Here is a 72,089-nt window from a genome sequence, read left to right as displayed (position 1 = left end):
GAATATCCTCTGTTGATACTGCAGTCTTTCAGGTTTTCTACCTAAGCATGTTGTCCTTCAAAGACACAGAAAGCTTTCTTTTGACCCAGTGAGTACAGGGTAAAAGGAGCCCCAGAATCATGAGTCTATTTCTCAGATTTATCCTTAGGCAGTCATCAAGTAAAATGAAAAGCTGACAAAAATTCAAGTGTTAACAAGAAGAAAAAGACACATTTCTCCAGCTGTTCTTCTTTGGTATACAACCATACCATTACCACCAAGGCAAAACCTGCCCATGAATGTTTTAAGCTGATTGAAAAGAATGTAGGTACTCATCTTCATGGTGAAAAGGTTTCTGAAGTTCTTTGCCAGTGGAATTTATGGTTGAGAGTACATATCCACAGTTCATAAACCTGGAAAGTTCTTGGAAAGGCTCCTGGTCTCCTTACTTGCAACAAGTTATCACATTACACCTATGGAAAATACTTTCCTCCACCAGTTGCTCAGGGAATGGAATCTCAGCCCAAAGCTGGTCAGATCCTGCTCACATCCCTGGATGGCAGCAGCCCAATTGGCATGAAGCTTCCAACTCAGAAGAAACTCCAGGTCAGCTGGATTTCTGCAGTCTATTGTAAGCTGTCACAAGCTCCTTAGACCTGTTGTCTATTTTATTCCACCAAATAAAGCTCAAGGTTTTGCTTCTTATCATCAAGAAAGTATTGTGTTCACAGGAGTTAAATTATTGTATGAAGTCTCTGGTTAACAGCTTGTAAAGCTTTTCTGCAACCTGAAAAGCCTTGGGGCAACCAATTTTTTTATATTATTCTGTTTAGATTTTGCAACAATAAACTTTGGTCTGAAAGGCAATTACTTTCTGTCATACTTAAGTGGATAAATGGGAAATAAGTCACAAACTTTGTTGATTCTTGTCTGTTGTTGTGGTTTAAATGTCCATCCAATGAACTAAGTACCTTCTACAGCTAATTAGAAAGAAAATTAGATGATTTCTCTCTTTCTACAAACATATAAAAAATGCACACATTCATATAAAGGACAGGTTTTGATGTCACTATTTTCTTACTTAAACTTAGCTCCTGCCAGGTGGTCAAAGAAATTTCATTGCATTTAATGAAAGAGATTTCACATAAAACTTAATCAGACACTGCTTAATGTGTACGAAGAGGCAAATTTAAAACAAGACAGAAATCCCACCACTCTGGCAGTCCTCAGTAGCAGTCAAACTCATCATAATGACATCAAAAACTTTTCACAACAACTCTGAAATCAAAGGTGAAGTTATAGTTCCATCTTCTCATCCATTCAGCCTTGGACTGACAAACAAGAAAATGATGTAGAAAACAGTTCATGTTAACCATGGTGTTATTTTCTGTGTGGCATTGGATTATCTGTCTTGGTATTAACAGGAAAGCCCAAACTCATCCGTTTGCCTGCTTATTAGCCACAATTTCGATGGTTAATGACTAAAGCTGTTATTTTCAAAACGTTTCTATAGGAAATCTATAGATTTATATGGAGTTTTCAAACCTGAGCTCCTCTTGCTGCTTTGCAGATTTTGGAAAGGGGCTGACTCTGAAGCTGCAGCTGAGAGGTGCTGCATTTATGCTTTGCATTGACTCTGTTTCAGCATTAGGTTAAATGCTGTATTTCTTATAAATGAAGAGCTGCCTGTTGGGATATTTCTTTCATGGGTAATTCAATCACAATAATGTGCTCATATCCCATTTGCAGGGTGTTCCTTAAGATCAGAAATATACTTTATTAGATTAGAAGATTTAGAATTCCTTACAACTACAATAGCATGCATACACAAAGAAGTAGAAAATAAAATGACATTATTTTAAAAATAGAACAAGTCACCAATTATTGCAGATGTAAGGGGCTGCTTATAGTCTAACCTGAGATGTAAGCAAATAAGTGCCAATTAATTAGAATCTGTGACAGTGTTCAGTACTATCTCTTTGATCTTTCACCAGTAGCTGACAACAAAGCACATACTCACAATGCTTTAGTTTCAGTCAAGTGATCAGCAAAACATGTTCAGCTCATTTAAATAACAGAAGCTGTTAAAATACAGCTATCTTTTATAGCATTAGGCAAAGATTTGAGTTCAGATGACAGCATCTGGCATTTATAGAACAGATAACTCGGAGCCATTTGAATCAGATGGATAACTTGAATCAAACTTAAAAAAGGATGAAGCCACAAGCCAGAGGCTAGAATAAATTCCACAGTAAGTGCCCTGATCAACCATTGGTATTCTGGCTATTCAGCCACAGATACAACATTGGTCCATGAACACTTTAATGCAAACATCTGGGCAGAAAGACACATTGTAGATAGTTCACAAACAGAAGATGCATTTGTTTCAATGACACCAAAATTCAGAGGAAGCATAAAACAATTTATGTATGGGAGATATTTGAAATGCAATCACAAATATCTTCAGTCACATGAGCTGTGTTCAAAAAAATTTTAATACGATTTTAGAATTATATCATTACACACACACATTACAAAAGATTTTTCTAAAGTTGCTATATTTTAATGTACAAAGATAAAGCACTGTCTCATTTGTATATTTTCTTTTTTATTGCTCCAAGTATTTTGTCCTTGTATGTGGCCAAAAGGTAGGTACATGGTTCTCTGACAGGAGGCAAGCAGTTGAGAGGAAGAAGAAATGTAACTATACTGATGTTCTGGTTGAATGGAGAGCTTGCTCAAGTTAAATCTCAGAGAAGACAACTTCAGACAGGCACTTTGATTTTTTTTTTCAGGTTATGTGGGTCTGATGATGGGATGGACCTTGGAAGCACCACTCCCTCCCTGCAGCTGGGTGCTGTGGTGCTCCCCCTCCTCCCCACCTCTGCTGACTCCCAGGCTGTTCTCTGGGTTTGTATCTGTGCCAGTGGCAGTTCAGCTGATTTGACAGCAGAGATTAGAGAGTCCCAGTGCCTGAGCTTCTGCCCAGGCAATGCTTAATTTGCTGGTATAGACTTAGCTCGTGTGCATCCATGCAGCCTGTGTGAAAAGGTCTTGAAACTGGCACCCAAAAATTTAAAGACTCTTAGACCAATTTAATGTCTAATTATTTGTCTTCCCCCCACTTTCAAGGAGAAAGAATGTTCACCAGAATAAAAAAGCTTCAGGAAACTCTGAGATTCAGCTATCTCAAGATACAGAAAACTGTTTAGTTTTTCTGCCTAATTGTATGTCATTTTTTGTTTTCCTGTTCTTCTTCTTTTTTTTTTTTTTGATCCAGAATTCCCCTCTAATATCCCAGAAATAAACACACTCTTCATCTTAGATAGCAGACTGTAACTCAGAGGCCATGAGCTGTCTCTGCAACCTCGACTTCAGTTTGTTGAGCAGATTAATATTCCATATTGAATACAAGATTTAACATACCCTTCTTCTGAGTATAGGAGACAGCTCCTGGGGACAACCACTCACTTCCCCCTGGGGTACCACGAGCCATGGCATCACTTCATGTGGTGCCTCCTTCCTTCATGGCTGTAGTCAGCCCTGAAATCCTTCCCATCATGGTGTGTAGCACATGTCATGCAGGGCACAAGTACAGGAAAAGCACTGGGTGTTTAAGGACTGCTGGTACAGCAAGCTATTTTATTCAAAACTAATCTCAACTTTCAAGGCATAAGCTGATGGCCCTAAGCACCAGTGCTTAGCTAGTCACTCGAGTACAGGTACTGAGAAGGCAGAGCTTTTGGACAATTTATGGAAGCTCCAGAGCTCTCCAAGGAAAAGATGGAAGAAGCCCAGGAAAAGACTGCTCCAGGCAGCCCTGCTGAGGACTCTGCCTGAGCTGAGGAGCTTCCAGATTCCCCTCCTTCTCTCAGGAACAGCTTTTGGATAAGGCTCTGATGGGGCCCTGCCTGAGCTACCCTGGCTCATTCTATCCCCATCACCCTGCCCACAGTTCACAGGGATGTCTGACCCTTGTTCCTCCCACTCTGCCTGACCTTGACCCTGCCCAGGGGCTGGTGACCCCCCTGGCCTTGGCCCATGCCCTTCCCCAGGGAGATGCCCAACACCCATCTGCTCCCACAGGTGATTAGTCAGTAATCAGCCATGCTTAATACCTGCTTCAGTCTGGAACTGCCTCCATCTACCTTCCAGAAATGTGCTTTTCAGTCTTCCCTTTTGACTTGTGTTCAACCAAGATTATACAATTTTTCCAAAGGGATGGTTCATCAAGAAAAGTAATCTTCCTGTGCTCTCTCCTGTGACCTGGGAAGTGAAGCCCAAAGGTCATTTCTTCTATGTAGAGCATGAGAATGGCCATGGCACATCAAATCAAAAGTTCATCTTGTCCAGCACCACATTCCCATCAACAGCCAACAGCAACACTATGGAAAGATGTGGGAGTACAAGGTACATTTTATTTCCTACAGCAAAAGCTTCTGACCATCAGTGGTTTAGTGGCTCTTTGAGACCTAGGATACCTGAAATGGTGAAGCTGATGCTTGCAGGGATGTTACAAAATCACTTCACATATTTAACTCAGAAGTAACTTGGGGCATTATTGCTTCCTTGTACACCCAGGAGATGGGGGGAAGGGGGAAACATTATGGTGAATCTATGGAGCATCTTTGTGCAAGCACAGCCTCCAACTTTATTAAGCTTGTCCGGTTAAAACCATGTATTTTGACACTTGATTCAAGAATTTCTTATTTTGGTTTATTTTAGTCCTGTTCTAAATGGATTTAGATTTCGATATTGTAAGAGCCTAAACAAAAATTATGTAAACAGAGTCTTTTCACATTAAATTAACTAATTGAAATTATACTTTAACTTAAACTGTTGTAGCAGTGCAGATACAGATAAACCAAGAGTCTAACTGAGAAAACATGGCCTTGGGCATACATTAAAATATCCAGTAATCACAGTAGTAAGATGACTAGCCCAGCTTTTAGCCATAACTTGAATTAAGTCTATCAACTCTCCTACTTCATCAAATTAAAATATCACAATGTTTTTTAAGCCACAGAATATAACATAATTACCCATCAGCAATAGATCAAGATAACAAATACCATTCTTAGCTTGTTCTGAAAACATTGAGACCAACCACTTGAAGAAACACATCCTACCAGTGCAGGTAAATTTTCCCTATACTTAAAATAATGTATTTATTAGGATTAAAAAAAGCAAACAGAAACTGCTGGTAGAAAGACTGGAGCAATCCTGTACTTCATTCTTCCTCATGAAAACTCTTTTTTGTTTACTGTTAACACATGTAACAAGCCACACAGATACAGCAACACAAATGAAGAAGCCCAGGCTAATTCCCACTCCAGAGACCTGCCACATCAATTAAGAGATTGCTTCTGCTTCCATTCTGAAGCTTGAAATGCCACACTGAAAAACTGTGCATTCCCATGATCAAATTAACATTCAATTCAGTCTTTCCTGGCCCTTTTGCCATGCCTTAAGGTCATTTACAGCAGTAATAATAACAGTGATAGACACTCAGCCAAGGCAATGTTCAGCTAAATCCACTGTTCTGTGGAACTAAAGGCAATACAGGTTTCTCTGCTTGGAAAAGGCCAAATCATTTTAAGAAATGGGTTTGATACTCAGGAACCAGCATTAAGATTGTGCTATCTTCCTTCTGGTGAAGCACCTTAAGAAATTATTTTAATTTTTGATTTATGATAAAATCATTCTCACTCTCCCTGCCAGCTGTTAAATTTAAGTATGTAGGCATTAAGGCATTTAGACCTTAAAAAAAAAAAAAAAAAAATCTTACAAACTTTAAACCTGATCTTAGCCTGAAGGATTTTAGTTCAAAGCAAATATTGCAAAACACTATTTTTTAAATTAACTGGATGTTTAAAAACATTCATTTTTAGTAAGTTCATGCATATTTTGTCTTTTGCTTCTGTGAATATTACAAGGAATGTCTTCACAGGCAACAATATCAAGAATTTAAAGAAATTGCATTTTTAAATGCAAGGATTTGTTGAAAACTTAGTCTTAAAGGTTATGTTTACTTCATAAGGAAAAATGTTAGGCATTCACTCATTTATTCATATAAAATAAATATAGTCCCAAATCCTAGACACTTAAAATTTATGAGAAGCTCCTAGAAACTCACTTATTAAATGAAAATCATTCCTAGAATTTTGAGTGTTAGTTCTATCAATCCCTCTTGAGAAACCAGCAAGCTTTTTTTCAAAATTTATGAACAGAAAAAGGACTTGGGTAGATTGTTTTTTTTAAATGGTCTCTTTCCTGAGATATTCATAGTGCTTCAAATACAGATGCCTTTTTAAGATTGACTAAATTCAATCATAGCGCAGCATGGCATTTGGATGATTTTTAATTACTTTAATCATTACTACAGTTCACCTGTTAATTAAGGAAGCACTTCTTTTAAAAAAAAGTGGCACTATAAAAAATAATTTGGACCTCACAGAACAAGTCCATGCAGAAAATGTACCTCTCCTGCACCCTGGTCCAAACCATGATGCAAAACCATCTTTCCATTCAGAACTGGCCACAAGTAAGAATCAGCCACTGTCCCACAGCACTTATACAACAACATAAACCAAGCTGGATAAAGGAAGGCTCATGGGAAAGACAAGGAGAAGGGAATGGAATACCCAGTGTCACCTTACTGAGGACCAATGAGAAGACAGAACTGAAAGAATTCTTCGATGTATTTGAAGTTCCATATACTTCAAAGTTCAATGCTTCTCACTGAGTATGGGCATGTGCAATTGATATCTGAGTTCTCTTCTCCAGGTTCCCTTGATAGTCAGTAAAGGGCTGGTCATCACAGAGCCTGTAACAGACAGTGTGATTCAGCTCATACACCATGGGCTGTACTCACTAGATCTCCAACTGACTATAAGAAAATCCAAAAGTGATTATCTGAGTGAGGACTGCATTGCATACTACTCTTCCAGAGACTGCAAATTAAGTGAGATGATTCTTGCCCAGTGTGGAGCTCACTCTATCCTTTAATCCACATTTTCTTTCTAATACAGAAATCTGTTGTAGTCACACTACAAGAGCAACATGCTAACACAGCTGGAGATTTCTTTTATCAGCTAGGAAATATGGGCACTTCTGCTGCACAACATGTGGGCAATTAATCTGTTATCTCTAGGCAACAATATGCACCAAGTGCAATGCCCATAGATAATACAATAGGAGCAGCAGACAGCTGAGACTTCTGGAGACTTGCATGGAACAGGTGAAACAAATTTTCTGAATGGAAAAAGATGATACAGCCAGGAGAAGCCTGGTAAATGATAGTCCCAAATGCTGCCAGTGAATCTTTGTTTCTGAGCAGGGTTTAAAAGGACAGCTCTCCTTCCATAGCATAGTTTATGGCAAGATTTATCTCAGTGCTGATGCCTACACCTAAGTCTTTTTCCAAATACTCCAGTGAGAAAAATGAGGCATATTGTGAATGGTTTGCTCAAGATTGCCCAAGTTAATTTTTAAAATAGAGAATGCTGGAGTTGCCTTTCAAAAGAGATCCCTGGCAAGGGTGGCAATGGGGGTACTTCCAATTTGGTTTTGCATGATGCACTTCTTGAAAAGGTAGCAGTCCAGCAGCTGAGCCTGAAGGTAAGCTAAGCAGCTGCTTACAGCTTTGCTGTACTCATGAAAAATCCACAGTTCATCATGTTAATAATTGTGAGTCATAGTCTTAATGCTCCATTTGCATTTTCTGTAACTGATACAGGATGAACATTACATTTATATCACAGTAGTGCATTGTTAGAGCACTGACCAAATACAGCTGCTCATTCTGATACAGCTATCTCTGCTATATAATACAATGAAGCATCTACTAATACAATTCTACTTTGGCCTAAATGATACCTTTTTCAGGAGACAGAAAATTAAAAAAGAAGAAAAAACAGTGTATGTACCAAGGAAGAGATAGAGCACATGCTGAGAAACAAGATGGTTCAGTAGCTAAATTGAGTACATAAAGAAATTATTAAATGGCCCAGGGCCCTTCAACCTGAAAAAGAGAAAACCAAACAGATAAAATGTTGGATGCCTGAAAGCCCAGAGTAGATGTAGAAGGTCTGACTTTTTCCTGCTGTGTTCCTTCCAAAACAACTAGGCATCCCAACTACCAAAAAGAAATATGTCTTAAAGTGGTTCATAAGTAATTCAGTGTTATTTTTGAACAGGGTGTAATGGATGTTAAATAAATCACATTATTTTTAAAGTAAAATTAAATGGCAAAAAAACAGTCTTTCAGGGATGATCACTACACACACATATAGAATTTTTGCTTCAGAAGCTTCTGACTATCAAAGTGATAAACAGCAGAAGAACAGCCTGAGGAAATATCACTACCTACTTACTCTGCTCCTTAAACCTTTTCCAAGACAACCATTTTTGGTCTCTGGAGAAGAAAGGGGGCTTTAGACTGACATAGAATGACCAATATTTATGAAAGTACACTGCAGTGGGATACAACAGATATAACTTGCTGTTTCTGGCTCTCTTAGACAACTGTGTGATCTGGCAAATATTTTAGCAGACCCTTTCACTTGCAAAAATGGTATCTTTTTCCATATTGAAGTCTCTAAGAATGAAACGTCTGGTTGCTGTTTGTAAACCTGAAAATCAGTCACCATTGCCTCAGCTGTAAGTTTTGCAATAAAATACTTCCTTACCTCCCTGACACACTTCTTAACTACAGTCTGTAAAGCTCTTAGACACATTTCAGAGTTCAGACCTTGGGCAGAAAAACACAGCTCTTACAACACAGGCACACTGTGTTCTGCTTCATCCCATGTTCCATGTGCTTAACCCACATAGGGGTAAGCTCTGGGTGCTCTGAGGAACATTTGGATCACTTGGCACATGTGTGATAAGGGTACTGGAAGTCTGTGTTTGGATGGCAATATCCTGGGATAGAAAACCCAAATTTATTTTTTGATAGTATTCATATGACATGACTGGCAGAAGATAAATCTCTTAATTTCAGCAAGTTACCTTGACTCTGAAAGGCATTTGCCATACTAGATGTTGAGATTTTTTGTCCTGTTTCGGGCCAGTTCTGCAAGATAAGCTTTAAACATTAACAATATCAAATCACAAAGGTTCTGAGTGCCAAACTGTAAGTAGAGAACCACCTGGTAAACAGTACTTAGTTTTAAAGGATAGGTAGCCTGGCTTTTACCACAAGACTAGTTACTCATCCACTTCTTTGGCTCAAAAGCTGTTAAAACAACTCTTAATCTTACTGACTACTCTTAGTAGTGAGAAGATCTTAGTCTCTTGCCTCCCAGCAGCTTCCTTGAATTATCTGTAATGGATGAAACAGTCTTGTATTTCTAATACAGGAAAGACCAGATCTTCAAAGGTTACAGTTAAAGTGACTACTTTCCCCTGGGTTGTGACTAGGTGAAGAATGTTTTACACCTTTTAGCTCTATCAAACATCAGTGCTATCAGATCTTGCACTGACAACAACCAGTAAGAAAATGAGAGACTTTATAAATTGCTGAGGAAATGCCCGTGAGTTAAACACCTTTGAAATCAAGACACAACACAGTATGCATTCATACAGATTGAAACTGAGATTGAGAACTGTAGTATTTTTTTTTACAGTACACGTGCATTACACAATGCTTGCATACTGGTCACAAACCCATGAGTAAATATACACATTCAGTCATTTTAGCATCTTGTGTACCCTACAGAAATGACCATTCTTACTACCACAGCTGCAGTACACAGCAAGTATCAAAGAAGTAAGAACCTATGACACTAATTATGCCAAGGGATACTAAGCCATTAAACTATTTCTGGTAGACCCAGCCTATACTATGCACTTCATTTATGTTAAGCAGTGAAATGGTAATGAGTGACAAAGCTTGGGGTATATGAGCTTTGCAACATGACTCACATATCTGGTGATAAGATTTCACCAGTCAGTAAATAACCATCAAAGCATGAAATTTTTGCAACACTTTCACCTTACTAAGATTTCTATTGCCACTTTACAATGAAAAGTAAGTTCCCCAAACTATCACACTAATGGTAATGTCACAAAAACTGCAGTAAAAGGTTTCATAGCAGTCAAAAACACCAAGCTTAAGGTGAAAAGAATATATAATGATGTTAGATGTCTTGATCCAAAAATATAATTTTTTTGCAATTGTATGGGATCAGTGTGGATGGGGTTGTACATTTTAAGCAAAAAAGTAAAATCAACAATTAAATACCAAACACTTTGAGAAAAGAAACAGAATTTTGTTTCACACACATGCAAAGGGGAAAAATCAAAAGACATTGCACTGCTAATATACACCATTTTAGTATGGTGTATATTTACAACAGGGTATGTTGTAAATACATTTTAAATAAAAACAAATGTAATGTGACTAATATGCATAGAAGTTTTGGCCATAACTATGTGCAATGGGTGTCTATTTGTGTGCATTTAATTGGGGAGGCAAGTAGCTGACACTAGGATATTTTGGAACTGTTTTCCACGCAGCTTTTAGACAGAAACCTTGGTCTGATAATAAAGCTGGATTTTGTCACATATCTTCACAGGGAGAAATGCCTTGTCCTCTGGAAATTAATAGTGGTAAATCAGCAGGAATGTTCTAATGGCTTTGAATGGGTGTTGGGTTTGGCCCTCTACAAGTCTCACTAACACCTTTCTTACTTAGAAAGGTTTTACTGAATACATAAAATACTGAAATTGGTTGTTATCCTCCATTATTTTTAGCCTATTTTAAGTACATTTTTATTCTGAAAAGATTAAGATTACCAGTGCCTCTGTGGCTGCTCAGTATCCTTCCTGCAAATGATAAGGTCTGCTTTAAATGAGCTGCTGCTGTCATTGGGTGTGAGATGTACTTCACACTGACTTACAATTCTGTACCTGTGTAAACGTGCCACAAGAGATGGCACAAAACCAGCCCTAGAACTGAGGGTTTGTAGCTTGTAGCTATCACCTGTGCTAGAAAGAAGTGAGGCTAGACACAGTCTCAAGAGGAAAGGGGCACTTTGCTTGGCTGAGGAGTGAATGCCTGAGAAGCACCACACTGCTGCACTGACCTTGTCCTGACCCCAGACGATGACTGGTTGATAGCAGTGTCAAAATCCCCCTAGCATGCATGCATTTGTATCCTTATACAAATAAGAAATGCCCTTATGAGACAGTTTGGCTTTTTGTTCCAAATGGCTTGCACAGTTTTGCATGTGCAGAGGTTTCACCCCAAAATCATGTGGATCCCACCAGGCAGAGGTGGTGGTTCACTTCCTCAGCCCCTTCTAAGCCCACGCTGTACATTAATGCTCTTTCAGAAAATAGATATACAAATGTGTATTTGCTAGAGGAGAAAGAAATATACATATATGTAGAAATTGAAACAATAAATACCTTGGCACTTTTGGAAAAAGCCTGATCAATATATGATTCATGTGTGCGACTAAAAAGGCAATGACAAATGGCAGCCAGTTGGAAGAAGGTTTTTAGTGATATCTGGCAAGGACTGGTTTTAGCTACCATGTCATTAAAAATCTTCATTAATGCTCTCAAACAAAAAGAAAACAGCATGTTGACAAATTCATTATTGATTTCACATTAGGTGGTACATGGTAGAGTGGAGGAATGATGCACAAGACCTACAGTGATTTTTATAAACAAATGTTAACACTTCTCAGGGAAAAGAATTAGAAACACAAAAATACTCAGGGAGAACAGAACTCTGTGTGAACAAACTAGTGAACAGTAATTATATGCAAAATCTCATTATAAAAAATCATGAAAATGCTGCAGTCTGGCACAGCATGCACAGACATCAGAACAGCTCTGTATTATACCCCCATCCCACCACTAGTAATGAAAAGTTGCGTTCTGCTGGGTTTTTCACTAACAAAAAGGAAACTGGGGACACTGTGAGGTGTTTCCTTAATGTAGTCCTGTATTTTAGCACTGATGTGCAGCATCTTCTTTCCTTGAGCACCAAGTAATCTAACTGCAAACCACTTGTCAAATTTCAAAATTTTCCTCCTGTGGTCAGCACGTGTTGGAGAGCTACCTGAAATTCCCTGTAATCCACTGACTGTGCTCCCCAGCTGTGCCTACACTCATTAATTTAGCAAGATCAGGGTGCAAGTCTACAGTGATCCACAGCACAACCATAGCATTGTCTCTATAGTTTAGGTTGTCACAACCAGCACAGCCAGTTCTGAGGGACAGTTCAGGAGTCAGCATGACCCAGGGACCACTCCCAATAGACAATTTTGGGGAGGCATAAGAGTCTCAGGGCCAGTTAATGAACTTGTTTATTATTTAGTATATATCTAATATATCTAATTATATTATATAAATATATATTATATATTATAGAATATTATTATTATATATTTTTATTATTATTTTTATTATTTATTATATATATTATTCTATAATATATATATATTCTATATATATATAATAGATCATCTGCTTCAGACTGCTGGCATTTCCCCCTGCTTCTTGCTTCTTGAAAACAAATGTATTCACCTGTACACTTTCTCTCTTTGTCCCTTCCTTGTCTTCTACTCAGCTCTACCATGCAGGTTTTGCTTGGGACACCATAACTCTGTCAGATTTTTGTGAATAATAATCCTGTTTCTTCACTTAACCAAAACAGATTTAATGTCCTAAAATTCCTAGGTTTCCCACTCACCTTGACACAAATCCACCCTTTTCAAAACCAATGACATTCCAAGTGAAGATTTCTCAGTCTCCTCAGACAGAAAGAAAAGGTGAATTATGCATATATACAGAAATGTCTTTTTACCAGGTGTTTCCAGTCATCAAATCAAACCAAATCCACCTCAATCCCTTTAGAATTATTCCTGTCCATGTCCCACTCTGAGGGGAGTGGGAAGTGAGGTGGGAGTGGGAAGCTGCTTCCTATGAGCCCCTAGAGAATTCCTGCTGTTTGCTGCAGAATTTTTTCGCTGTCATAGACAAGTCCAGAATATTTGGGTTTCCCCATGCAAGAATCACTTTGGGAAACTGTATTAAACTTCAGCAGTATAGTATAGAGATTATCTTTAAATAAATAAATGTAATATAAATTTAATTTTATTCATAAGCCAAATCTTAATATCATCTTCTTTGGCAAGGGGCTGTTATTACAGAGAATACCTTCCAGATTTACAAAGTTCTGAGCACTTAGAAAACTGAACCTTCTGCTTTATCATTTTCTAGTCCCAAATCACAGACATTTTCATTTTAAAGGAGATTTACATATTTTTAAAAATAAAATATTAGCATTTTTTCCAGGGTAAATTAAAATAATCAAATTAGGCAGATTCCTCTTCTCCCTTTTAGCAGCACCACAGATGACTGCTGCAAATTTTAGATATTCCCAAGCATAACTAATACTGAGCACTGCTTTATGTCCTTTCTAACTACCATAGTAAACCCATGTAAACTTATGAAAAGGAACGTCTTCTTTTTTGTTTGTTTTTGTTTGGTTTGTATGTGTGTTTTTTTTAATGATTAGTGGCTGTCAATATCATGGTTGCTTGTCCCAGAGCTGTTCCACAGAGCTGACTCTTCAAAATCCTATCAAAGGTTGCTACCATCCAGAGGCTATGCTGGCCTTCTCAGTCTAGACAAAGCAACTTTAAAACCTTATATTTCCTAGAATGTTTTATGAGTTATGACTGAGGATTTCACCTCCTTTTGAACTCAAATAGCCCTTTAAATTCTCTCACTTCATCAGGATATTAATTTATTACAGTGCTTGAAAAAGGTATGATATCAAACAGTACTAAGATATCAATGACAAAAATAAACCACAGTCACTTGGGAAAGCAATAGTGTTTATCTACACAGGATATCCATTTCCAGGATCTCTAGAAGGTTTAGGTCCTGTATTTGCATTTGAGAACTGAGGCATACCACAGGGCTGCAAATATTAAATTAAGGCAATAATTTAACAGTGATAGTAACAAATAGCACCAACAGAGCCTCTGAATAAAAAGTTTCGGTACCTTTCTGTGTCTAATGACAACTGAATGCCATTGAGAAAATTTTTATTTTGAGCTGATGCTTCCAAGTGGAAGCAAATGTCACAGTGGAACGATTTCAGTGAACAGCAATTATGTGATTTTCTTATTGAAAAAAACCTGCTCTTCTATGTTCTTTAGCATGGCTTATATATTATTTGGTTCCCCTGCATTTCAGGCTGATATTCTTTGCATAGGAAGAATAATATGCAGCAGTTTTTATTTCAGTCCATCTGACTTAGCACCAGCAGCCACAGCTAAGGGCTGAGATTTTGGAGCACAGGCTGTTACTATTCACTCACAGTCAGCACGCAGTCACCATTACAATAGGTGAAAGATCTGCCATACTTTTACCAGCAAGGTGCAAGGTAAATGGTTGTGCAGGGCTACTGGCAAACAAATATGAAAAGTTAAAAAACGGATGGCTCGTAAAAATATATTTTGAAAAGAACATTGAGCGCCCTCAGGTCATAAACCCTCTGGTCCAGCCTGTGTGGTCCTCCAGCATAAATTAATCACTTCTTATAAAAGCATCTATGAAGCAATTTGAAGTGCAAAATGTAGGTTTGACTACCAGTTCTCAATGCCTTAGTCACACAGCAACGTAGGTTTGATTGGCAGTGTTGGTAATATTTTCTGGGAATAACTAGAGTAATGAATTTGCTAACAAACAAATAAAAAGATCACATTAGTTTTCTCTTATTATTACAAGCTGTGTCTGTTATAAAGCATTTTCTCTCAAAAGTATAATAACAGACCAAAGGTCTTTCCTGGCAAAGTTCGTATGTCAGTATAACTTTTGATCAGAAATCAGGAAACAAATCCTTTACAAAATCCTGAAACACATGGGTACCTCTTATATCGATAGTTTCTGGAGCTTTCTTATGGAAAACAAAATAAAGCAAACCAACACAATACAACCATACCTGTATTATATTTTGCAAAAGGTGGCTCATTTTTTTAGGCTGTGCTTTCTCCAGTGTCATTAGTTATTATCTGGAAAATATGTACCTATTTTTAAATTGAGTAAGTATTAATTTATGATTTTTTATGAACCAACAATGAGCTTCATAGGAATTTTAATTCTGGCTCTTTTGTGTCACTAGATTGCTTTCATGAACCTCAGAATATCCAGACAAGATGGGAACATCTTGTGTCTTGCTTATGAAATTTATCAGTTTAATTTTTTTCTGACAATAGTATGTTTTTAAAAAAATTTTTTAACATCTTCCCACACTATTAAGAAAAAAAAAAACCAAGATTTAGACTAGAAGAATACATCTGTTGCTTTACTGAAATAAAAGTCCTCTCCTTTTGGTCAACAGGTTCTGCTGCACTTAGAGTCAAAGGCTTTTGATAATTCTCCAATCCACTGGCTAGTTCTTACATTGTCATTTTAAAGGTATGTTTCCACTTCAGAAAGAAAAGATCCAGCAGAAAAATGGCACATCCTCTGAGACCACTTTCCCAATTTGACCTGCAAGGGGATTTTTTTCTTAACAGCAAACTGTGCTACAAGGAGAAAAAGACAAAACATGGTTTTCGGGTTAAAGAGAGAGAGAGAGACCTCTTCTTCTACCAGGAATTAATTTCTTCTTCCTCAGTGCTGTGAGCTGAGTTAATGCCTTTGGAAAAACAGAAGTATGTACAAAATTGTGAAACAACATTTTACAGATCTGCTGAAGCCTCAGGAGAATAAAATCTACCTTGGAAAAATCCATCTGCAGGAGGCAAAAAACCAGCTTTAAATAGCATTACTGGGTTTAAACAATAATATTTTGAATGTAATTTCCTTCTCCAACCATCCTAAATAGTGAAATACACCATCTTACAGTAATTTTCATATTTTCATAATTATGATTAATATCTTACTAATTAAGGGCCAGACTATAGGCACATTGTGGTACAGGTTTGTATTGGCCTTTATCAACCTTTTCCTGTCTTATACATTCAAGAGCTACAAGCCACACATTCTTGTTCTTTTGTTTTAATCCTCTGCAGCCAGAAAAATCTCCCCTAAGCAATCACTCTTCCCCCAGTTAACTTGTGGAGGGTACAAATGGCAGGGGGAAAGAGACCAGAGATGCTCTACTTCTACCCCAAATTCTCTGGTTTCAGGGTCTGCTGGGGATGCTGCCACTGGCTCATTTCATCCTTTTCCCCTCTGGAAAACACTCCTTAGACAGCATGAAGCTTCATGAGAGGCTTTATCAAATTAGGGTGCCCTTTCTGAAAGCACTGAAGGATTTGGTTCGGTTCTGCTCCTATTGAAACAAAAGTTACAATTCCCAGTGACACTCAGGGGAAACAACAACGCCTTCAGCAGGGACTAACACACAGCACATTTCTAAAACCTAGCTCCCCACAAGTTACACACATTACAGCAAAACTCAGGGCACACTGAAAATTCAGGGCACACTGTAAAATTCAGGGCATTTATTCCAATACATTCGTATTCTTCCATTCATATAATGTCTTGCAGGTGGGAATACAGTCACTTATGCTTGTAGCTAAAATAATGCCTACTTTGTCAGCTCTGCAGCTGAGGAGTGGGGCAATAACAGGTAAGATCAAAGGGCTTAAATAGCCTCTGTGGTCAGAATGACAAAATGCTTACAGCCTGGAGTAGGATGTAGTCATTAGACTGGGGAAATGAACGATTTTGCTGAATGGGCACAATGGGAACTGATGTGGAGTGAAACAATGGGCCTTCACCTCATTGTAAGATCAGGAAGATTTGATAGGTACACAGGAACGCTGCAGCTTCGTTTTGAAGTTAATATGGGATGAATAAAACAATGGGAGAAATGATCCAAGCAGGGCAACATTAGAGAGAGAACATTGATGGGGTCAGGGTATTTTGACCTTTAGGGTTAACCAGATCAAAGGGTTTGCTGATTAGCAAAGTTGCTTTTTTTCTTTTTTTAATTACCGTAAAATTGGCGTCTCCATGGTTATTCTTTCAGCTACCTTTGCAGGTAGACATTGTCTATATGAAGCAGAAAAAATAATTCATGACAAGCTCTTTGTAATTTGAGAACAGAAGGTGAATCCACTAAAGAAAAACAAATCTGTGGAATGTGTTTTCTTAAGGATGATACTAATTCCACCTATAACATAAATGCCTGATCAGGTGCCCACTGCAGTCAATGGAAAAGCTGCTTAATGACTTCAGAGAAGTTTGTCTTAGCCTTTAAAATAAGTTACCTATCTTATTTCATTAAGTTACTTGGCCTCTTTTCCTGTTTTCACTACAGATGGTGTCATAATTATAGGAGAGAAGAGGGAAATTAATGTAGCATCTAACCATATCAATAGTTCTATGGTCCTTTTTACGTCTGAAGTATAAGAGATGGACCCATCTTGCTGTCTGCTCTTTTTTTCAAGATTATCAGAAGGTAGAATTAAAAACTTCACTTTCTAGAATTAGGCACCACAATCAGTATGAGGCAAATGGATTTAAAAGTGTGGCACTAAATGACATGCCTATGGCCACCAAAATTCCATGTTACTCTGCCTCTTCAGAGTTATATTAATTATCTCATATGAAGAAATTGCTCAACTATAAATTCTAGTTCTCCTTCTCACTCCCACAGCTAAGGAAAATTTGTGCAGCCAAGGCATTAAAAAAAAAAAAAGAAATCAGTTACATTCAAGCATTGCATTGATTTCTTGGTTATTTGGAAGCTGTTTCAAGTTAGAACCAGGGAAAGAAGAGGCAGATTTAGATGTAAAAACCCAGGTACAATTTAGGAAAAGCTTGTGGAGCTCTGCAGTCCTTACATTGCCTTCTTGTTTTTCTGGAAACTTGTGGTCCTAAAACCTCACATCATTTCTTACTGCTTCTGTGAATGACCTAGAACCTCATCATGGCTACATCTCCAGCTGACCTGTTCTTCAGCAAATCCAGTCAGTTAAAGATATAGGTCCAAGGGAGATGGTTCTGGACCCTTGGCTTTCTCAGTAAAAAACAGCCCTTAGACACAGAATATCAAAAATTTAAACAAGTAAAAAATGCTTTTGTTATCATTTGGTTGATAAACCCATCTTTATATTTTTAAGACAGAAAAAAAAATCTTCCAAATGGAGATGATGACAGTTTCATTATATATCCCAGATATTATACAGCATATATTTTGCACACATTTTGTAGACAATTGTATCTGTATTCACTTGATGCAAAACAGAAAGGTGTTTTCCAAGTCATATTTGCAATGGAAAAGTAGCAGAGTGCAAGCTTTTCATGTGCAAAAAGGGTGTGACTTATCAGAGGATGATAATGCATTTGGATTGAACCAGTCCTGTTACCACTCCAAGATACATTTGCCTTTCATCTAGAGGTGATTACTATATAGAGGCTGTCTAGATGGACAGTTCAAAAGACGGATCTTTTCTACTGTCCCCCTGCTTTCAGATCTGTACATGCTCACATACAAGTAATGACTACTAATGGTCATGAGCTCCTGGGATTTTTTTCTAAAGACTTCTTGTTAGAAATATCTTCCAAATAAATATCTTGGGTTGATTATTTTTAATATATATTTCAAACTGGCATTTCTCAAGTAATTTCTCTTTGAAAATGGCGTGGTACAGATCAAAATGGAAGCTTGAAGGAAAGTTAAGGAAAAGAGAGGATATGGAAATGCAATAAAACTGAGCTGATATTAAATGCTTTTTGGATATGTTTTACACTTTGTTCAAATTATTTATCTATGACACTATTTCCTTAGGATATAGGAAAAGTAAAATAAATAAAGCTTTCACCCATATTTCTTAAAAAATCCCTATTAACTGCATTTTAAAGACCAGACATATAAACTTTAAATATTTCTAAGAATTCTAGGATATTTTGTGAACTCAGAACAAGCCACCTCCAAGAAAATCTGGTTTTACAATATGCCTCCATTGGGAGGATTAGATGAAATTCAACATTAACAGGTGATATCAAAAGACACTCTGAACCAAGAACAGTATATGCACACTAAGGATTACCTTAGTAGCCTTTCTCCATTAAATAAAAAAGAAAAAGCAAGTGTTTTTCCAAAGAAGTTAGGAGAGCAAGAACTAAGCTGTATACTAGTATCTCATAAATATTAATGCATCTATCATGAAGTATGAAAGTTATGTTATTCCTGCCTTAGAAAAAGAGAACTGAGAACAGAAGTAGAAATTCTAATGCTATAGCTGCCAGTGGCAACCTTACTGCTTTGAGTGAAGTCAATGATTCACTTAGAGATATTGAACAAAATCTTTCATTTACTTTCATTTCATTTTCAGTAATTTAAGTTATAAGCTCCAAGACTTGAAGTTCAGCAACTGATTCTAGATATTACCAGGGACATAAAACTTTTTGGGGAGCTGAGTCTTAAAACTTTTATGGCATTTAATCCCTTTTGATAAACATTTGCTTTAAAATAATTTCCACATTTAACTGTACTACTTGCTGAAGACATTGCAGTAGACCAAAGCAACCCAGATGACAGAGTTATGGAGGAGTTCCTAGGAAGACACTCCTCCTGGACACTCCTCCTGACCACTGTTCTCCTCCTGCTCAGGAGGACAGCGGTTAGGACATTCTTGGAGATCCTGTGATTGCTTTGAAAGATTTTGGAAAGAAGCCTTTATGGAAAATATCTAGAACTCCCTCAGACTGGCATAATTTCAGACCTCATAGACCAAGAAGGCATTCAAAGCAAAACCCAGCTCCTGAAGGGATAATTTATATGGAAATTTTGCAGTGCTTGGTATTTAGGAACCTGGATTCTATCCACTGCTAACTTATTTTTTTTTTCCTAATTTTCCCAGAAGGCTTATGAAATGCATTATAAATCTTACATTTAAGAAAAGAGATACTATTGTGTTCTCCCATAGACATGCTATCACTTCGGCATATGGCTCCCAAAAAGAGGTCTGCAGTTGTACCCATCCTTGTTCTAGTCAGGATTTATAAAGTCGACTTATACAGAAGAAATATGTTTAAAGAAAAGACCAAGTGTGCAACTCAGGCTCCAGCTTGGCATCTGCTGTGTTAGATCCTAAATCAGCTGCAAGAACATACCTGAGCCTTAGCTCACACTGCTGCTGAGTTATCAGAGACCTCCCACTTGGTTACTCTCTGCCGGGTCTACCTCTACACCCTGGTTGTACATGAAGCATCATGAACGGGGAATTCCAATGCTGAGAGGGGAGAGGTGGAGGTTTGCTTTGGGAAAGGATGGTATGGCTTGCTGTGCAGGCACAATGTCTTAAAGAAAACACAATGCCTTGAGTGCTGGTCAAACAAAAATCCCTTAGACCAGGCAAATAATAAAATTAGTGTTGGCGGTTTTAATACACATAAACATTTTGGGTTTATTTTGCCTTTGAAAGCTGCAATTTTATGTGACAGATGATTTACTGATTTCAAAGGATGGACTTGGTAACCTAGCAATCAAGTGGAGTCTCATGGAATCCCTGATATGAGATACAAAACCTGAGATGAAGCCTTTGAGACAGAAAGATCTTTCCCTCCTCCCTGCAATCCCTTGTACGATCAGTTTCCATTCACAGCACCTTTGCTTGTGACAAAAGCAGCATCAGGGGCAGAAATACAAATCTGAGGCCCCTGGCTCTTGGAAGCATACTGGAAGGATCAGTCCAGCTCTATGCTGTGCCCCAGGAGATGCTGGTGCAGCGCGGAGGCTACAGAAACAGGGGCTATAAAAGCACAAAGTGAGCGCAAGAGGAGGCAGGGAGGAAGCACCCACCCCTGCAGTAATCAGAACTCTGGAAAAGCCTCTCCCTGCTGCCCTTTTCATCCTGCCCCAGACCTCATCCCCACTTTCTGCAGGAGACAAACAGCCCTGAAAATCAGGCCCCTTTAAAGAGCTCATGCTAAGCAGTCAGAATCAATTAGCACTCTCAAAGTCGGATGAATGATAATGGATACAGAATTGCCTTGGTACTCTGGGGACTGGGATTCAATTCCTACCTCTCTTAGACTTCCTCTGTGACCTTGGGCAAACTTTCCTGTTGCTCTTTTCCTCTAAACCACGTTTTATATATTTTTTTACCTCACAGAGCTTTTGCAAGGTTTTGGAATCCTTTGACTGCAAAGTATGCAAACTCTATACTTCATGAATCTGTTATACAGAGTTTTGAAAATGTAAAGTTGTGTGATTCTCTCCTCCAGACACACTGAGCTAATTTCAATATCTTTTGGAGCTGTGTGACTGCTTTCTAAAATTACCTATTAAAAATATTTAAAGATACAATGAAATTAGGTGGGTACAATAATTTTATTTTCCTCAAGAATCCCCGATAAGAGAATGAATAGATTTGGTTTTATTATTATATTTTTTCACTGGGAGAGGTGAACAGACAACTATTCCTCTTTTCTTTCAGAATCAGGAATAGGTACACAGGTGTTGGTGAATTCACCACGGTGCAAACAACAAGGAAAAAAACTAACCACACCTAGGGTAGTGAACTGTTTGAAAGGCAAAAAGGATAGTTTTATTTGAAAATCTGTAGAAGATGAGAAGCTTTGAAAATTAACCTCTATTCACATGTGATGTTTGTAAAGGTACCCACTATAGTGATAACTAAATACTGGCACATGCCAAATTCAAGGTTTGTGTCTTCACACTCTTAGTTGAAGGGAAATTTCTTGCTGCTTAACCTTTGGGTTTGTTTTATTTCAAGACAGTTACACTTTTCTTTATACTTGAAAAATTAGGGTGCTTTTTCTTCCCTCTACCCTTGTTTCATGCAGATGATGAACCCTTTGAAATGTGCTTGCTCTTGTTGCCCACTAGAAGGAGAGGGGTGAATGCCACATATCTAATTGTGTGTCTCCACAGAAACTTTCCTCTAATTCCTGGTTGCTAACCCGCATTCTTTAAGTCCTCTGGCCTCTTTCCCAACACTCCTCCTCTGTCTCACAAAGAAAAGAATTTGCTTTTTTTCCCCCCTATCCAAGGTCTTTTCTCATTTCAAAGCAAGCTACTTGAATGACTATTCAGTGTGTGCAGAATGAGGTCTCTCCACAACACTATGCTATAGTAAAAGCCGTGTGTGCTTATAAAGGCTGCTTGAAGGCAGCCCTACCCCACAGTGGCCCAGGCGGCATACACAGCACTCTGACCTAGCCATCTGTATGCAAATCTCCACAGACTAAGTAAACTTTCATAAAAATGTTCTGGCCCCTCTTTCTGTGTGTTTAGCAATTATTAGTGCACATTGGTCCTTTGTGTTATATTATTATGCTTTGTGTGCAGAGGAGACTCCCTGGCACCTGCGCTTGTAGGTGGCAGATGGCAGTTCTTGGCAGCAATACGGAAGTTTTCCTGAATGCAGCTAAGCCACAAACTGGCATCTTTTATTTCTTTATGCGTGTACTGAGGAGAAAGGATTAGTGGTAGATTACTAGTAGCCTATCAAGGTATTTAACCAAAAAAAAAAAAAAGAAAAAAAAAAAGACAAAAAAAAATTCTTGTGAAATGTTTTAAAAAGGAGAGGGGAGAAAAAGAGGAGACTTTATAGCAATAATCTGCATTAATAATTGCCAACAAATAGCTATGTATTAATTTGGTCTCTTACACAAAGAGATTGCAATTTTATCTTTCTCACAAGGGTGAAAAATGGATGCCTTGCTGCATCTTTCTAGCATATTTACCATATTTTCCTCCTGTGTACTTAGGTGAAAACTTATATTACTGATAAAGTGTCTGTGATCATAAAGGATGAGAAGATGTCCAACAAAAAGACAACAGAGAGAGCAATAAAAATGCAGCTCGGGTGTGGAGGGACATTAATACAACCACTGCAGCTCAGGGTGCTCACAGCATGGGTGAGAAATGTTGGCTAATAACAGCTACTTGTGAATACCCAAAGGCAGGAGTGGTTTCAGCCTCAGATTAGACACCAATGAAATGTAGAAATCAATGAAGTGCATACAAAACTTCTAGATGTTAAAAGAGGGCACACATTATTAATGAGTATGAGGCAAAGAAATAGCTGCAAGGATGAGGACCTGGCAAGTTGTTCCCGGTCTCTTTCTAACTCTGTCAGCTTCTGAAGGAAAAGGTCAGTTGTGATTTCTAAGAATGGGTGTTTCTATATCTTATCTTCCCCAGTTACCATGTTTCCAGGACTACAGTGTCTTAAAAGAGCCTTTTTCTGTATGCTTCATTTTTTATAGCATGTTTCCGTGGTATATGATTTCTGCCTTTTAAACCATTTTTAATAAATGCTATCATTCTCTTTGACTACAAGCAGTGTTAGACTTCTCAGAAGATCACACAGAAGCATAATACTCAAGGGAGAAATAGTCTGCTATGGATAGAGCAGTTCTCACCCCATTAGGTGGGCAAAAGAGAGAGCATTTGAACCACAGACCTCAGAGCACAGGGAAAATATTGTCTCATTCCAAGGTAAGCTAGGGAGGCTGTACCACGGCAGTGCAACCTTAGGTGGCCTTTTTAGACGAAAGATATAGAAAAATATATGGAAAGGGAGCAGAGCACGTAAGACAGGAAAAAGGATGGGGAGAAAAAAGAAGGGGCACAGAAGAGGGAGGAAAAATTAAAATATCAAAATATTAAGTGACAAAAATAGTACAACAAATCAAGAAAAATACATATACATTCAAAAAAGCTCACACCACTCAAAACAAAACGAAAAATCACCACCATTTGCAGGGCGAGAAAAGGAGTTAAGGAAAAACAGAGACAGAGTGAAACAGACCAATGGCATTGTACCCAGCCAAAGAAAAGAGTAATGGGGCATATCCCAAAAACGAGTAGAAACAATTGTTGGAATAATATAACCACAGATACGGTCTACCCATGCAAAAGCCACTTGAGGTGGACACAGTAACTCTTAACTGGGCTGACTTTTGGAGGGGACAGGGAAGTCTAATACCTGTCTTTATTATCCCGTGCAGAGCCCTCTACCATATGTAATGTACAGATACCTTCAAACCCCCCATTCAGGAACACATTTAATGTTGCTCCAGATGCATTTGAATTGTGACTCAATTTGCTTAATGTTATTGTTATATGTTTCTTACATACAGCATACTAAAGCACATGGATCTAATAGTGCAGGTTAAACCTATTAATTTATCTTCCAGAACTGCTGACTGACTATAGAAAATGGCACGGTCTTGAAAACACAATATTTCAACTATGTTAATTATAGTAAAGGCTAAGAAGTGATTAAAAAATTAGACTTTAAGGAAAGAGATTCACAGATTCAGTGAGATATATTGTACAATAACTTGAACAATTACTCTGACTTCCCATGTTGAGGCAATAGAACATTTTTCCAGAAGCTAAATTAAAACATGTATTTCAGAATGCAAAACTTATTTTGAGGACATCAGGCCTCTAAAGCCTCTAAATGAAAGCCTCTAAAAGGAAGCTATCCATCCTGCAGAAAGAAAGTGTTGATTTTATTGCAGTTCAATTCATCCTTAAAGACAGAGAATCCCCCCAGGCCAGGCAGGACAGTAACTGCCAACACTCTTTCTTACTCAGAGAATTACTCATCATTATTTTTGGAATAAAAGTTATTTTGGTGTTATTTTAGAACTAGTAAACAGAAAATTCAGTAAGCATACATACACAGACATAGACATTTTTGTAAAAAGATCTTTTGGTCCTTTGAATGGAATTCAAGAAGAACTTTACAAATGACAGTCCTAAGGCAGTATTAGAAACTGAGGAGCTTGTGACCCCTGCTAGACTGAGCTACTATGAATGTAACACACTGTAAGGCAGATGTCCAGACTCAGAAGTGCCTCAGGTGCATCATTCTTCCCTGAACATACGGCAGAGACATTGAGCTTACACTGAAAACTTCCTGAGTTTAGTATTGATTCTCCCTACCAATAACAATTGTCTTACGCAGCTGTCAGAAATTACAGCAGGAGTGAGAGGAAGGATATTATTCCTGTTTCCATTTATTTTCTTTTCAGTGGTAAGAGGGTAAAGTGATTTTACAGAACACAGAACTGTATTCACTAAGAACCAGTGCTCACCATTGTCATCTGAGTGTGATGCTGTAGAATTTTATTAAAAAGCAAGCAGTTAGTCTCCTTTGGAAGACTCAAAAGACATCTGCTTCTCTCCAGTGCATAACAGGGCACCTAGCCACTTACTTGAGTTTACCAAGCATTTAAACTCTTAAATTAAAGTTAGGTACCAATCTGAAGCAAGCTCAAAGATATTCAGTGAATACTAAAATGTCACTTCGGCTTCCATTTTTTTTTTAATCCAGAAATAATCCCAGGAACTGAAATTCTGCTGATTCTTTTGAGAGAATATGTTGGTTGACACCACTTTGGTATCTTTTAAGAAGATAGTTGCAGTGCTGTTGCATCACTGCTTTTTCCTCTGCTTTGATCTATATGATGAGCCTGTTGTTCCCATAACTTTTAGTTACAGAAGAAAAAGCATCATACTGCAAGATACCAATACCACAAGGTACTCATTAAAATTACCATTCGTAGTAATTCTACGATTACAATTTGTAGTAATTGTAGTATTTGTGTATGGGACACAATAAGCAAGGACTAGAAGTATCATCTGTGGAAATCAGGCATCTTTGCAGTCATGGTGCCTATTCTGAAATGTACATGGCTGTACAGAAAAGCAGATTAATGTTACTCAGTTAATGGCAGGAGGCTGCTGGCCCAACAACAAAAAAAACAACTTTTAAATGCTGCACTGAGGTTCAAATCAGTAAAAAAAGTAGTTCTGGGTAAAAAGTATTGTTGCACCCAGATTATTAGATTACTTGAAATATACCACTACAAAGGAAAGTACCTTTTTTAAAAAAAATAGAAGTATGTAAATTTAGATAAACTATCCTGAATAAACTCAATAACTTTTTGCTGTGATTGTATTTTTACTGTCCCTCTGAAGAAAAAAGTTATAATGGCACTAGGACCAATAAAACCCCCAAACTTTTGGTTCTGATTCTTATAATATTTTACTCTGGAGTCAAGGAAACACTTTTTCACATCATGCAAACTGAGATCATAGCACACTGTGCCCCAGGAAATGGGGGGGAAAATGCTCCCTGGGCAGCCCATTGCAGCTCCTGACTACTCTCATGGTAGAGAAATTCTTCCTAATATCCACCTCCCCTGGTACAACTTCAGGTTATATTCACTTGAGAGAAGAGGCAGATACCCACCTCCCTACAAACTCCTTTCTGGTAGTTGTAAAGCTTATATATATATATATGTATACATACAAGTATACATATGTGGATATGAATATACTCATTTATGTATACGTATAGATTAAAAAAAATTTGGAGGAGCCATTTCAGGTGAAACCTATCCAAATCTTGATTGAATAAGTTCATGAAAGTCAGCACTGCTAAGTCTTGCTAACTAAAGTAGTTCAGAAAGCATTCAGCACCTTGTAGAACTGAAGGAAAGCACTTTTTTGAGGCAAGACACCATCTAACAATATGCTTATTAGAAAGCTTATTATTATTTTCACATATTCAGTTGAAATGGGTGAGATTTGGCTCATCTTACTGAAATCACTGAGAAGTTAGGCTTTATTCACCTTGGAATTCCATTTTCTCAAAGGATTTCTCACAGCCTTGCTAGGAGATGCATTGATTTCTGGGGCTGTCCACCTCTCTCCAACCTCTGTAAAATCAATGAAGTTCAGCTACAGCTGAATCAAGTATTGCACCAAAACCAGAGCTCCAAGAACTTTAAAGAAGTCCTGTACTTGAAATCTTCCTCTCTGCCAGGATAATTCCACTGAATAGAAAAAAAAAACAAAAAACCAACAAAACCCCTCAACTAAAGAAAAGCCAAACCCCAACAATAAATATCAGCTTCCTGCAGAACAAGTGAAAACATAGAATCCTTCAGGACTGCATGTTTGAGAAGAAAATTTTAGCAAGTAAAAGAAGCAAATGGTGAAGAAATTTCTAGGAGAAAAATAACAAATGAGAATGAAATGAAGAAACTAACAGAAACTTATCTTTAAAGAAAAAGCTGAATGATGCACCTTCTTACCTCCTTTGCAGTGAACACGAACAAACTTTGTTTTGTTTAGGAGCCACAATATGCTCCTAAATACGCCCTGTGCACAAGACACTTAAAAACTCAGAGATTATAGGTGAAACCATGGTCCTAACAAATTGAAAACATGCAGTGAAACTTGATAAGATAGCTAAAACAAAAATATCTTCAACTTTTGTGTAAATCATACTGCATTATTTTCATAAATTTGAGACTCCTGTGGGAGATTTTTAAATGTTGCTTGACAATCATTCATTGAGAGGAATTAACTCTACTGGCCTTGAGATAGATTGAGGGCAACAGGAGGATGTAGAATGCAAGGCTAATATTCATTAGAGGTTCATGGCATTTACAGTGTTTTAAACAATCATGTTCTAAGGTTGATTTTTCAGGCTGTCTTAGTCACTATCTCCAGTCAAGGCTCTTGTGTAAATAGGGTTTGTTCCACCCAACAGTGTGCCTATTGTAACTTGGGGCCACCTGTTAGATGGCATGAAGTATTGCCTAAAAAAATACATAATAAGCAGATTGTTTGTTACAGTTGTGCACAGACAACTGTATTAGTGTTCTTCACACCATATGTCTATATAAACAGAGCTGCAGTGAGCTATTCATCAGAGAATCAAACTCTGATGAAGAAGCTTCTCTTAAAAGATGAGGGGCTTTCAAGCATTAGTTCACCTGTTAGGCTTACATCAGGATTTCAAATGCTTGGCTTCAAAGGAGAAACATTCCTTCAGAAGTTTCTGCACAATGTTTTATGTTATAAGCAAAAAACTCCACATACAAACAAAAAATCAAACCCCCAAACAATAGACTCCACATTTGGTGGTTTTAGAAGTTCTGTGCAAAGGAAAGGGGAGGGAAATTGGCTTCACGGAGGCAGTTTGACTACCTTCCAAAGTAAAATCAATACTGCATTATTCTATTACATGATAACTGCTTTTGTTGCTACTATAAAATACACCTTCATCCATGTGTCAAGACTAAATCTAAAATTTCAGAAGATGAATTTATGACTTCAGTTATATTCATGGTTGTTGCAGTCTTGATGAGACTACCTTGGACAGACTCTTTTATTCATTTCACTTTTTCACATCAAGCAATTTTTCAGGGCAAGGAATGAGCGTTTTGAATTTGTTATGTGCAAGGAAAAATGTTACAGTTAAGCAACAGTCACAACTGGCAGCCATAGCAAAGGGCTATGGGGAAGGGGAGACAAAAGTCTTCTACCATGTTCCATGCAAGGATAGTAAATTAGTTATTGGATGATGTGACTCTAAAAGGCATATTAATGCCTAACAAGCCCTGCTACACAACTGCCTGACAATACTGGAGGACATATATATGTGAGGACATATATTAATGTTTATTCCTGCTGCCACTCAGGTAGCAGAGAAGAGGCATGGAGCTGAAGTTTTTTGGCTGGCAACCTTCTGGATGTCTTCTGGAGCTGGTGCAGGTGTGGGACATGAACTCTTCAAGCAGAAAAGCCCATTGCAGCTAAGTCCTCCTAGAGCAAGGACACAGAACCAGAATGTGAAAACAGAGGTCACCATCTGGAGTGTACTCTGCTCCTACAGCAACCTTACTCTACATCATGTTCTCCAAGGCTAAATTATTACATTACTATCCAGAAAAGATCATGAAGGGATTTTTATTCTCCAGCACAGAACAAAAGAATTACATCTATTTATTTTCTAACGATTGCTTAAAAAGTTCAATTTACAGATGAACTCCTCTAAGCAGCATATATCAACTGTTCTAGCTCCAAACATACTGGAATTATTTTAAGCCTGTTTGTCACGTGTTTATTCTGATACTGTTAAAAGTTGCTATGGAGGTTTTCAGAGCAAAAATATTATGAACCCATCTTCTGACATTTTTTCCTTTTTTTTTTTTTTTTTTTTTCCCAGAAAGGAGTGTTTGCTCTAAGGAGTAGCATTAAAGAGAAGATTTTAAAAAGGTTCTGCTTCAAGGTTAGTTAACCCACATTTTTCACAAATTACCATGAAAGGTTTTTCCCCGTGCTGATTTCTTTCTTTTAGCACAAAGAATACAATGCCTCCCAGTTATACACATTATATTGGTCTCTGTTTTGAATAATATTTTATTTCATAATATAGGCATATTAAAAAAATAATCTAGCTATTGTGTTTTCTCAGCACCATTCTGTGCAATATTTCTGAAATTCTTTTATCTTCATTAGAGAGACACTTCTTATATCCAGATCCATGCTAACATCTGAAGATGCACATTTCATATCCTTCTTTTCCAAGTTAAATATCCAAATTCGTTCATGGTTAAATAAGTCCAGTTTAAAATCAGTTTTCCTAACTATGCATATGGTGGCACTTTGGATGGCCATTAAAATTAGTTTATAATGGTTATACCTTGACACCCTTAGTTGAGATGCTGTTGCACAGTCAGCCAGCTAGAGTATGGAGAGCTACAACAGGAATAAATAGAGGGAACATGATTATGTGTCATACACAGTTTTGGTTTACCTGCTACAGCTAAGAGTAGCAATGAAGATACCCTGGCACGATTTATTTTAATGCTAGCAATCCAAGAGAGAGTTGTTGCTCTAAATTTTATAGCACGGAACACTGCTGTGAAACAAAGCAGCTCAGGGTTCTGGCAAGGAGTGAAGACTGGTAACAGGCTACAGAGGAATTCCTGTTCTCTTTACTCTCCCAAGATCCATTTCAACCATTCCAGCTGATGGCCACCAAGCAATTTATGTTTCATATTCTCATTAATACAGTACACCATATTGCCATACTTAACTTTCCAGCTAGAGATTAAGACCATCATGACTACAAAAGCACTTCCCATAATCCTACATACTACATCATTGCTGGAGTACCGTCCCTCCCTAGAGAGATAAAAAGCAGGCAGGAGAAGTTTTATTAACCCTGTTTTACAGAGAAGTCTAAAAGACTGTGACCAAATCACAGCTGGTCCCAGAAACAGCAGGAAGCATGGGCAGGGGGAAGGAATACAAATTGCTGGAAATTCACCAGCTTGCCAGGAGCATTAGCTGGATTGTTCCAAAACTGAACTGAAGAAGGTTATGCAAACAAGCAATGCAAACGCATGGCAGATCTGGCCTCAGCCCCCACTCCAGGACTGACAGTTGTACAAAGTCACTCAGACATTTCATAGAACTCACAGAAAATACAGATCTCTAGTCGAGACCATTCTTAGCATGAAATCATATGTAAAAAAAGGCAAAAATGAGCTTCTGTACAGTGACCAGACTTGTGAATGGAGTGAAATGTGATCATCTTCCTGGCAGAACAAACAAAAGAGAACCCACTTCTCTCTCAAATTCTGGTTTGGGTCATATGAAATCTTCTTTACTTTTACTATCAAAACTGTTTTGCCATATACTTGTGTTTGCTTTATTTTCTTATTTTTTAAAATCTAAATTCTATTTAGCATAGAAACTTCAAAAATTAAAACCAGCTGCATTTATTAACAATGTTGAAGTGAGTGATCATTTTTTTCCCAATATATTATTTTTGGAGGAAGAGAAGGGAATTAAGGGTAGGAAGCAGATTAATTTCACAGTTTAATCTAACAATGACATTAACTTTTTTTACTCCAAACACACATTTCTTGTTGATTTTAGGAAAGGTGCAATATATAAGATTCCTCTTCATTGCTAATGCAATGAAACTGTAGGTTTCAGCTGCTGAAGAATCGGAATTTTGCAATAGCAATTTTAAAAATTTTATCCTGCAATTAAAGGCTTCCTTGGAAATTAAGTTTTGTCAAACTCAATGTGAATGAGTTTTGAATAAAGTTTTGTCAATATCAGTGTGTACAGTGGAATCATAAAACCTGTTTTTATTCAGTACTAAATATTAATGCAGACGTATCTAATTTTGTCTGAAAATCTTCATATAAAATAGCCAATAGGAAAGTTGCAAGACTATGCACGACACCCTAGTTATGTGTGTATGACACCCAGAAAACTGCTTCCTGAGGAACTTTAGGCTACTTTCCCCTCCAGTTCTTAAAGCAGCTTTGCTCTAGGAGAGATGGGGACAGGGAATACGTAAGAAAAGCAAGGAACTGTGGCAAAGGCAAAATATGAAGGTGTCTGGCAAAGGCATTTAGCAAGGATCCTGTGGAACTGTGATAGCTGAGATGTCAAGAGCAAACATTAATTTCTGCAATTTGGCAGAGGTTTTCTGGAATTTGTCTGTACCTGTAGCTGAAATATTATCAGCTTTTTCATTTTCTTGGATGTTACCGGTTCTACACCAATCCTTTCAAGTTGTTAAATGATGCAGGTTTTCTGCTATCTGGGTTGAAAAGGCCCTGAATCAATGCCTGCATCAATGGAGGTTGGACAATACTCCTGGCTTGCATATAGACAGGTTCCTGGCTGCTAATTTAACTTACTCATCCATCATTAACCTTTTTCTGGAATCAGAGTTTATTAAACATCAGAAGAAAAAGCAAGCAAAACCAAACCAGAAAATATCAGACTGAAGCCACGTTTCCTTAAAACTGTCTACTTTCCTCTATGCCATAAGGAATTTGTTTCTTAGAGGTACTGCAGAAGTTTCTCTAGATTCTGAAGAAATTATTAGCAACCTCTGTCTAACATCTCCCCTGGAATCAGCAACAGTCCTACTGTTACCATAACTGGAGTATTATAAGACTGAACTCGACTGGGCATGAAACTGGTTGCTTGGTTTTTACTTTTGCTCTGTTTTTTTGTCTGCTGTGTGCCTGCTGGAGGTGTAAAAATGCAGATCTGAATGATGCTAATGATGTACCCAAATGCAGTCTAGGTTTAGAGGTACATCCTGATACAGCACTACCCTGTGATGGCTGGTGTACAGGCTCACCAGGAGCCAGTCAGCGTATTTCTGTACAGTGACAGTTGTAGTTCAGCAATTATTTTAATTGACTACTGTGCAGTTTAGGAGAACTCACAGAAAATTAACCTTCTGCCAAAATGGAAGTAATTTATCTCTTAAGGATTTAGGCTTCTATATGTAAAATGTACAGACAATGCTTTATTTTATTGTAATGCAAAAAATTATTAGTTGGATCTTGAAGCCTTTGATAGTGATACCAAAAAATTTTCCTGTGTTTGACAAAATGTGAATCATTTGTTTGTCTGTCTGAACACTGAAGAGTACTGAGTGTGCCACCTGACTAAAGTGATAAACAAGAGACTCTACGTTCAAAATATAATTTTAATTCATATCCACAACTACAACAAATTATGTGTCCCCTCCACACGAGACAGAGGAAGTGGGGTGGGCATACAGGACAGAGAGTAGAAATTAATCCATATTTTCAATTTTTCAGTTGTGTCCTATTATTAACAACTTTCAAAACTGTTTAGTAACTCCTTACTAGAAATCCTAAAACTTTTAAAAAAATGTTATTGCAACCTTTTCATTCTTTTTTGGAGTATTTCTTGGTATAATTTATTATTGTTATAAAAATTAGTATAATTTTATATCAGTTTAGGGAGAGATGGGATGGATAATACAAGTACTATTTATTCATGAGATTTTACTGGACTGATATTTAATATCTTTATTTATCTCTGTGATTTCTTATTTTATATTTTCGACCCATTAATAACACACTATCTGAAAAGTAGCCTTCCTAGGAACAAGCTCTGTAATGTGTTACTGATTATTAGGTGATACTGCTGTTTTCCATGGTTTTGTGATAATATATCCATCTTAAACTAGAAGGCTGTATATTCCTGGAGCTGGTCATTCAAACTGTGAAGGAATATATGGAATGAGGATATACTGATCTTAAAGTGGTCACATATGCTTAAGGATTCCAAGGCATTTTTACTGCCATTGCCATATTTAGCATATTTTAATTTAAGTGATTAGGCTTTGCCTATCAGGAAACTTCCCTACCATTTTTCTTTCCTACTTTAAACCACTTCTCACTATGGCTGGGTGGGCCTACTCTGCATTTTAAGAAGCAAGAGCAAACTTTTGGGCCATGGTAAAACATCCTTGGTCCATGAGAGCCATGGTGTATTGGTTTGCACCAGCTCAGGATCTGATCCGTATTTTCTATCTCCATGATAAGATTTAGGCTAAGTTACACCAAATAAATCTATTCTCAGTTGTTATTTTCGGCCTCTCAAGCTTCCAATAGGAGAACTTGTATTCAGGTTTCACAGCCGGGCAACAAAAGGCTTCCCCTGGGTACTATGCTACTCTTTTTAAAAACTAAAGCACCGGGGCGGTAGAGGCAGAGCATTTAAATAGCAACATTCATTACCCGGGCTGAAGGAAAAAAAGGTCAGCTCCAGCAGTAATCTCCCGCTGTAAATTTGCTAGAGAAACAACATTCCAGTAAAAGTACACATTAAACAATGTTGTCGGCACCGGGCCGCCCACGCCGGCGATACCCATAGCATTTGGGGGACCCCTCTTGCCGGGAGGGACCCCCCAAGGTCAACCGGAACGGTACCGGGCCGCCCAGAGGGAACCCTTCCCATGGGTGTAAGTGCATGGGCTCTGCCACGGGGTGCCCCGTGAGGAGAGGAGGCTGTGCCGAGCGGTGCCCACCGTCCTCTCCCGTGAGGAAAGATCCCTGGCGGGACAGATTTTTCGGCACGTTGGAGGCAGGCTGGCCGGGTGCCTTGGCAGTCCAACTGGGACTGACACATTTTGGGCAGCTCGGCGGTACGCAGGGAGCCATGTGGCCGATGTTAGTAAACATTATCCTGCACAGTCTGGCGTGCCACCGCCGGCAGCGGGAGGGTGAGCGGCTGGCGGCGAGCAGGGCCCGGCCGGGGCGGCCGAGCTGCCCGGGGACGCCGGCCAAGGCCGTCATCCAGCAGCTGCTCCCGTCTCCGCGGCAACGGCGAGGAACAATGGGCTGGAAATCCAGCCAGCGGCCTGTATGGAGAGGGCCCTATGGAAGGAGAGGGCCTGCTGCCCGGCCGAGGGGCTGCCTGCCCACCCCCACACAACAGAAAAACAACTACAACAACATTCTGAAATACACACACAAAAAAACGCACACAGCGCGGCATCAGAACGTGTTACCTCCCCCAGAGACCCCCGAGGCACGTTCCCATTCACCATCCAGGTGCTCAGGCTCCATTTTGATTGTACCTCCCTGGCCACCCAGGTGGAGGGGTGGAGGTTTAACAGTAAAGGCCCGATGGCACAGGGTTAAAATAGCAGGGGCTGGATCTCAGTGAATCATAGAATCATAGAATTAGCCGGGTTGGAAGGGACCTTGGGCTATCTCTCTCCTGTCACAATTTTAGACCTGGATCTGGGTGGCAGAGATGAGACTTTGCTTTGTACTTCATCACTCTGGGAGACAGAGGGGCTTCTGTCCCTGTCGAGGGACAGTCCTCTCAGTTTTACATTAGAATTTCCAGCTTTCAGCTTGACAAACTGAGCTGTCCTGAGGCTGCCACTCAGAAACCTGGGGAAAGCAAAAGCAGCCTCCCTTGTGCACTTGCAGCAGGAAGAATTTCTCCCACTTGTAAGACTTCTACAGCTGTGCATAAACAAGGAAATCTTTATAACAGGAGTGGACACAGTCATAAACTTGGAAAAACACAGAAGCAGTCTCTATATGCAAATAAAATCCCCTTTACTCTCCTAGCAAGTCCAATATTAATTTACTGAAGTATTTTCCTGTCAACCTGAAGTATTTTCCTTTGCCATTGCAGCCAGACAACAAACCCCACTCACGATTCAGACAGCAGGTCTGGATTTTGGGGAAACTTTACAGAGATAAGCAGCACTTCACTGGAACACATTCAAATCTCCTGCTCCCTATCTGCTACAAAATCTTTGGAAAGCAGTTTCTTACAGCACAGCCCTTTCTGCATACAAAATTAGGCCTCTGGGACCAAAGTCTTGTCCAAGTCTTTTGTGGAATACCTTACTTTTAGGAGCAATTGGTTGGGAAGCATTCCACAGAAGAAATCTCTATCTTTGTATGATTACATTTACTTATCAAGTGTCACTGAAGGAATTGTGTGTCATAGAGGACAAATATCCTCTGATGTATGATGGAAACTGCTACTCCTTTTCTGCAGGTGTGTATGTGTGTGCAGAAGATGACAAGAGCCTAACCTAAGGCAGGAGGGGGGAAGTAATTAAGAAAAATCTCCCCAAATGCCACGTATGTCATCTCTATTGGTAATATGTCATACATAGTCCTATGAAGATCCAAATGAGAGCTAGAGCTTTTGAGTTTGATATAATGTATGTACAATTATGATCATGGTAAAAAATAGTAATGCTCTCAGGAATGTTATGAACTAAAGTTCACTGTGTGCAGAAGGAGTGTGCTAATTAAGAGATATGCTACACATGTCAGCACAGGGAAACTTTCAATCAGAAAGTAATCCTCACTATATGTGCATTTTGCATTCAAGACCAAATTGTGAAAAAAAAAAAAAGGAAGAAAGAAGGTAAGATGCTACAGCCTTGTCTGGCTACATTCCTGTTGCATAAAAGAACCAAAAAGAATGAGGAAGAGAGTCCCTGAGCAAGGCAGAGGCAAAATGCAGAGCTGAGAGGCAAAACTGGAGGATGGGTTTTGTATTTGGCTTTGTACATCTGCTGGGACCTCTATATGTTCAACTGACAGGACAATCCTTTGACCCTGTAAAAACTTCTGACACCAAACATGAGTATAAGCTGCAGTTAATTACATTACTTGGTATAAACACAAAAGCTGTGTTGGAAGATGTCTAAACTTGGGTGGGTCTGTTTGCTATAAAAGTAACAATGACTGAAATGGAAAGACCTTTTGTCCATTATGATATAAACGTTTTTTTCTTATATTTATGACAATAATTTAAGTGGGCTGTGTCTGGACTGAGGTCAAACTAGCATGGCATGGTGCATCATATACATAGAGGCTTAGCTGTTTGCATTGATACAGCTAAATCCTCTTACCTTCAGCACACACACACCCTCCTTACCAGGAGTGCCCAGATGTCCCTGAGCATTGGTTGGGTCAGAACCCTGCCAGAATGTGTGCTGTGCCATGTCACAGTGGGGACAATCACAGGCCATTGCCAGCTTCTGTGCCCTTAGCCTCTTTCAGTTGTTAGCTCATAGATAATCTGACAGATCCAAAAGCTAAATCAGGAGGCTTTGATGGGAGCTGGGACGGGCTCAGTTAGTCTTTCCCAGTTTAATTTTTCTAATTATTCTTAATTTCTGCAGGCCTAATCACTTACAGTAGAATAAGAACATTAACAAGAAAAAATAAATGGGATTAAGAAGTTAAACAAACAAACAAAAAATCCAACAAAACAAACCCAACCAACAAACAAACATACAAAATAAGCATTGCATCCCTGAGAATGTAAAGAACAGACCTTTCTGTTGGGGCCCAATCCTGCCCTTTACACTTGGGCAACAAGACTTGTACCCAGGGCTGAGTCCATAAAAATATGTCTGGGATTCACATCTCAAGCTAAGCAACTGAAAAGACTACTGATGAACTCACAACTTAGTGCAGAAAAAAGAGGATGGCTCATAGTCTGAAGGTTTTCAAAAGCTATTTTTTTCTTTGAAAGGAAATAGGAGAAAAAAGAAACAAGAGAGGAGGAGGAAATGTTTCTGCTCCAGATTGGGGACCAATGGCCTCTAGTTTGAAGCCACGTACCTTATTCTTCAATAGAGCTGCACTTGGTCCTTCTGCCTTACCCACCCAGCTGCCTGCCTCAGAGCAGCAGGGGGCAGAAAGCTTTGTGGAATATTTAGCAATCTGAAATACCACGGAAACTTGTTCATGACAGAGTATTCATAACTGCAATGCACTCAGTAGAGCATCATAAATTTACTGAAGGCCTAAAGCTTAGTCTGAGAGGCTTGGGTTTTTTTTTTTGCTTGAGCATAAGGATTTGCATATAAAAATATTTGGTAAAACCTGCACTGCATTGCATTGAATATTTAGGTGGAGAAAAACAATAAAACCTTGCCTTCCCCAAAGAAACAGCCCACTGTAGTCTATGTCCTGATTCATAATCCAGTGGGGTGAAAAATATTTCTGCTGTGTCACTGGTTGGTTCACAGGTCCTTGATATTATTTTTGTTATTGTTTATCAGTTATTAATTCCTTTACAGTCTTTCTACCCTCTTACTCTGGCTCATTTGTCAATACATTACATATAATGCTCCTTGTAACAAAGCACAATAAAAATCAAAATATATTGTATTGGCTCTACTTAGAATAGAAAACAGATGGCATATTTTTCTTCAGCATGTTTGAAAAATCATCACATTTCCCTTGTAATATATAAACTAGCATTATTCTCATTGTACAGTTTATATCAGAAATAGACATTAACTCACTAGCCTTGATGGAACATTTGTAGCTCTGTGAACTGAGTGTCACTTTACAAGTCCGGAGCTGCACACCCTCCACTGGGGGAAGTGAATCCAGATTTTTAAAGAAGTTCCAGTGCTGCTGTAAAGACTGGCAATATCATTAGTTAGTTTAAGTCAAGCAATTTGCAATGACATTTCCAGCTTTTGTTTTCTTATTTAGTTTCATTTGACTTTCTTCCTCAACAAAACTGTGCCTGATATGAGGGTAAAATCGTAAGGCTTACCTAATTATCACTGCATTGCACTTGTATGAACAATGCAGATATTGAACATTAGACAAATTACTAATACAGTAATGTAGCAGTTCTTTCTGTGGCACAAGATTTCTATGGGAATGTTATTTTATTGTATTTATTTCGTGCTTGTTTGTTTAAGGGTGAAAAACAGACATTGCTGTATTGCAGTTTGATTCAGCAAGCATTCTGGCCTCAGTCCAGCAAATCATTTAAGCATATACCTAAATTTAATGAAATTAAATTTAAGTTCATAGTACTGCCTATGTATTTAACATATAGCTTGGGCTTAAGTGCTTTCTACAGAGAACCACCAGAATGATGAAAAACCTTAAAAATAAAGCCCATGCGTTTTTACACACACAATTTCTAAACCCTAATGCTGTTACAAGGGACATTTTCCATTGCCCATGCTATGAAAACACTGTGTAGCTCCCCCCCTGCCCCAAAGCCAACTAACTTTCCTTGATCTGACAATCTGACAGCTATATCCTGTGTAACTGCTAGTCTGGCCCTTTTAAAAAATATCCTATTAAGTTAAGTGGAAGATTTGCCTGAGCAAGGTATGCAGAAATGAGTCACAGGGAGTATATGGAATTTTCTCAGGACTTAGGGCTGTGCCTGTTGTAGCCAAAGGCTAAATCTCCAGTGGAACTCAGTAGTGTTCCTCTGAGTACCTTCACTTTCCATACCAATCTCTGTTTTAGTGGGAAACATAAAACCAAAATGAAAGTTATGCTGAAACACACCACAAAGAAAGGTGTGTTCTTAACTTGGGTTACCTAACCCAGGTTAGATAATTTAAGCCGTGGTTACAGGCAATTTAAACCAATCTAACTACTGGCTGCCAGGGAGGGTGGAACCACATCAACCAACAGTTAGATGCACCACAGCTCCACCTTCAACCAGCAGCCAAGGTAGACAGGTAACTGGGCTGGCTAATATGGAATAGAAAATGCTAACAGTGCTTAAAGCCCCCATTGCTTTACTCTGTCCATGTAATGATATTTATGAATTTTTATTAATTTTTGCAATGTCCACAGGCCTGGAGAACCCTTTCAGAGATACAGAAACTAAGTAGAGCAAACTGCTATCCACAGTAAAAAGGAAAACATGAGTCCTTCTTCAGAAGTTTACAGTCTGTGTATTTTCTCTGTAAATGCCCTAAATTCTTAGCCAAAGGGAAAACAAATAAGCAATCAAAAAACAAAACAAAAAAACCACCAACCAAACAAAAAACCACACAAAACCTCCCTAAAAACTGGCTTTACTGTTTATCAGAAGCTCCCAGGGTGAGAAAAAAAAAAAAAAAAAAAAAAATGAAAACCCAAACAAAACAGAACAACTGCTTTGTTTAGTAGGTTAGATGCCTGCGGATTTATTTGTTTGTATGTTTGTTTGTTTCTGCCAAGAGCAGAAATAACCTTCTTGAATTACTCTGTAGTGAATCAATCTCTTTTCAACAGAAACATTAAAACCCTCTAGGTCTCATTCATTAACAGAATAATACATATATTTGGCTTGGTAGTGTTTGCTTCAATTACAGCTGCACAGAATTCAGAACAAAGCTAGTGTGGCTGCACAGACCTGCTCAAAATTCTCAAAATTCCATTTTAGCTTGTTTCTGCTACAAGGCCTGATTAAGCATAACAGTTACCTAAAATACACTATTTTTTCTGCTCCTCCATTTTTCTTGCCATGGCCAGTTGCTGCTTGCCAAAACGATTTTTAAACTGTTATTGTTTTGCATTTCTAGCACATCTCAAAAAAGTGAGGAAACAATTATGCATTTGATCAAAGAACAGAGTATGAGCTACTCATATATCTCTCAGCTATCCTCATGCCTTCATGCTAGAGGAAATGTCTTTCTCAGACACCGCTTGCTTAGTACAGACTTCAGGAGCATCTCCATGCATTTTACACAATATAGAAGGAGCTGAGTGCCTTTGGCCTGGTTTCTGTCAGTTTCAGTCATAAATAAGGAGGTGGGAAGAGAGGACACAGAGAAAAACATGCACAGGTACATATGAACAGATGTTGGCTTTGATTTTTTAAATAATATTACATTGCTACACTTTATCTGAAGGTTTCTTGGTATTTGGAATGGTACAGATTGAGTGCATACAGGTATGCTTGTCTTGCCTTGTGTTGAAATTTTATTTCTGAATGCTGAAATAAATGGAGGTTTCTCTGCACACCAGAGGTGTGGTCTCTGGGGACAGAGGGAACGGGAAAGGGTTGTAAGATGTGGATCTTATCATGGTCATATAAAATTGTCCAAAGAGTCTGTTCCTGTCCAGGATGCTTTACAGAAGAAAACAGGTATTCTAAGCCCCAAGGCAGTTTTGTGTGCCTCCTCCTGCATAATGTCAGTCCCTGAAGGTAACAGGAATGCCCACAACCAGAAGAAAGGATTTAACTGAGCACTGAAAGACTGTGGTGTTCAGAAATGGAAAACACATTAGAATTGAGTGTCAACTCAAACTGGAAAATCTAAGCAACTCGTTTTACTTCCAGCCAAAAAAACTTTCAAGGGAACTCGTGCTGATTTATGCTCAGATATCTACATTTGGATCTCCACCTTATCTCCCTAGATAAGGCTTCAGGTTTGATTCAGCATAAGGGTGAAGTGAGGCAATGTTCTAGGTGCTTATATTGCAGATTTTGTCTTGTTTTGCTATAATAATTTCTGAAATGCTACATAGTTTCCTGTCTGAAGATTGTTGGTCCACCTTCATCTTCCCATCTCTTAATTACCTTTATTATACTGCAGAAGACTAGAAAAACCAAATTCTATGCTAACCTGAAATTTAAGAGGAGAAGATGAGGATTAAGGCAGAGAATTTGTTTAGGTTTGATCTAAGGTAGATCAAAATCAAACAAAATCTTTGGGGCCTGAGAAATTAATCTACTGACTTTCAAAATTCTTTCATGTACTCAAGATCTTCTCCCCTGACCTAGTGCTAAAATAAGTTATCACCAAGACAGAAGACATTGGGTGGGTTTATATCTTTATTTGCAGTTTTCTGTAGGTCAATGAGCTGTACACCAACCTCCTGGGTCTGGTGTGTCCCAGGAAATTGCAAATTTTTTCAGCTGTGTCAGGTTCTGCATATGCAAGTTAGGAGGTTCAAAGGGAAGCTTAATTGACACTAATCCTCATCTTGACTTTTGCTCACCTCCTTCTCTTTTTCCACTAAGCCTTCCCACCTTCCCACCTCAAAGCCACAGAAGCTTTACAATTTTTCTTATAAAAATATATATATTTAACCCTCTGGCAATCTCTTAATGCCCTTTTATTAAATCCCTTAACTCCTTTTATTCAGTCCAGGGTAATTAAAATGATTATTAACCTCTCTTGGGAGATTATACCCTTTAATCACAGTGCATACTTTCTGAGATGTAGGTGACATTTCTGGTATATCAAATATAAAAAACAAACAAAAACACCCCATCAAACTTTGGGTAAAGATGTTTAATAACAATTTTTAAAACTAAGATCTCGATTAAGGAGGTTTAGGGCATTAACTCATATTTACATGTGGTCACAACAAAATATTAAAGGACTTCAAATATTTTTTCTACATATACAATGGCACAGTTATAATCAGGTTTCTCCATTTATTTCAACTCCAGCTTCTCAGATGGCATAATCTGTCCTAGTGCCATTGACTCCCAAGGTGCTACACTAGTTTATACCACTTCAGTTTTCTGGGCCACCAGAACAGATGTACAAGTAAAATCCCTTCTTGGGTCATTATTCTCCAGCTGCTGAAAGAAAAATCAAGAACTTTTCTGGAGTGAGCACGGATATCCTGTCTGGGACTCCCAAAGTGTGCACTCATCCTATCAGCAGCAATAGCAAGGTGAATGCATCCCCTGGAAAATATGTGTGGTTGGATGCTGTTGCACTACAGTTGCCCCCAAAGTAAGTAAGTTTAGTAATCTCTGTTCCAGTGCAAAATATGAACATGCACTGAACTTTTATCATCAAGTTTTGGAGTTTAATTAGGAGTTTATTAGTTAGAACTTCTCACTCACAGAAGCATGCTCCACTGTCACATGCATAGGTCATCAAATAGGACCAACTTACATGAAGTCAGCCCTCAACAGATACTGATCTTTAAATATTGGTAAGTAATATAATATCTGTGTTCCTTCTGTTTCTTCAGATTGTTAATATATGGCTTGAATTCCAGTCAATGTTTCTAAAAGCAAGATCTCAAGTATTCAAAAGCTGAGCCTTTTCTGAGGGAAACATATAAGCGATAATGCACACATTACAGGCTGCAGACAATCTTTACAAAGTTGTAGAATGACACAGACTGGTACAGAGTGTTTATTTACTCTAAGACTTGATAGTAGACCGATTCCTGAAATTTCAAAATTAAAGAGCTGTTCTTGACAGCTACTAATTGCAATGTATTTTCACTGATGCTTACAAAACTAAAGCATCCAAGCACTGCATATTGTCAACACCAGCAGCAGAAAAAAGGTAAATTTAAAAAAAATTTTATTCATGCTAACTTAACTGCTCCTAGTTGAATAGTGAAAAATTATGGTAAGACATAATATAGCTAGCAGTAAAGGTGAGGCTGCAAAGCAAAAAAGATGTGACTTATGGAAGTGTTTGAATGAAAGGAGTAAAAGATATAGGGTGATACAGAACAGTTATTGAACACCCCAGGAGCTGTGAAAAGAAATTATTTTTTTAAAGAAACAGAGAGATGAAGTTATAAGAACTACTGACTATAAGGTTATGGAAGCAAATGAAGGGAAACACAGAAGTAGAACTAAAGAAGATCAAATAACAGATATAGCTGTAAAAGTTGATAGTGATTTTTCTAAATGTTCATCTACTTCCTGTATTTTCTTTTTATAATGAAAAAACTATATATATGTTATTTATTTTTATTTAAAATATTGTCAGTATTTCAGCATCTGAGATGTATCAACATGCCCCATAAATGAGCTTTTGTGTGAGAAGACAATAATGTCCTGCCCACCATGCAATATGGTAATACAAGTGATGCTTGAGGAAATTTTATCAGTAATGCAAGCATTTTTCTGGCAATGATGAATATTGCTGTACATTGATGAGGACAAAAGACATCTAAAGATGTTAGAGTTACAGAGATGCTACTACACACAAACAAAGCAAAAAGGATATGAGTGTTGCAGAAAAGATGAACTAGATGGAACTGGGTTTAAGATTACTTGACTAGTTCAAATAAAAAATGCAGTTTAGATTCCTACTGTGGAACACCTGCAAGAACATATTCAAGCATGACCATCAGCAATTACGTCTGGTTTCATGCCCTCATTTTTTATGATTAGTTACTTTACATTTCTAGAGAAAATAAGGAAGTCTTTCTCATTTGCACCTGGGTTTTTAAAATTTTTTTCCTTCACATTCCTCATACCAAATCGGGTTTTATCTCACAACCCCACACACAGCCTACAGATTAATTTCTGCCTTGAAGAGACTGGCATGTAACTCACAAAGACAGTACAATTTCCTTCCCTTGACATTCCTCTCCAAACATTTGCTTCAAAAAGGATATTAATAAAGTGCCCAATCTAATGAAAATTTTAGAAGACAATTTGTAGACTAAACCAGCAAATTCATAACAATATTTCAATCATATTTTGATACTTACCTTATGAATTTAAAAGAAATTAAGTGTTTTTTAAAAAAAAGTTTTATGAGGATTCTTAGCTACTAGCCACCATTGAACTCTGTATATATTGAATACTTCCCTACTCTCCTGCATCATGAATTGCAATATTAATTCCATGTTAAAATTAAATAAATTACAATATTAATTACAATATAGTTATTGAATCTGTGTCATACTGAATGAACAAGGTTATGCCTAAATGTAATTGCCATGTATTGCACAAGTAAAAAGCTATATGTATACAAATAGAAAAAATATCAAGCAAAATGATATACTAATTTCTTATACACATACATTGCTTTGTTCTGCAAGGAAGTGAAACCTTTGAATGATAAAACACCATAGTGCCACTGAAATATTTTAATTGCAAATAAGATTATTATGTCTGTTAAATTAACAATATATTCTACACTAATCTACTGGTTTATTCTAAGTATTAAATCTATTAGCCTGCAGTTTTCTCCAAATCATTGCTTTTAACTTCATCTGGTAAGTAAGATCAGCTATGGATCAAGCAACTTGTTGATGGTACACAGAAGCAATAGAGAGGCCCTTAACATAGCTCATGTAATCACTCTTTTTGCATCATCAGTTTCTCCACTGCACAGGGCAATGCTTGGGCCTCTTGAGCCAGAGCCCAAAGCTGATGCTCTGAACTGTTCTCTGAGAAGAGCCTGGATCTGTCTGGGGACGTCATGAGGAGAGTTAGGAAGCAAAGCATCTAGGTGCTAGAAACTCTGTAATGCTTGGAGATCAGGACGTGTAACCAAGCAGATGTAGGAAACATGATTCATGCTACCTCTAATGTTAAACTACACTATGTTTAGCTGCTAGACACTGTTCTTTCAGACAAGAGGACTCTTGCCATAATTTTGTAATGATTGATATAGCAATTCACAGGAACATAATCTAACCTCAGCTTCAGACAGGTAAGACAGTTCCTCTCCCCTCCCTACATGCATGCAGTATAGAAGATAGGAAAGAAACACAGGAAACAAAATACCTTTGTTTGTTTGCTTTTTCTTCAAAGAAACAAGTGGACATTGTGGTTATTTCCTCTGTTAAAATACACACTTGGCTTTATTTAGCGGGGTTCATGAATCAGCACATATCGAGGCCCTTGTGTGTGTGCAGCATGTATGTTAATCTACATAAACAGCATGTATACAAGGAATCTTCACAGCTCAGAGATGAAGAATTAAGTTTATATTTTCTGATTGTTGTTCTAATATGTATCTAACTAATCTCACTGAAAGAAAGACCTAGCCCATAGAGGCACAAAGCTGGATGAGAATTACAGACCTGCAGGCAGTTTAAATCCACCACCTTATGCAACCTTATGCAAAATGCCCATTTTACTGCAGACAAACCTCCTTGCAAGATCAGCACAAGCAGACAGGCAGCAAAAAATAGCTCATGGTGGCAGAGTGGTAAAGGTAGCCCAGCAGAAGTGAAAGCTTGACTGGGCACAGACCAAAGGCTCTGAATTCAGGCAACTGCTGAGGTGAGCTGGTGCTCTGCTTTATCGATGCTATGGCCCTGCTGTCAGCTTCTTTTCCACATTTTGCACCATCAGCTTCCTTTGAGATTCCAGAAGTCCTGTGGATCTCCTGTTTCTAGTGAAATTCCTGATTACTTTGAAAGGATAGTTGGGATATGTCAAATCCCTCTGAAGGTTGAGACAGTGTGTGGTTAAGGTATAAAGGAGAAAAGGGAAGGGGAAAAAAAGAAAGAGGAAATGGACACAGAGAAAAGAAAGGAATCCAGATAGAAATCATGAAGTACTTGCTCTGAGTGTGATGACATAATACATTAAAATATCGTTAAACTAATTATCTCAAATTTTAAATAAAATTAGATGTTATTTAAACCAGCCACAAGCCAGGAACTTCAGGCTTAGGAATGATATAATTTTAAAGTTACTTTACTCTATCTTGGTTTATCAGTGTACTTACCAGAAGTAAAAGTGCCCTCTGCAAATTACACACATCATGAAATCACAAACAGTCCAGCCAATACCTGGTGATAAGCTGCTATAATAGCAGCTTTGGGTTTGAGAAATGTACTTTCCTTCCCACTCATGACAACAGGTGACCTAGTGGTAATGATATCATTAACACATTTCACCTTTTTGAGCTCTCCCGATGGTGTTTTAACTATTCTAGTTTATGGAGGAATCATTTAATTTTGGTGTTTCCAGTCCCTCGTGTTCTTAGTAGTACTTTTAAGACAATAAACAGAAAAGTGGAAGAAGACCGTGTACTGGGATATGTGATTTGGGAGGAAACCATCTGATTCCAGCAGAATATTTGGGAATATTTATTATTTCAGATAAGGTTGTGATCAATCTGATCCCCTTTTCCCTTCAGGAATAGGCAATACCCATTTTACTAAGCATTTATTAGGTACTTGCCACATTTTCTAACACATTTTCCAGACAGTTATATTTGCATTTGTTATGCAAATATAGGCATGCATGATTTAAAAAGAAATAAAATAGTATCAGTTCTGGTTCACTGTTTGAGGGAGTCCTTATGGAAGCTTCAGAATAAGGAAGGATCTTTTGTTACTGGTGTTGCTATGTCTCTATGTTCTCTATGTACCCTTCTGGGTACTGGTTCTTCAGAAAATATTACTAAGTGAATTGTTGACTTTGCTTTTCAAAAGCTACCTTTCCTACACCTTTCAGTTCTTTTTATTGTGTAAATGCAGAAGAAACTAAAACCACCAGCCTGTTAACAACTGAAAATTAATAACATCCTACCACTGAGATTTTTGTTTACAAAACAGTTGTCCTGGACAACTTGCTCCCTGCAGCAACAATATGAAAACAAACCCACTAACTCCTAAGGTTATTTAAAAGAAAAAATAAGAAAGAAAAAAAACCGTACACCACACAGCAAACAGTACAGTATCTGGAAGCATTTCTGAATGCTACGGGGCCAGATTGCATCTCCATTGACATCAGTTGGACGTTTATCACTGAATTCAAAAGGATCAGGCCAAGACTTCTACATTGAAAAAGAGGCATTCAAATGGGATTTGTGTTGAATATCCAAACAAATCTGAGTATTTGACACCTTTATTATACTCTAAATGCTTGGATACCACAACAATGCAAGACACAACTGGTTTGTCTCAAGAAGAGAAAGGAGTAATTGCTGTCTTTAACTACTTAATGGGAAGTTACAGAGAGGGTGGAGCCAGACTCTTCTGGGAGGTTAAACACAAAAAGCCAGGAGGCAATGGACAGGGGCAGCAACACTGAAAAATCTGAACAGATAGTGGTAGAATTTGTCAGTCACGGTGGTCAAAAAATGAAATGTGTTGTCCAGGGTCCAGAGGGGCTGGGGAATCTCCATCCTTGAAGATATTCAAACGGTGGCTTGTGTATGACCCTGAGCAACCTGATCTGACCTAGAATTTGGCCCTGCCCTGAGTGGAGAATAAGGACCAGATGTTTGGAGAGCAGCATCTGTTCAATTTTGCATGTTAAAATCCTTAGTACATTCCTCCTATACTGTAAAGAAAAAGTTGATAGATCGCTCTATGATTTATTTTGTTCAGAAAATGATTTGCATCTGCTAAGAAAGTATCTGGTCAGTATACAGCTGTAACTTTTTTTTTAATGTTGCTTCATGGCAAAGGTAAGATGTTCTGAACCTCCATCACCAAGCAAGAGCCTTCCTTCATGGCTCAAGTAGAGGCAGACGCTCCTTGCAAGTTGATCCTTAAGCTCCTTAGTAGCCACTTGGTCATTAATCCATACATTAGTCAGAAATACCTGCACAGACTAGAAAACAACTCCTCGGTCTCAAGAAGCTTACCAACAGACTCTGATGCCTTGTTTCTGTCACACCAAATGCCATCACACCTCTTGAGGCAATTCTCTGCAGTTTCATTATTCAGTCTACATGTCACTTGATGCATATTTCATAGCTCTCTGTACCTCAAACCTGTATCATCTCTAGGATTTTTAATTTTACTAACAGCACAAGTAGTAATGAGCAGCATCTTCAGCTACAAACAAGAACACTAATTCTCCTATGCAATGATGGGAGTACTTTAATTATCCTTCAAGTACTCCCATTTGCCTTTTGTAATATGCAACCAAGAACAGCAAATTAAATTTTTAAGACAAATAGTTCATTTTCTGTGGTGTAGCAAAGTGTACCTCCATCATTTATGTCTCCACCTGTCTATCACATTGAGGCCAGTCCCTTACTAGAAGGATGGTAGCTCTGTTTCTGATCTTACAATTTTCTGTGTACAGTGGATATTCCTCCAGAAGTCTTCACAAGACACAGTCTTTCCATTAACTGTGGTACATCTTGATATCACAGCCAAAGTATAAAACAATATGATAATTGTTCTAGCTACAACTACTTCTTAACCAGGACTTGAACTGTCCTGCCAGCTGATTTTTCATGGAGTGACAACCTGTAGTTTGAGAGTTTAAATGCCCAGAATATGGGGCCATGTTTTCCTATTTCATGAAGATTGCAAACAACTTAGGAAAAAAAAAATAGTAAATGGCACATAATGTAATTGCTATTTATTTTCATAAACATGAGGTATTTCAAAGTGCTATAAGACGCAGCACTAAATGTACATCGTTGGAAGAAATGAAACACAGAACTTTGCAGTTACCCAGTTCTATGCACCAAACATTAACAAATACATTAACTGGAAGAAACAGGCTAGGAAAAGGCATATATAGTAAATTTCTTTACAAAAGTTTCTTAGTTCAAAAAAGTGATAAAGTAATATCTACTCAAAACTTTCACAACTCATTTTCATACGAAAATATAAGTATCAAATTTAGTTATGTATCGGCATCATACTAAAGTATACAGGCAATGTAAGAATTAGTACAGTACATAACAGAGATTAACAATATATTTGTATACAAAAACATGCTCCTCAAACATTGAGGTATTACAGTACTTAGGTATGAACTTCCAGTCTAATACTGGTAGCAAAAGCTACCTCTCATAACCCAAGACATGTACAAAAGGCAAGTGTGTAGATGGTATTTACAGAAAATTCCCACAGGGGTACAAATGCCAACCCCTAAAGTAACATCTGTTAGAACATAAGCACCATAAAACTTAGGAATGAACATTTTAAAACTCAACTAGATGTCATCAGCAGCTCCAAATGCTCACTTTTTTTTTTTTCTTAAGAAAAAACAAAATCCCCACCATCTACAGTTCTTAAGAAAAACAAAGGCAGTCCATTCTTATTTGCCCATCTTGCAATAAACTCCTTGCAAGAACAGCCATTTGCTCCGTACCCGGATAATGTAGTTTGTCGATTACTTCAGGGACTGGATTGAAAGTAAAACCAACATTCTTAACGTCAAAAAACACAATTTTTTTTAAAGAATCAAAAATGTGCAAAGTGGCAATGACTGTCCTGGTCAGCCAAAAAATAATAAAACAAAAGAAAAGTTCAGCAAGTCCGCTTGTATTCTATTTTCTTTAGCAGTTGTTGTTGTCTGGCTTGCAGTTTTTCCTTTTCTAACAGTAACTTCTGCTCCTCTGCCTGAAGGGAATGGACATATTCAGTGGCTTTTTTCAAGATCACAACTTTTGCAGCTTTTTCATTTTTAACCAGTTCTGGAACATGGTCCCTTAAAGTGAGGAAACTTGACCGTAGATCATTGCGCCGTTGACGCTCCAGGATATTATGGTTGCGTCGACGTTCACTATCCTCTGAGTCAGAGTTTCGAGGACTTGAACTCTTGGACTTTGGTTGGATTGTGGGTTTTACTGGACGGGGCACCTCAGTTTTTAACTTCTTCTGTGGCGGAGCATCTTCACTCTCCATGTATGGAGAAGGAGCGGCATAATTATGCTGCTGATGAATTGGTGCGCAACGCTTTAAAATCAGTTCATTCTGCTGTGTCCTGACTGATGGAAAAGTGGTATTTTTAGGACGCACTGTGATAGTAAGGGTGGTAACAGCCTTGCTGGAGGAGGAGCGTCTTTTCTCCACTGTTACAACATCTATTTCATCTTCTTCTTCCTCCTCATCTTCATCATCTTTTGGTAATAGAAAAAAGAAAATAAAACAGATGTTATCCTCACAGAAAATACTCTGAACAAGTATCAACCAACATGTATTTATTGACAAAATATGCAAAGTAAAAGCAGCAATAACTGATGGCAAAAATAAGGGGTGACCACCATCTGTAGCCAGATACAAATCTCAAAAAGTATGTAATATACATTAAAAGACTGAAGAACAATGATTTCTTTTCAAATCTTTGATTTGAAAGTTTAATGAGGTGGGTGTTTTTAAACACTTCTAATTTTCAATTAAAGCAGGGCTACCACCCACATAATTGCAGCGACAAAAAAGCGTTATGTATATATTTTGAATGGAATCGTAGAGCTGCTGTACAAAAGGCATGCACAGTGCCACAACAGAGCCCTTGCTTGGTACAAAAGCAGCCGGAAAAAGAAACAATCGCTGGGTTTGTTCTGAGGCAGAAGGTGAAGCTGCTCCAGCCGGGGACCCTTTAAGCCGGCGCTTGGTGCACTGCCAAGAAGACAGCTGTTGGAAGTGCTTCCTCACCCAAAGCTGTCAAACCAGACATTAAAGGGACAGCAGGCTTTGATACCCGGGACGGATCACCAAGTTTATGGCGACAGTCATATAGACTAGCTCATCTACACAAGCGAAACCACGTTTCAGCCCAGCCGGGCTTCTCTGAAGGCACGGACAGGATACGGTTCTGGGCATTTTAGGTTCTGTCAGTGCAAAGCCAAGCACTGCTCTGGAGGGGTCACCAGCCTGCACCAGTCTTCCAAATCCATGCCTAAGGGCACACACCGTGATCCTCCTCGATTCCCGTACCCGGGGTGACAGTGGTAGCTCACTCTGCCCCCCCAACACCACCCCTGGGATGAGGCAGCCCGAGGGCAGGAGGAGGTAAGGAAGCCCCGGGGGATCCCCAGCACAGCGCAGCCCCTCGGAACAAGCCCGCTGCCCGATGGAGCTCCTGCCCCGCCGCCTCCCCTGGACCTGCTGCCGCCAGGACAGGAGGCCGGGAGCTCGCTACCCCTGGTTCTGCCGTCCCGGTCGGGCCCCGCTGCTGCGGTCGCGCCTGCTGCCGCCTGCCGGCAGCCCCGCGCCGTGCCCCGCCCCACGATGCCGCCGGCGGGGGCCGGATCGGGGTGCAGCCGCCCCCGCCTGGACCCGAGCAGCCCGCGGGGGCCGAGAAGCCGCAGGCGCCCGGAGAAAGCGGCGCCTGTCACCCCTCCCTCCCCACCGCGTACCGCCAGTTCTTACCCGAGTCGCTAAGAGTGTCGTCCCCGGAGCTGCTGCTGGCCCGGCCGTCCCCGGCGGGGCGCGGCGGGCGGCCGCCCCGCTGAGCCTCAGCGTTCGTCGGTGCCGGTGCCGCTGCCACCGCCCCTGCACGGCCCGCCGCCACCTCCCGCTTGTTAACGGGGAAGGGGAAGACCACGGCCGGGTCGACGCACTCGGGCACGGCGCTGCCCAGCTCAGCGCGTCCGCCGGCGGCGGCGGGGCCGTCCGCGGCGGCCCCCGGGGGCGCCGGCGGCGGGGCGGCGGGTGCTTTGCTCTGTAGCTTCTCGCTGACCGCCCGTTCCAGTTTCTCGCGGGCGGAGAAGCCGCTCCACATGCAGTCCTGGATGATGATGGAGTTGAGGTTGTTGGTCACGCCGAGCCCCGTCTCGAAGAAGTCCCCTCCATCTGAGCCCCATAGGTCGGCCTCGGGGGGCAGCAAGAGCAGCTCGGATGCCCAGTCCAGGGGGTCGGCAGGGCGGCAGCCCCCCAGGGCCGCCCCTCCCCACGGCACCGGGGCTCCTCCCGGGGGGTGCTCCTGGAGCCCGGCACGGCTGGGAGACAGGGGAGGGGTGGGCAGCAGCTCAAACTTTTTCCAGATGTCCTCCCCGGGTGGAGCGGAGTCCGGCCCGCACAAGTAAAAATCATCTTCGTCTGGGTAGAAGCAGGGCTGCAAAGAGTCAAACTCGAGGTCTGGGTTTTTACTGACCATTCCTGGCATTACTGGTCTCTTCTTGCTGATCCCTGGGTCGGGCAATGGTTTTAGAGGCAGGTTTTATGTATATTTCCAAGGGGAAGAAGAGAGGTTCTCTCAATACCTGAAACTAAACCAAAAATAATAATAAAAAAAAACCAAAAACCAACCACAGTTACAACACGAAGAAACAAACAGGCATGAATGCGACTCAACCGAAGGAAAAAAAAATAAATCCCATCATCAAAAGCAAGAAGGAGGGAGCTTTTTGCAACCTGAGAAAAAATGCATCTCACACACCTTTCCTCCAGACTCTAAATACTCAAAGAAATGCGATCAGGTAGTGCTTTCCCGTGCAAAGCTTTCCGCCTTCCCCGGTGCTCCGGGAGGACACAAAACCAACCGGTAAGGTACAGCACGGATGCAAAGCACCTCTGTGCTTTTGCACATAGCAGTCGCCTGCCTTCCCCAAACTGCTTCAAAACAGCAGAGTAACTGTAGACAGATGCAAGGCTTTGATATCGTAATCTCTCCAGAAACCCCTCTTCATATGCCAGCAAAAGTAGAGGAAGTTTACTCCTTTTGTCATCTCCGGAGCAGTGCAAAGGGGAGAGGAGAAGGATGCAAAAAAAGGGGGCGGAGGGGCTCCTTGCAACTTTGCAAATGGCCAGTTCATTCACTCAAAGCGAGCCAGAGAAATCCGCAAAAAACACAAGGGAGGGAGGGGGAGAGGAGGAGGAGGGGAAATCCAGCAGCAACAGAAATTATCAACCTTATGTAATAATCTCGCGCACAAAAATGCATTAAAACCACCCCGGCGCCACCAACAAAGCCTTCTGATTTGCCAAGAAGGTACGGGAAGTTTTTTTTCTCCCCCTCCTTCCACTTTAAGACAAGAGGAACGGAGAGGTTACAAGGACAACTTCGCGCATTTTGCTACTTCATGCAATCAAACCTCCTGCAAACACAGCAGCTCTCCAGCTCTCTCAGCTCCGAAAAATGCACGCTGCTGCCCTTACCTCAGCTGGACCCCCACTCACTAGCCACGACCGGTCAACCACAGCCCCATTCCTCTTCCGAGACCTCAGTTGCATCAGACATTTAAAAAAATTAAATAAATAAAAAAAAACCCCAACTTTCAGTCCAAACAAGACAGTCAGCGTCTCCCTTCAGCTCGGTTAAAGTAACGCGAAGGGAATCGTTCTGCCGGGTTCACAACAGCTGACGCTGAAACGGAGACCAAATGGGGGGGAGGGAAATCCATTAAAAGCCTTATGATGAAACGCAAAGAAACGAGCCCGGCTCAGCTGCTCTCCCCTGCCCCGCCCCCTGATCACTTCCAGTATTGTACATTTTTCTACTCGTGAAATACATTAAACCGTTAAAAATGCAAAGCAGTTAAGCGGCACCTACAAAACACAAGGAGATCTCAATGCGACAGCTCCAAAACAAAACCAAAATATCCTCCAGGATATTCTTCTGTTCAATGAAAAACCCATTCACGCACTGAAATGCCCCTGCTCCTCCTTTCCCTTCCCATCCTCCCTAGTTTAGCAACTCAAAGGCGATGTGGGATTGTATTTATTTGATTGGGTTTTTGTCCTCCTGCTTATTAGAGCCCAGACCCTGCAGCTTCCTCTTCTCACCTCCTTGGTGATGGTGGTGGGTGTTGCAGGGGGGAGGAGGGGCGGGGGTGAAGGAAAAAAAAAAAAAAAAAAAAAAAAAAAAAAGGAGGGGGGGGGGGGAAAGCAGATGATCTTGTATGTTGCACTTTACTGAGCGCCAGCCCGCCCGGCCCCCGCGGCTGGCCGGAGCCTCCGCATGCACCCTTTGCTTGCGGACAGATGACTGTCACTGGCTGCCTTTGAAGATACTGGATAATAACCTCCTAAAAAGGCATTAAAAAAACCCCAAAACAAATAAACAAAAAATCAGAAATATAAAGCAAAAAACTGACACACAGGGGGAGCGGAGCATTAAAAAGAAAAAAAAAAAAAAAAAGAAAAAGCGAGAGCAGCCTAACCCCACCTCCCTGATTTCCATACAAGCAGGGAGGTGCCTGGCATTTGGCGCCAAAAGCCCCATTCGCTCTTTATTCTCTGCCAGCAGAATGAGGTCCCACTCCCGGTGCAAAAGCGCCGGGGGCAGACCGAGGAGGGCGCCCAGTTGCCGCGGGGGGCCGAAGGGCTGACCCCCGCCCCGCGTATCTCGCCGCTGTCTGTCCCTTTGTGTCGCCCCCGCCCCGCGTAACCCCAGCACCGAGCTCGGGGGAAACGTCGCCTCCGGGTCGGCGTTCAGCAGAGCGGACACCACCCGCCTGCGCCCGCGATCTACAGCGGTAACACCCGGGGCAATGAAAACAAAAAATAGGGATAAAAGGCAGTGGCTAGAGGAAGGACTCGCTTCGACTCTGGGCTTTGCAAATAATCAGTAACAATCACCGTGCAGTGACCGCCACCCCTTAAGCGAGCCGGGCTTGCACGCCGGCCCCGCGACGGCCTGCCCCGAGCGGGCCGCCGGGCCCATGCTCCCCATGCACACCTCTGCTGCTGCTCCTCCTCCACCACCACCACCGCCGCCGCCACCGCCGTCGCCCGGCCCCGCGGAACTGGACACAGGCGCTCGGAGGGAGCCGCCACGGCCCCACCGTTCCGCTGCCGACGGCGACACCTTGCGGAGGGCCGGCAGGAGCGGCGGCGCAGCGCTCACCCGGCGCCTCCCCGCGTATCCCCAGCGGCGGGGCACCCACCGCTCACTCGCCTCCTCTCCCCGCGGGCGCGGGGGCCGCGGCGGGGCCGGCCGCGGGACGAGACCCCACAGGACAGGACCGCGACGCTCTCCTCGGCGGCGGGTGCGATCCCGATCCCGAACCCGGTCCGGCCGCCGCTCGGGGCGGTGCCTCCTCGCTCATAGGCTGCAGGTTGAGGCGGGGACTTGGGCGTCGCTCGCTAGCTCGCAGGACGGCTGGTGGCGGCGGGCGGCCGCTTTGTGTGCGGCGGCGGGGCCGCCGGAGCACCGCCTCCCCGACCCGCCTCGGCCGGCGGTGGGGGCGAGCCCGGGGTCTTCAAAAGCGGCGACTCCAGGAGGCACGGCGGTGATGAGAGTGATCAAGGAGGGAGAGGCTCATCCTGAGGGCGGGAAGTGGACCCTAAAGGAGGCAGGGGCAATCCGTTCAGCTCTCCACCTCCGGAGGATTGTGGGCTGGCTGTGCCCGGAGGTCCAGCCTGTCACCCCTCTTGTTTCCATGTTATGCTTCAGTGGCCAAAACTTGGAGGCTGTCCCAATCTTTCTGTGTCCTGAGATGGTCTTGAAAAATGCCTTGGGTGCTGAAGTGTGGTCCTGCAGATGGCTGGTGTCCTGGGCAGCAGCAGGGCTGACTGGGCACGCCTGGCTGGAGGTGGCATGGTGTTGGTATCCAGTCAGCCTGTGCTGCCTGGGAGGCCAGGCTGGTTGAGTTGGCTGACAAAAGATGACAACTTTAATATGGCTATAACCAGGGCAGTGAGCTTCTGGTAGACTCTTAGGCCCCCCAGCTTGCTCTTCTACCTCTTCTTTCAGTGGCCCAGTGGCTGGTGGCCGTTTTGCTGAGGAGCCTTTGGTTGGCCCTGGCTGAGAGCAGAGAGGGCATCTAGAAGGAAAATACTCTGTACTAGAGTTTCAAAGTGAGCCCAGTAAAAGCAGGGGGTGCTGAAGGTGACTTCTAGGTATCCTGATATGAGTTACAATTTGTTTGGGGGGGTTACAGATGGCCAGAGCCTGCCAGGGAAGGGGCAGGACAGCCATAAAGCAGAGGAGTGCTGGACTGATTCCTCCCAGGATTTCAGCCAGCCCCCATGGCAATAAGTGTGTGAGATGTTAGAGGTAAGGCTTGCCCGAACTATTGTAATTTGGCCTCCATTCCTCTAGTGCACTTTGGATTCAAGACAGGGGAATTCATTGATTAGCTAATGCTTGCTCAGTACTTTGAAGATGTGAAGTCTTCTGAAAGTGCTGAGCTTTATTAATTCATGTTTGGATTATTTGGCTGGACAAAAAAGGTGTGTGTGGGTTTTTTCCCCCCTCACATTTCCGTAACATTGAACAGGTTGCAGCTTGTGAGGAAACATGAACAGTTAGTATGTGTTTCATCAAATGTGTGAACAATGTGTCATCAATTGACGATCTTCCTCAGTTTAAACAATTATATATTACTTGCACCTTTAAAAGTTTTTTTTCAGTCTTCCACCTTTACTTTTTAATTTTTTTTTTTATACACGCAAGTATTGATATGCCCATACCTTAGGCATAAGGATGAGCTGCTATCCTGTTATCTGATTTATTGCTTATTCATTATAAATTATCATGTGGATTTTTGCAGCAGCCTTTTTAAATTTTCCCTTTTCTTATTTTGATACGTATGGGTGTGGAAATAAATCTTTCAACATTTAGGAAAGCTGTACTGTGGTGTGTGATATCTTCTGTGATATATTTTTTTGCATGTGAATATTAACAAGGGGTAACAAGACAAATCTTTTAAAGTAACTTTCATGGCAAAAAATACCAAACCAACAAAAGAGAAACCAAAACCCCAACCAAACAGGAAATGGAAAGCAGTACACTGAGACACATTGCTATTTATGAGCACTAAATCTGTTTAGATAAAGACTTGTTAAAACCCCAGTTCTAGTGCTTTGTCTTGTACAGTTGAGAAAGATGTAGGAAACATTGTGCAAAGCTTTGGAAGGACTGCACAAATCTTTGTGCTGTTTTGTCTGATACTTACTTTGGGCTATTTTATCATCATCCCTTCTGTCCCTGAAATGGCATATATCAAGACACCTCAAGGCAAATGGAAAGCTGAAACTACTTGTAGTTACTGTGAATTTATCATTGTGTCATTTCACTGAAAAAACGTGGGAATTAAGATGTGCTGGCACTAGAAGTGGGCCCCAATATTGACCAGTTGTGTAGCAAATATTTTAAGGCATTGTAATAATTTGATATGGAAAAGTAGAAAAATATATATTAAAAACTGTATAAAAGGGTAAAAGGTACTTTTGCCTACACGGTGATGAGAATCTAAGTAGATCCTGTTATGTTTAATTTGTCCTCACAATGAGCCTGACTGAAAACTGTGCTGAGAGCTTGGACATACACACCTGGGCATAATAGATGGGTAATTTACTGGTGTTCAAGGCTGCTGAACATTTTCCCTCTCCTCATTATTGTTTCGTTAAGGACAGCTGTGTGAGGGAAATTTCTCTGGTTACAGATACCACTCTTTTACCCTGCAACTACCAAGAACATCAAAAGAAGGAAGACAGCATTGCTTTGGTACATTTTTGAGTTTTCTGTGCCAGTCAGAAGTAGTGTGTATAGCCTCACGTGTCAATGTTAAATCGTAAAAAGGGTTTATAAAAGGTTTCCTTAATCAGGGCAGGGGGAAGGTCTTCTAAGTGTACTTAGTAAATGCATGACAGAATTTGAGTGATTTATCCCTGTTCTGTCTCAACCAGTAGAAATTACATGGAACTTTCTGTGTATGACTTGATAGGACATAAGTATGAACACTCATAGATCTGGGATTTATTTTGGTCTGGAAGGACCAAAACGCTAAACAAGGACCTGAAACACTACCTATTAGCAGTAGTAATATTTTCAGGTGGATTAATTATTTGGAGGTAGCTGTTAAGATTAACACAGCAATCACAAAAGCTGCCAGATTTAGAGCAGCAGATTTATTTCTGCATACCTTCAATAAAATTGCAAGGTTGTGTGGCTGCTGAGTGTGTGCAATTCAGCTGCTGAGTGTGCAGTTTAAAATACTTAACCTGACACTCACCCTAAAGGTAGAGTCTGGTATTACTTTTACCCTCATTCAGGTGAGCCTGGGTAAAGGACCTCCCCAGTGTCACTTGGGGAAATTGAAGCAGAATTTCCTAGTATGCTGATTGTAACAGTCTGAGGTAGCAATTGCTTTCCCACAAGTTCTTGCAGACTGTGTCATCATCATCCATTGAGATGAAAGCCTAGCACAGCTTCTCAAAGAGGTTTCTAGATTGCATGTCACCTCTGCAAACAATACCATCTTTAGTGCTGCGTTCACAGATGTTCTTGTGACTAGAAAACTTTCAAATACCAGACTTAGTACCTAGTGCTTGTGTAATGTTTCACATGGGTGAGACATCATACCAACACAGGTGCTGAAAAACTTGAGTGGTATCATTTACCACCACTGCAGGAATTACTCACCAGTCTCACCTGTGCAGTCAGAAGCATTTTTAAGGAGTACCTAGTAATCAGAGAACTAATCCTGTTTAATTAAAACTCATTTTGAAGTCACCTTATCCATCAGAAATACTCTGATAACAGAATATTATTCTGACTGCTAAGAATAGAGGAGCTACTGGCTTTAACTAGGTAACTGTGGCTGAATTCTTTACCTTTAAGTGTTAAGACATCAGAAACTGTCTTCCAATAGCTAGTGAAAAGAAAAAGAGCTTTCTTCTTTCTGTCATTTTTGTATACATTTGGTTTCTTCAAAAAATGGTTGGTCAGACTGTCATTTTTGTGCTAGTCTTCTCCCTCAGCTTGCTTTCTGCCTGCTTGGAGAGCAAATTTTCATTAAAAACAGAAGGACTAGAAATGTATTTTTTAGATTTGGCAGAAGCTGACAGCAGTAGCTCAGAAAAACATCCTACTTACAGCGGGTTTTTCACACCCTATATATGGCCAGATAAACCTCTAAGCATTTGGTATCTTACAGTTGTATTCTAAAGCAAAACAAAACAAAAGTAACTTTAAAAATTACAGATAAGACCATGGAGTTGTAAGTTATAGAAATGAGGAATTTTGAGAGTTTGGTCTCTGATGTCTCTCTTCTATGAGTATTCTTGATGTCTAATTAAGAATGTGCTTATTAGCTTTTCTTGGTTGAAATATTAATAGGATCTCTCCACTTTCCAATTTTAAAGAAAGCTATAAGAGCTGTAAGATTTCTTTTAGACCTCTACCCCTCAATAATTTGGTTGAAACTCTCTAGTGAGTTCAAAATTCATGTCAAGGAATAACAGTCAGGTAACTCTGCTGAATGTGGTTTGTATCCTTAGGAAACCAGGCCAAGAGGAGATAAGGTACCCAAATTTAAAAAATAATTCATTTGTTAAATTTCAGCATTCATTTAGTATTAAAAAAAAACCAAACCTCCTTGCTCCTTTTAGTGAGGCTGCCACAAAAATCCCACTATTAACACAAAATTTGTACCTAAATTATACAATATTGTTACCCCCCATATATATTAAATATATATTAAATATATATAGTATATATAAATGTATATTAATATTATACATTATTAATATTAATATATAAATGTATACATAGAACATAAAAATATATCCTAATTGTAAAACAACTCACAAGCATTCATCATTCTTGCAAGTATTCCTTTATGAGTAGGAAGCTATAGCTTACTTGAATTTAATCATAGCAGAAGTGTCTGCTGACATACAGGATCAATGATGTAGCAGTAGTGTTGGGCTGTACTTGCATTATACTGCTGTTTTTATAAATACATCTGACACAATAAGCATTAGATATACGCGTGCTTCTCAGGACCACAGCTGTGGCAAAATATTTTTTCTGTAACTGGTGATTTGGCTGGTTAAAAATGGCTTGATGGTACATAATCAGAGCAAAGACAAACTCTTGTTAGAATAATTTGTAAAGTGGTTTGTTTTTTTTTTCATAAGTAGATCAGTACAGTTGCTTTTTTTTTTTTTAATTTTATTTATTTTAGATTGTTGTGAATGTGATTCATGTTCATCACATGATGACACTAACTTGTATTACCATACAGCAAATAAACAGTAACTGTTGACCAATAATTCTGAAGATACCAACAATGCAAATTCATACTGTGTCCTTCAGCCACAGAAATATGGTAGAACTCTGGCAGGGGTGGCTGTCCTTATAAAGTAGTCTCGCCATGAGTCTTCAGTTTTCCTTTGAAAGTCAAGAGCTTGAGCCTGTTCACTCAATACTTACTCCAGTGACTGTTAAAGCTAGGGAAACTCTTTGGAAAATTAATTTTGGCAGTCCCAGGAGAGTCATCCATATATTTCACCATTCATAAGCAGGGAGAGAAGAGAACAACACTTCCCAATTCTTTTGACCAGTTGCAGGTAAGAGGCAGGTGTGAAGAGGGCTGACAGGTGGATGAGGTACAAGTACCATCAAGGAACTTTCTCTCCTCCCAGTAGTCTATGGTAATGCCACAGTGCCAGTTCATTGGGAGGACTTGTTGATCTCAATTAGTTTAATTAGCTGGAAAGCTTAGTTTAGTTAAAATCATCTTAATGCCATGGCAAAAGACCACAGGAAGAGCTGTGGAGTTTTCACACAGTTTGTAGAACAGGCTACTTACACACTTCTCTGTGAATGTTACCCAGTTTGTCTTCTACCTGTACCCCTCTGCTTTGTCATCATATCATTTATTCAGTTTTAATCAATCATTTAATGGTTTGAAGCATCACAACATTTTCTGTTTACATCTACTTAAAAGCTTTAACTTTTTTGAGCAATTAGCCATTTGTGCATTTTTATGCAAGCTCACTTTACTGAATGTTTTTGAAACTTTAGCTCAAAATATTTCAATGGTTGCAAAGCCTTTTAAATAATTATTATGGAATATTTGACCAGTTAATTCACTGAGACAAATGTGAAATTTGCAGCTGGGAAGGTAAAATTTTAACCAGCCACATAAACCTGTCTTCATTAGCTCCCTTTCTAACATCTCCAAATGTTACCAATAGAGGAAGACATTCTTGGAGAGTGGTTTGAAGCGTGAATTCTTTAGTTTTCAATTGGAATCTGCTTTACGTTTGAGAGGAAGGCTTTTATTTCCTGCATCTGAGATTCATTTCTGAATGCAAGCTAACAGGAACATTAGCTTTTAAGGACTACTAGTGTCTGGACAGAATGGTGTTGGTGACTAGAACATAAAAGGGAAGAAAATACAGACTTAAGGGAGTGAATTAGGGGATGCATCAAACTATACTCTCAGCTAGTGTCAAGTGATATGGTTTCCTTCCATTGGGACTGTGCCAGATGAGACCAGCAACAGATCTGTTCTCTTGTGGTTCCAACTTTAGTCCTGGGCCACAACTTGAAAGTAGTTTTCTGGATTGTTTAGTTTGCTCTCATTTTATATGCAACAGATAGAACCTTTACTGATAACCTCTACTGATAACCAAAGCTTTGCCATAAAAACTGTTAACAGCAAAGGAAATTCTTAATGCTTATTGCAGTAATGAAAATCTCTTCAGACACACTAAAGGCCTTTATGGAGTTTTGATGGTTTTATTATTATTGCCATTCCTGCTTTAGTAAATCAGCTTGTCAACATGTTGTTTATTCGTGTGTCACAGAAATTATTGATGTATCTCTGGCTCTAATCACAAGTGTGTCAAGGGCAATGCCACTGTCTTCAGATGTCTTGCCATTTACTCCTTCTGCATGCCTTCCACAGCCTCCAAGAGAGAGCTGGCTCTGTCACTGGGGCTAATTTTCATGGGTTTCTGTGAACCTCTCAGCCCCCTTGGCAAATTATAGACACCCAACCCTTGAAGAAGCTGTTTGTCTCCCATTAAAACAAATAAATGCTTGCTGGAAATGAGGAAACAGACTCAAAAGACCCAGGTTTGCGTTTGCATTTGTTTCAGCAACTCCTATGGTTTATTCATGTTTTTCCAGGCAAATGCTAGAGGGTTTTCTATGATGTACAGCCTTTAAGTTGGAAAATTGCTTTGAAGTGAGCCATGATCAATAGGAGACTGAAAGAAATGTCTAGTTGTGATCATTGTACACAATTATTGTAAAATTGTTTGTCAGATTCCAGGCTTTCACAGGTAGATTTTTAGAGGGAAGTGCCACAACAAATGTGGTTTATGAATTTGATTCTTATTCTCTTCAATGAATTTTAAGACAATTTTTGTACTGATCATATTTAACATTGGTTTACTGTTGCTTGAAGTGTTCTGCTTCAAATACTTTAGGGCTCATCAGCATTGTAACTAGGGCCATGACTGCCTGGGTATCCTAAAAGACTTTGTGTTGCTCCATATTGCTGAAGTATGTATGTACATGATCAGACTGTGCACATTAAATGCTTTTTTATCATTGATATTTAGGATTCATTATAGTATTGAGGCTTAGTTAGAGGTTTTCTGTACTGATAGTGCTTTCCTGATGTTTGTTTTCCAGAGATACAATTGTATGGCTAAGAATAATTTCTGTTTGACAGAACTGAAATGTTCTTCATATCTGCAAAAGTAATTCTGCATCATTTTGAGATTTACAATAAATAGGCTATATTAGCAAAGGAATACAGAATTGTGTATTATTTCAAAAGAGATGAAATCTATGTTAAAAGAAGAAAATAATAGTGAAAATTTATTATGTTTCATTCCCATTCCAACAGTAGCCAAGTCTTCTAACAACAATTTTCATTGCATCAGTTCCAGAGTGATAAATATGTAGCGTTTTGGCAAGATCATTGCCTCAAACATACAAGTACTGCTCTGGCATTCCTGCTTCTTTCACTTGCATCCTGGGTGCAGGCAGCTAGATCAGCATTAATCAGTGCAGAAAATCATGTTTGTGTGCCAGAGTTTCAGCCTACTGGTAGAGACTTGCTCTTGGCAGGATAACAGTACAGATACAAGGTTGGAAGGCATCCTCCTTCCTGTGCATTGTACTGCTGAGGACTAGTTTTCTGCCTCCTGTGGAAAAAATATTATTCAAACTATAATTTTAAAAATAATGAAGAAAAGACCATGCTGCAGTAGTTTAATGTTCTTGCAAGAAGTATCAACAAATTGAGTATAGGTACATATAACACTGAGAGAGAGGACTATTTTGGTTATATAGAAGCATGTGTCTATGTGTGCATTCATGTACATGTGTTTGGGTATGTCCAGGTGTGTTTTTATACTCCAGGTCATCCTATAGTAAATGATTAAAACTTCTTATCTGTTTCAGAAATGTAAAAAAAAAAAAAAAAAAAAAAATCGAGTACTTTTCTATACTGTTCTTTATAAGATGATCTGCACTATTATTTCAGTTAATTGCCCATGCAGAGAATTTAGAATATGTCTGCATGAGGCAGTAGAGCATGAAGACTGCCCTCAGCTCACCTGGATTGGGCTGATCTATGAAGCACTGCACTGGTGACAGATCATGTGCTAAAAGATATAAAAACTGAATTTGCCTGGCCCACTGCTCAGCACAGTAAGTTTTGTCCCTTCACGATGCTGATAACTTGGGCTCAGCATCATTTTGAAACTGGTGTAGCATGTTTCATTCTGGCACTTGCTTAAACAGTGCCAGCCAGATCACTTCATCATGCTCCAGCATACTGTGTGGCTGCACCATATAATAATCAGGGACAGTGTTTGATTTAAGCTGTTAAAAGAAAATAAATATTTCATCTTGTTCACTGTATATTGTATTTTTCTTATTGTTCTTTGTACGCTTCAGACTTATTAATTTGGTTAATAGTATGCAACAGTCTTGGACTGATGGTGAATGATGGTAAATCTAAGGTAAGATGAAATGTGCAGTGGGACAGCATGTCCTAGGGTTTTGATTCTAGTTTTAGTTTAACCTTTTAACCTGTAGCAGATCATGGGCAGTGAATTGTTAATGTTCATGTTAACCAGTTTCCCTCACCTGTAAACTGGGAGCAATGATGATTGGCACTTCTGGGAAGTGTTTTGAGAACTTCTGGAAAATTGAATGTTACTCATCAGGCTAGTAAAAACCTATTAGATATTTGGTTTGTAATTTGTTTTTACTAATGTGATGTCAGAACAATATTCTGCAATGAGAGTTGCTCTAGTGTGTAGAAAGCAAGGCTCAGTGATGGAATGAAATGGAGGAATTAATTTCACATTAAGGGGTGGCTACTGTGCAGTCTGCTTTAAGGTCAGATGAACAGCACCTTATGAATAATGCTCACTATATAATTTAATCTTACCTCCTGCCACAGGAGCACCTTCAGCTGCTCAGTACTGGGTGTGCTTGTTTTTATTTGATGAAAGCAACACTTTTATAAAGTCCTTTTTTAAGACTAATTTGAACAAGAAATCCTATATATGTAGTGGTGATACTGTTTTTTTCCCCTTTTCTTCCCCCCTACATCTTATGTTAACCTTCAAAAATAGTAAATGAAGCATACAAATAGCAGTTGAAACCACTTCTAATAAAATATCATGTTTGAAAATAAGTGCTGAGTGTTGGTCAGCAACTGCTGTAAAAAAAGAAAGGTAAATTTGGCATGCAGGAGTGAAATGCTGAAGTGGTGATTAGTCTTTTGACAAATAGATGAGTCTGGCTTGGCCAGCTCTCAGGGTGAGTGTCTATACATTTTGCTATATTATTCTGATTGTGTTACTTCTGGATCGAAATGAAGTCAGGGTAATTATACAGATAAATGGGTCACTATTTAACAAGGTTATAAAAATGTGTGCTCTGTTTCTCCTTTGCTTCCTGGGATGCAATGGCATTTCTGCCTAGGCTGTGAATTGTGCCATTGCAGTCATTTACTTTTTAGTTGTAATGTAGATTTGAGATTTGTCAATATACTTACACAAATACATATTTCAGCCTCTTTGGAACTGGGATGTTATTATAGACAAAGAATAACTACGTGTTAAGGCTGAGTTGTTTGTGCAAGCTTTTTCTCATGAAATCAGAGTTCCCATATCCACGTAAATGCTGACATTTTTTGTTGGGTCTGGCTTGGGAATCTTAGTTAAAAATAGAGATGGATATTGAAATATGATTTATGTGTACATTCCCTGTCCTATTATGCTGGTAGCCCTTCATCTACCATTTTTGACAAAATATGAAAAGATAATGAGTAAGCCTTTGTGCATATCCCATGGCTAAGAGAAGAGGCTCTGAGACCCTGAGACTTGCATGTTGTTAGTGGTGTATATTGGAAAAACCCCCTCTGCTTGTCCTTCCTGCCTTGTGAGAAGTGAGACTTGAAAGAAGTTTCACTGCTTTTACTGGTTTTAAAACATATTTGACCTCTGAAAAGGAAGCCAGGGAGAGTGTTGAGTAAGTTGATTTACCATCTCTTGAAATACCTCCTTTACTGGTTTTGTGCCAGAATCTGAAGTGCTGTAGTGACAGCAGCCAAAAGGGAGTGGGGATTTGGATAGAGATAAAGGGAAAGATTAAAAAAAGAAGCCTAAACCTATATTTAATCCAATGGTCTCGTTATCTGAAGCTGGCCACTTCCAGGAGCTCTGCAAATTTTCCTTGAGTGAGTGAATTGAGCCCTGTGTTAAAATGACAAATACTTGTTCTGGGAAATACTCATGTTGTGTTACATTAATGCTACAGGGAAAAACTACAAACTGAATTAGATGTGAAAGATACAACTTTTTACATCTGTGATGCATGTGAATTATGGAGGTGAAGATGACCCAAGAAAGTGGAAGTTGTTGAAAAGAAGGTTTTGGAATGGAATCTAAGGAAAAGCTGCTGTCAAGTACCCAGGACGGTGGGGATTGCAGTGTGATTATCAGTGAAATGTGCAATTGTTCTTAATCCAAGAAAAAAGGGGAATTTATTAGTGTTTCTGATATATTTACTACACAACATTGCTACTTGAACATCATTCTAAGATTCTGATTCACATTGTTGTAGCTGACTTTTAACTGGTTGATTTTAGTAAATTTCTACTGACTTAAACCAGATGAAAAACTTTTTTTCACAGTCATCATAGCATTATTCACTTGAAGTATGCTTCAGTACTATAAGCTGTCTGGACAGAAAGCTTAAAAGTCCTAAGAGAAGTGGCTTTAGGTCACTTTGGAAGCAAAAGTTTATCCCTAAGTAGCACTATTGAGCAGCATACATCCTAATCTGAGGATGCCTAGCAGTTAGGCTTTGCAGGACTGAATTAACAGTACCTAGGTCACCCTTTTGACTGTGTTGCCTTTGGAAATTTTGGCATAGTGTGAGGTGTATACGTCCTGTCATTCTACTCACATTTCACATCCTTCTTTCTTTTCCCACTGCTTATTAGAAATGTCTCCTTGGGGGCTAAAGGCTCATAAGTTAAACACATTATATGTTAGTTTTTCCCAGACATGACCTTTTTATTCTGCCATTAGTGTCCCATGCAGGATACATGGTGAGTGCATTCTCATTTTAGATTATCTGGAGTCCCATCAAAGCTGCAACTGAACCCAGTGGACAAACATGGACAGAGAAGCCTAAGCAGTGTCAGCAACATTTTTGAGGTGTCCATAGGAATGTCCATAATGACAAATTTGGAGAGAAATGCAGCACCCATAACGTCAGAGCAGTCACAGCAGGAGGAGGCAACTGCTTTTTAATCAAAGTGGGAAGTGGGGCATGGCAGAAATTAAGGCTTTAGAATGGTGTGAGGGCTTGACAAGAGATTTTGAGTAAGGCCAAAGGCAGAGAGGCTTGGCATAAGAAGCTTTTGAGCGGCTGACTTGCTTTAATTAGTAGCAATGGATTTAAAGTTCAGCATGCTGATGGAAAATAATTCCCTTACAGAGCCCTTGGTGAGAATCTCAATCCTTTCCTTTTGTTGTTATTTAAATCTACTAGTGTATGGGGTTGTCATCAGAAAGAATGTTTGTTGCTTCTTGTCTATTCAGGGTGGGAAAGATGTCAATGAAATATGTAGTCACATAGTAGTTATGTCATCAGATACAACTGCTACAAAACTCTCCTCAGTGAAAAAGAATTTCCTTTACACCTGATGATAACATTTTTCAAAGTAAAATATGTCAAGGCTTAGAAGTTTATCTTGGCAGAACATCATACCATTAAAGCAAGACTGAATGTATCCTGTCCAAATCTCTTGCTTCTTGTAGTGGTGCCTAAGGCTACAGTCCTCCAGATGTTGATACAAATAGCATTTACATTTTAAATGAAAAAACCTCTCTTGTTACCACAGACACTTTACAATATAGATTCTACTTTTTTTTTTTTTTTTTTTTTTCAGAACAGTTTGTCTGATGTAATGCAAAAAAAATGTGATGGAAAAAAAATACAGTTTTTTTTTTCTTCCTTCAGAATAAGTTGCCCTTAGCAATGAGAATGAGAAAAGATGGGGCAGTAGCTTTTTCATGCCACTTGAATCCCAGTTTAGATTACGATTACACTTATTGTCCATAAATAGCTAAAATTGCCTTAGTCTCAGGTGGGAAAGTAGAAGTAGTAGTGAGAAGGCGAGCAAAACTTTGCCTTGCACTAATACTAGCCAGGCATCATCAGCATGAAACTTAATGAGGCTTACTTGCACTGAGTCAGCTCACACTGCCTTAGCCTTAAAGGAGCCTTAAAGCAAGTGAGAATGGGAATAATTTCCTCTAAATGTTGGTTATTAACACTACTAGTCCCACGGGGGATCAAGAGGTGTTGGTAAGACAACTCAATTTGCTTAGGTTTTTTTAGATACCAAAAGCTGCTTGAAGCCTTGCTGAAGTGTTGTAGTTTTACAAGATTTTAGGAAACAAAGGCTGGACCAAGTGATCAAGGGATGACAAAGGGATGAGATAACAGGACATGGAGAAGAGAAATACATCTTCCTTTGTGTATATTATTAGGAAAACCATATATAGTTTGGCAAGAATGGGCAGGCCTCAACTGGAAGTAGATTATATTATTTTTTTAAGAAAAACTGTATCACCACGTGAGGATCTGCATTGGGATTGCTTCATCCTGCTCTCGTTCACAGGTTTAGCTGTTATATGCTCACATTTTTTTGCTGGGTTGGTACTTGAGGCTTGAATCTGGTAAAGAGATTCATGATGCAGCTGCACAGAGTAATTTTCCAGTCAGTTGCTACTAGTTCTGTCCTGTAGGCTCTAAACTGGAGCTTATGATTGTCAGCCTGAAGAAGAAAGGTGTGGAGGATTGCTGATGCTTTCAGGATCAGATGTTTGGCTCACCATCCTCCAACAGTTCATTGGTTGGACCATTAATAAGTTTCAAAGAAAGTAATGAAAACCAAGCAGGATGTGTATACATTACATTTGTTGTGTATATGAGATTTTGCTGTAGTGAGATATATACAAGAAGAAGCCAAGGTAAGAAGTAACATACTGAGTTTTCCATACAAGTAACTTGCAAGGGTAAATTATTTTCCCAGCTGTAGTTTCCCCCTGGACAGTACCTTTGCATGGGAACACCTTGTTGTAAAGATACTAGGATTGTGATGTGTAGGAAGTTGATTTACAGGTTGTACTTAGTCAAAATGTCAGGGACTAATCTAAAAATCACTTTAGATTGTGGTTTTATATAGTGGCAGTAATACAATAAGAGATGGTGTATTCAGTAAATACAGAGATGCATATGCTTCATAACATCATGTACTCTTGTTTTGTGCTTGCACTTCAAATAATTTCTATTCATCCATGATATCCTGTGGCATGGATGGATGCTTGTTAGTAGAAGAAGTAACTCCTGAGTTAGAAAGGTCATAGATAGGGCAATGGGACTGGGGGACCCGAAGCTGGAAAATGTATTAACGTAGTTTAATCAGTCATACTAAATTCCACTGTGGCATATTTCCTCAACAAATTAGTTAGAAAGGATTCTGGGTTTTGTCAATGGAAAGGGAAACATTCTTTTATTCTAAAAAGATATTTTTTTCTTTAATTATTGTGTCTGAAAGTTTTTGCATTTTTAATTTTTTTTTTCCCATGAGTGTTTATTGTAGTTTATGCTCCAACATTTAAAAACATTCAAACCTGTTTAGGATACCTAACTGTTTCTGTGAATTTTGCCAGAGCTTTGTTATGCAGCCTTGATCAAATTACTCACTCCTTCCGTGTCTCATTTTCACTATATTCAGGTAATAGAATCTCCAGTGCTGTCCTAAACTTTAGTGTGTCTGTAAAGTGCATCACACAATGTGATGTTGGTATAATGGAATGTCTAAGAACTACTGCAATTCAACTAAGTGGTAATTATTTGGAGTTTGGCTGAATCCAGCATCTGTCGTGACGAGCCATCACTTCAAATATTGAAAGAATCTGCATGCAAACTGTTGGTAAGCCTGCATGTGTTCTGGCAGGAGAGTGTGTTTAGGTGAGCAATCACAGTCAAGGAGCATGATTCTGATTGTTCCCAAGCAAAGGAGTGCAATTGTGAAACTATATCAACAAGTTGCCTCTGAACAGTAACTGCAGTTGTTTCCTTTCCTAGATGGCCAGGCAGGATTTGTGAGTTATGCAACATTACTTACCCCTTGAATAGTTTGAAGCTAAAGTTGGAAAGCAATTTAGAATTGCTTTAGTGTGCCTATTCTTATGCATCCTGTTGTATTGGTACCCTGCCTCCTCCTTCCCTGCAAAGGGAGGGGAAGAAAGGCACTTCAGGAGGGAATAAAGTTCCATAGCTATGTAGTGATTCTGTAATAATTAACAGCAGCACTCATGGTGAGCTGCAGTCTTTGTACATTCAAACTGAAATTCTTTCTCCACTAGAGTGCTTGCTCTTTTTCACAAGTACCTTGTAGAGCTTTATTGTTTATGAGCTTCATAATAGTGACAATGTACCCCGAAATACAACTGCAGTTTGGTTTGCTGTGCTGAGGGACTGATGTTAGATGTGCCTAATGGAGTTTCAAAAAGTACAAGAACTAATTCATAAAGCTCAGTGATAGGGTAAAAATAGGATTCCTCTAAATTACTTTAAAAGTTGGCTTATTTCCACCTACACCATTTAAATAGATATTAATTTAAAGCCAGCTGCTTCTTGCCTTTTGCATTTTGGTTTTGCTCTGCTAGTTTGTCTTTCTTCCTCCTGAGGATTAGATGTGTGTCTTGTAGGCTTATCAGCCCTGACTTTTTGTATGTGACAACACTCACTGTGATCTCCAAAGTCATCAATCAAATGGGAACCACAGTCTTTAAAAGCATTTTAGAGAGCTTCTTTCTTGCATAATGCACAGTATTTCTGTACTAAGGGTATCCTATGCCATAAAATAATGTTTCTGTTCTTTTAGGCTTAATACTATGACACTTGTAAGCACAAGTGATGAAGCACTTTGGAAAGAGATGTTAACTTTACATCCTACCAGGGAAGTAGTTTTATTACTATGTATGCAAACCAACAGGAAAGTAAAGCTTTGGGGTTTTTTTGTTTGTTTCTTTGTTGTTGGTGGGTTTTTTTATTAGCTATCATTATCATGTTTAAGACCCTCTTCTTGTATTAGTAGTGGCAGACATGCAGAAGTCTTCCTTTATGAGAATTCTGAAAAGAAATTAGGGAATTAACATGTTTTCTAAGTCTTTAGAAAAGGCACTTGCTTTAGAGAATGAAGAAGAGTTTCAGCAGTGTGTGTCCCAACAATGAGGCTTACAAATGCCAGATGTAGAAGATGATGTTGAGCTTTTGCATTGGATTATGAAATTAGAATGGAGCTGAAAGCAGTTCTCTTAACTGCCATGTAGAGGGATATCACTGTTGGTAATGCCAGACATTTAAATGTGAAACAAGTCCCAACATAGTCCTGAGATATCCTAAAATCTTTAAACATACTTCAAAATACTTTATAATATACTTGGTTTTTATTTGCCCACGGATTTTATTCCTTGAAGTGCACTTTCTAATGTTTCTGTCATAATTGAGACATCAAGAAAGTGATGCAGAGATTTTTCAAATAGTTACAAAATGTTAGAAGCATGAATGTTAATTACATTATAAAGTATTGTGAAATTCTATATACCTAGAAGAGTTCATAATACCGTGACAAGTGCTGTTCTGGGATGCAGTTTTTATGGTCTTTGAAATAGCTTTTGGCTGCATTTGGAAAATGAAATTCTACACTGAGAAAACTTGCGTACAGTGAAATGTGCTGTTCTGCTAAGGTTTAAGTATATATTTATTTTCTCATATGTATTCTTGTTTATATTTATGCTTTGGAAGACACTTAGAAAAGTACTGTATAAGAATACTGTGAAATCACTTCCTAAAGGAGCTTCACTATAGCCAGTCCATCTTCTGTGGACATTCTAACAGAACAGAATTTCCTATAGAAATGTGTTGAACTTGTGAGAATTCACTGTAAAGGAACATATTTACCAATCACATTCTTAATCCAAAATATTTAATGCATCCGGGAGTTGGAATGCCTTGAATATAGATTGCCTTGGGTTAAAAAAAGGAGACCATGACTTTTCACTGTATTCTGTAGGAAGACTGTTCTGTAAGAACTGGTCTGGAGAGTCATGCAAATCTCATACTTATTTCAAAGGAGTTATGAAAGTGGATCTAAATGAAACCAGCTAATGATGATGTAAGTGAGGCCGTATCAGTTACTGCTTCTAAACACTTATTTATTGTGAGTTGGCTTTAGATCTCAGAAATTAGTCTTTAAAATGTTAGAATGAATATATCTATATATCAGAGCTGGAAGGGACCTCTGGAGATCCTTGACTCCAACTCTCCCACTAAAGCAGGAGCTCTGAGAGCAAATTGCACAGGACTGCACCAAGGAATCGAATATCTTTGACTTTAATATCTTCAGAGAAGAGGAACCACAACCCCACTACGCAGCCTGTTCCAATGCCTTGTCACCCTCGTGGTTAAATGGAACTTCCTCTATTCCATCTTGTGCCCGTTGCCGCTTGTCCTGTCAGGTTCCCCTCAGGGAACTACTGAGAAGAGTCCGGCTCCATCTACCTTGCACCCACCCTTTAGATACTTGTAGACATTAGCAAGGTCTGCCCTCAGCCTTCTCTTTTCCAGGATAAAGAGTCCCAGCTCTCTCAGCCTCTCCTCATTAGAGGTGTTCCAATCCCCCTGTCATCTTTGTTGCCCACCACTGGACTCTCTTCAGTAGTTTCCTGTCTCTCTTGAACTGGGGAGCCCAGAACCGGATGCACTATCTAACTATTGATAAATAATAAATATATATATATATATATACACACATACGCACATATATATAGTGAACTCACTGGTCTTTCTTCTGAGAATACACATTTTCTCTTACTGGAGTTCACTGGTGTCTTTTTTGGTATTATTAGGATCAGGTCAGAGCTTCCAAACCTTAAGAAACTGAAAATGATGTGCATTGCAGAGCAAATTTTGATGCCCCTGCTCATGCTTCTTATGATCAGAAAAAATTAAAAAAAGACACAAAATCTCCCCAAAAGATGCCTAGGATTTGTGATGGGTAGTGAAATGACTGAGATGCCTTATAAACATGTGAAAAAAGATTGTCCTGTCCAACCTGAGATAATACCAAGCATTACTCATGCTGCAGATTTAACTGGTTGTGATTCTAGCAATGAGATATTTCCCTGCCACTGTGGTTGGTCCAGAGAAGACCTGGTGCCTCTTACATACAGGGGTGGCATCACACTGTTTTGCTTAACACAGCAAGAAGATTTTTGTGTTTGGCAGACTTAAGCTGGAAAGAGATCCAGAATGAGAAACAAATATCTGCTTTCTGTGCCTTTCTAGTAGAACACTTCCAGCACCACTAAAATATGTTCAATTCTGGATCTTGGTATGAATCCAGCAAATGCCAGGTCTGCTTTCTTAGCTTTACTTAGGTGAACATTCATGGGTTTGGGCTAGCTGCTGAATGAGCTTGTTCAGGAAGGAGGGAATTGCTGTTCCTTTGGGTTGGTTTGAAGTCATCCTGGGCTGCAAAGAGTCAGCCTTCCTCATTGCTACT

General features: G+C 39.4%; 1 protein-coding gene across 1 annotated transcript; it reads right to left on the bottom strand.

Annotated features, from left to right (window-relative positions):
- Positions 1-48,810: 48,810 nt before the first annotated feature.
- On the bottom strand, positions 48,811-54,149 carry MYCN (MYCN proto-oncogene, bHLH transcription factor). The gene is made up of 3 exons (XM_030447727.1): positions 54,114-54,149; positions 50,656-51,494; positions 48,811-49,403 (listed from the first exon to the last, which is right to left on the bottom strand). Exons 2-3 carry the CDS (start codon positions 51,389-51,391, stop codon positions 48,811-48,813), a joined length of 1,329 nt encoding a protein of 442 aa, XP_030303587.1. The 5' UTR covers positions 51,392-51,494; positions 54,114-54,149.
- Between the last annotated feature and the right edge of the window lie 17,940 nt (positions 54,150-72,089).

The sequence above is a fragment of the Calypte anna genome, chromosome 3 (assembly GCF_003957555.1).
Source record: "Calypte anna isolate BGI_N300 chromosome 3, bCalAnn1_v1.p, whole genome shotgun sequence".
NCBI lineage: Eukaryota > Metazoa > Chordata > Aves > Apodiformes > Trochilidae > Calypte > Calypte anna.
This window is presented reverse-complemented; position numbering and strand designations above follow the sequence as displayed.

Bases quoted from the DNA above. Each gene is read 5' to 3' on its own strand.
- MYCN (XM_030447727.1), bottom strand. From the start codon at position 51,391: ATGCCAGGAATGGTCAGTAAAAACCCAGACCTCGAGTTTGACTCTTTG. The intron at 49,404-50,655 runs GTAAGAACTGGC...TATTACCAAAAG, and splicing joins CGACACTCTTAGCGACTCGG to ATGATGAAGATGAGGAGGAA.